At 35.3% G+C, this 72,089-nt stretch overlaps 3 protein-coding genes across 10 annotated transcripts; 1 reads left to right on the forward strand and 2 right to left on the reverse strand.

Moving 5' to 3' along the window:
* The first annotated feature begins 13,883 nt into the window (after positions 1–13,883).
* LOC117913650 (probable sarcosine oxidase) lies at positions 13,884–18,821 on the forward strand. The gene is made up of 2 exons (XM_034828685.1): positions 13,884–14,181; positions 17,331–18,821. The coding sequence occupies exon 2, from the start codon at positions 17,350–17,352 to the stop codon at positions 18,580–18,582; it is 1,233 nt and encodes a 410-aa protein (XP_034684576.1). The 5' UTR covers positions 13,884–14,181; positions 17,331–17,349; the 3' UTR covers positions 18,583–18,821.
* A 354-nt stretch (positions 18,822–19,175) lies between these two features.
* On the reverse strand, positions 19,176–41,345 carry LOC117912861 (GRIP and coiled-coil domain-containing protein 2). 8 transcript variants are annotated; one of them, XM_034827620.1, is made up of 10 exons: positions 41,146–41,345; positions 40,550–40,686; positions 39,242–39,908; positions 33,133–39,104; positions 30,797–31,682; positions 30,004–30,689; positions 26,842–26,983; positions 26,651–26,732; positions 26,442–26,559; positions 19,176–19,477 (listed from the first exon to the last, which is right to left on the reverse strand). In XM_034827620.1, the coding sequence occupies exons 2-9, from the start codon at positions 40,598–40,600 to the stop codon at positions 26,457–26,459; spliced, it is 8,589 nt and encodes a 2,862-aa protein (XP_034683511.1). In that variant the 5' UTR covers positions 40,601–40,686; positions 41,146–41,345; the 3' UTR covers positions 19,176–19,477; positions 26,442–26,456. The 8 variants fall into 8 exon arrangements, with proteins under 8 accessions (XP_034683511.1, XP_034683514.1, XP_034683513.1 ...); XM_034827623.1 differs by lacking the exon at positions 19,176–19,477 and adding an exon at positions 19,500–19,884 and having other exon boundaries at positions 33,133–39,093; positions 39,255–39,908; XM_034827622.1 differs by lacking the exon at positions 19,176–19,477 and adding an exon at positions 19,500–19,884 and having other exon boundaries at positions 33,133–39,093; positions 39,246–39,908.
* A 9,290-nt stretch (positions 41,346–50,635) lies between these two features.
* On the reverse strand, positions 50,636–51,977 carry LOC117913448 (vegetative cell wall protein gp1-like). Its single transcript, XM_034828429.1, has 2 exons — positions 51,881–51,977; positions 50,636–51,712 (listed from the first exon to the last, which is right to left on the reverse strand). Exons 1-2 carry the CDS (start codon positions 51,969–51,971, stop codon positions 51,012–51,014), a joined length of 792 nt encoding a protein of 263 aa, XP_034684320.1. The 5' UTR covers positions 51,972–51,977; the 3' UTR covers positions 50,636–51,011.
* Positions 51,978–72,089: the final 20,112 nt, after the last annotated feature.

Raw genomic sequence — 72,089 nt, forward strand, 5'->3', positions numbered from 1 at the left:
AATTCAAGTAATCAATCTATTGGATAAAATTACATTTTCAATTCAAGCTCATTTCATCTAATTCACCATAGATCTTGCCTCTAGACCCTCCTTCCTCCGAGAAAAATGAGATTTAGCCACTCATGCTTAAAGATTTGGTCTCACAATGCATGTTTGGCTAGCAAGAAAATGGGGGGAAAATGGAGGAAAATAAAGAATTCTATTAAGAGAGAGAATATAGAAAATTCTACAATCAAAAGTGTCTAAAAAAGCTTTTTAATGAGAAATTCAAGTTTCTATTTATAGGTCAAGGTCAAGTGCACAGTTGGCATCATCCAAAAGGTTTTTCGGAAGCTTTTCCATTCAATAATATGGAGTTTAACAGCAAACTGATCATTTCACACGAGCTCGGCAATTTCGCATAGTCATGTGAAACCGATGGAGTAACAACACAAGCAACAGCTTTCTAGACCATTTCACATGATTGTGCAAAATTATTGCATGTTTATGCAAAATTAGCTTACAAATTCTCCTTAGCCTACAACATAAATCCCTCTTTTGGTCCATTTCGGACAATCATGCAAAAAATTTGCATGATCATGCGAAATTGCATCATATGGTTTTTAAACTCCTCTTTGGTACTTCATTTTTTTTTTTTTTTACTCCACCTTAACTACCTACAATTGACTCCAAATCTTGATCCAATTACATTGTTTCTTACTCAAAAGATTATTTGTCCTCTTCAATTTCATTTCTTTCTTTTGTCACTCAATGCATCAATATCACCTTGAAATAGTTCCAAAACTTCACAAAAATCCAATGTTTTCAAAACTAGATTGATCATTTAACCGAAAAAATCACATGTTCAAAGTTCATTAGTCGAACTGGCAGTCAAACCGATGACATCATAAATATATAATTGTATAATATTATTAAAAATAAAAATATTTATAAGAAATTATATATATATATATATATAAAATAAATTTTTTTAATAATATTGAAATTTTATATTTTATATATCAAATATGAAAATAATAAAGATAAAATATAAATGAATTTTTATTTTTAGAGAGCCCAAATTTATGCCCATTTATACCTTTTTTTAAAGAACCTATCTAGACCCTTCATTTTGAACCTATCTAGACCCTTCATTTTCAATTCATCTTCATCATTCATTTAAAAACAAACCCTAAAACTCATCTCTTCCACCACAATCGCACCTCCCCATATTTTTCCATATCTCTTCTTTTTCTCATTTTCTTCTTCTTCTTCTCCTCAAAACCCATCTCTTCCCACCACAGTCGCACCTTCCCATTTTTTCTCTTTTTTTTCTTCTCATCTCTTTCTTCTTCTTCTTCTTCTTCTTCTTCTTCTTCTTCTTCTTCTTCTTCTCTTCTCTTCTTTTTTTTTTCTTTCTTTCCATCTTTCTCTCATTGTGCTCATGTCTTCCGTCACCACCAACCACCTCGTTGCCAATAGTAGCTCCTACGATGATCGGTTGCTAGCCAACAACCTTCCTATTCCCACCATCCTACTATCTCTCTCTCATGGAAAAACAAGAAAAAAAATGTATTGAACTGTTCGATTCACTACAAACTGACCAGTTCACTTAGTTTACCGTTCCAACCATCGATTCTGACGGTTCAAGGCCAGTTTAGTAAGTCGTCGGCTTAAAATGGTGGACAGGACCAGAAAGATCACCGACCGACAATCGGACCAGTCAAGTCGATAAATCCAGTCTGATTTTTAAAACATTCCAAAAATCATTAGTATCTCTTGTAAAGGCAACAATGTATTAATTGGGCATGTTAAGCATAATTACTACCTAAAATGTATGGAATTCATGAGAATTGTTATTTAAAATGTGCTATTTTTTAGTAGTAATCAATAAGATATTGGAGTGTAGTTGACTCTTTGTAGTAGGATGTTGAGTCAATTTTAGAATTTGATTCTAAGTGAACCAGTACTCCTATGGGTCCTAATGGTCCTTACTCTTAACTCGTATTCCTTGATGGCACAATTTATGAGGGTTGGATGGGTTATTAATTCACTTTTGTGCATAAGGGTGTTTTGGTAATTACGCAAGGTTGCACAAGGATAAGTGAGTGGCATGTCTAGACTGGGCTAATTGATTAATTAGAGTCTCGTATGATTAATTAATCAATTAGAAACCTTTTTGGTTTAGATTAAGTGACTCAAGCCCATAGTGGGCTTAAGTCACTTAAGCTTAATAAGAAGCCTATAAATACCCCTTTAGGGATTAGGGTTTCTAAGTCTTATCATTCTTCCATTCAGTCTAGAGAGAGAACCCTAACCTCCACTCTTGAGATTTCCACTATCTTAGTACCTAGACACAAGGAATCGGACGGAAAACTATGGAGTTTACGAGATCCATTACGACTTTTGAGTTTTCTACATCAATTGGAATTGATTCGGGAACATCTGGATCAAAGGCATGTGGCTTTATTCTCTAGATCTATGTTTTTTATGGTATCCATATTGTTTTTTAATACATGTTTAGCCATTGTGATAGATTTAGAGACCTTAGGATAGATTTGCATGTACCATACACGATCCAGGGCATGGGAACAAAGTAATCCAGGATTTCCAATAATAAGAGACATAGGGAATCTGCCTAAGTTCTCATAGAAAGCAACCTCAATTCTATTCTCATATAGGTGAATCTATTAAGATTTTTCTACAACTAAACACATGATCTATAAGGAATATGGTATTCATTAAGAGTAAATATTCAACCTCAATCAATGTAGAATACACTCCATCTACACCATAGAGATGGAAACTTAATAAGCATAGTTGATAAATCACCTCATAATTAGCAAGTGATTTGTTATTACCCATATGAACCTACTCCATGGGATCTCTATTCTAGTAGGTTGGGTTACCATCACTCTTGGCTTCTGTAATAGGCATAAGTTCCATCCCTTTTAATTTTTCTTCTACTAATTTCCTATTTAAGAAGATATTTATATCATTAGAAGTTATATAATCAAGATTATCTAGTGGGTGTAGGTCATTCATTGAATTTGATAGTTGTCATCTTAAAGATGGACAAGGATGCATACTTGCTCAACAATTACTTTTTATTTCTTCATGCATTACCTTAAAATCAATCTTAATGGAAATTCATCAAATGTCCCATGGACATTCATTACTATTCCATTAGGTGTAGAGGAAATTTGGTCATTAAGGATGTAGCCACCACATAAAGAGATAAGCCATAGTGAACCACCATCGCATAGAGGAAACAAAGAGAGCAGACTTGCCCAATAGAAAAGGACTAATGAAATTACAAAAAATAAACACCCTCGAAACATATGTTATTCAAAACACATCCAACTATAATCAAACACCTAAAACACGTTTATCGAAGAAAAAAACCTATTATAAAACTAAAGTTTGGTTAATCTCGGTTTTGATGATAACAAAATACGGTTTGGAACTAATGATTATATTCCAAAAGTGATTAGGCAAGAAGATTTCCAAAGTGGCAATCACAAAGACAAAATCAAGTCAAAGAGAAATCAATAAGAAGAAAGAGACCTCAAAGAGAAGTGTTTTTCAAGACCTAAGCTTTATAGGATCTCTTTGTAAAGTTGTTGGTGCACTAAGTCTTTCATGCATTACATTATTAATTTATGCACTAAAATCATCCAAAAGTAATTTTGTTTTAAATCATTTAAAATTGGATGATTTCATGTTTCAACTAAAATTTTGTGTCAAATGTTTTTTAAACTTGTTTAAAAGGTTTTAAGCTGAAAAAATATGGTTGTTGAACCAAAAGAGGCTCAATCAATTGAACCAGATGAAGAATTGGTCAACCAATTTAGCTCAACCGATCAAGGGGTGCAAAAACCTTTTCTCTCTTCCAAAACGGTTGTTCAATCAGTCAAAGTTGAACCTCAACCCGTCGAGGTTGAGCCTTAACCCATTGAGGTTCGGTGAAGGGGTAGTCAAGGTCCAACGATTACCTGTCAAACATTAAATGTTAACGACTAGTCAACCAATCGACCCCCAGCTCAATCAGTCAAACCCCTAACGACTAGTTTGGTCATTTTTCTCTATAAAAAGGCTTCAATGTTCATTGTTTCAAGAGTTTAACCTTCCTAAACCTTTCTTGAATATATTTGAGCCTTGGGAGAGTGTTTTTTAGTGCACCATTATTCTAAAACTTATATATCATTAGTGCACTATCCTAGTTTTTCTTATATCATTTAAGCCTAAAGTTTTGTACTAGGATTTTGTGAAATTATTTGTATATCTTTGAGATGAAGAATCTAAGTGTGAGGTATCTCTTGAAAATTGTAAAGGGTACTTGGAGCCAAAAGTCTAAGAAAGTGGATTGGAATCATCATTCAATTGTATTGTTTGAAGGTTTGGTCTGGAAGCCTTAAATTAGTGGAACCTCGAGCTTGGGATTAAAGCTAGATGATAGTGGACGTAGGTTAGATTCCGTTGAACCACCATAAAAACCGTGTGTTTGCATTCTCTATTCCATATTCTTTTACTTTATATGCAATTGTCTTTATATTGTTTTATTATATATTTGCAAATAATTGTCTCTTTCATTCATATAATTTAAATTTGCAAAAAGAGACAATCACTCTATCTACCTCTCCTATAGGGTGATTACCTTATGTTGGATTAACCCAATTTTTTTATCACCTATGATTAAGGTCCTCTACAAGAGATAATATTCAATCAACACACCTTTAATCAACACCAGCCTACTTTCCTAATCATTAAAAGTAAATCTGCAACCACTTTTTTGGCATCTTATGGTCAAGGTTAGCAATGATTGTGGATGGTTGGCAGGATACTAAAAAAAAATAGTCAACCATATGGAACAAAAAGGAAAGAAACCCTCCAAAAGCTTCATGTAGGAGGAGCATGTAAGTAGTTTCTCTCCAACCAAAGATAGGATGGCTCCTCCTTGGGAAAACTCTCTCAAAAACATAGAAACCCATTTTTATATCAAGAAACCACCTTTGAATCTAAAAATGGCAGAAACAAAATTTTCAATTATTTATGAAGATTTTTTAGCATCTTCATTTGGCGCCATCCAACCATGAAAAATCAAGGTGTTTACAAAGGTTGGGAGCCATAAGTAGAATTATCGTTTTCAAATTAATCAAATTGAAGATCTTAGAGCCATGAGGTCTATATAGTCTTGGAATCACTCACCCCTTAACCGCAATAGTTGTTATAAACACAACAACAACCTCAGCCAGACCACCCATCTATGCCTACCTTCAAGGAGACCAACATGATAAATTTGCATGAAGCTTCCCTTATGGTTGTGTGCGTAACTCATGATTTGGTAGCATGGTAAGGTTTTCCATAAGTTTGTGTTCATTTCTCCACTTGTATGCAACATCACCTTTTTCAACTTCTTTACACTTGTGAACTTCTATCACTGGCTTTGCTATGAGGCTCTCCAATGAGTAGTATCTGAGCCTAAGGTACAAAAAAATGAGACAATCTTTATCTTAGGTAGTAAGAGCTACCTCATTCTTAAGGACCAACAAAGAAACCAGACTTGCACTTACCAGCCAACACACCCATCCTTACAATTGATAGTTGAATCTCTATCAAAAAGACTACCTAAGGCATACTAGATCTTGTTCAGCTTGCTCGGGAGTTAACTAACCTCCTGTTTACTTAGCATATGTTAGAAGTGCTTAACTCTTCCTTTTGGGCAAAACTTGTTTGTGGCTTTATGCTCGATCAAAGGCACTTATATAAAATTAAAAGACTATGAAAGTTGTCAACAACATATGATGGGTTCGTGCTTCAAGACACCTTAAGTGTTTGAAAATCAGGTACACCTTAAAAAGTCATCCAGTTTACCCAACCTTGATGAAAAGTCATCAGAAAGCACAAGAATGATCTTGATATCAACCCATATACGCATCAGCTAAACATATAAAAATCTTGTCACCCAAGCAAGTGATCAGTTGAGGTTTAGGTGAGTCTACCTTAACACACATATTTTATGATTTCTAACTCATTTAATTAATGTTGAAAGGAAAAACAGTGAAAAACCAATGTCTTACAAGTTAGAAAAACCTTTCAACTAGAGACCTAAGACCAAGTTAGTTTCGAAATAAGGGCTTTTATTAATAGCCTAGCTAAAAATAAGTGATCAAGGTGGATAGCCATGACAGATTGAAATGCATCTTTATTAGATACCTTGAAACCCTATCCTAAAAGTTCACATCTTGCATTAGTCCTAATTCAAGACATCCTTTGTTGAATTGCCCCCTATGATCATACATGAAAGTTATCTTGGTGCAAAACTGACCTCTCATTCTTCCAAAGATGGATCACATCTGTGTCAAGCCGACCTCCACACTTCTAAGTATAGGTCGCACCTACACACATTCAGTCAAGAATTGCCTCTAGATATAGGTCAACTTAACACCAAACCAACTTCCATTTATGAGCATGGATTATCCTTACAACAAAAATCTTAACTGAAGGGTCCTTAGATGTGTTATCTACTAGACAAGTTGAACCATTGTCCAAATTGAAGTGGTCCATTCTAATTATTCCATTATGTAGAGAGCTCAGCTTGGATCTTTTACATTCTCTACTCTAAAAACATCACTAATTCCACTGGTTGCATGCAAAATAAACAATTGAACCTGCATATTGACTTATGATGTACTATGTCAAAAGAGGCAAGATAGGCTATATAACAAGTCCACCTCATGGCAAGATCATTCAAACATTATATTGAGGTTCTTATAGGTACTAAAATAAGTATTTAAAATGACCTCATAAGAGGCATGTTGGCAATCCCAATCTAATGGCAACAAAGCACCTAAACCTTATAATCAAGCTTACTTGAAAAAGTATTATGCTAATACTATTATACTCTAAGCTTCTTGTTTTGAGTGTTACTTATCATTTTACTCTGAAAACTAAAATCCTAGGCATAAAATCTCCAGTGGAGGTCTTAAATGGATCCCATTCTTAAGCTCCAACATCCAAAAAAATATGAGTTTTAGGACCTTGCCTGGTCCACTTTCAGAGAATTGTGATCAGTCTTGTGAGCCAAGACATACTAAGTCCAGTTAAAAAGACAAATCACCTAGGAAAAAAAGTCTCACTCATAGTTCGACCTCTCCTCTTAGCCAAGGAAGAGGGTTAAAAGCCTACAACAATGAAACATAAAAGCCTTCAATGATGTAACATAAAAGCCAAGAATAATGCAACATAAAAGCCTACAATAATGCAACAATGCAACATAAAAGCATATAATAATGCAACATGAAAGCTTGTAGCAATACAACAACCTGCAATCACCTTTCCAACCTCATTAAACATGAATAATTACCATATCAGATCTTGATAAAGTGAAAAAGCAAATTCAAATTTCAAAGTGTTGTCCAAACCGAGGTTGCATTAACCTAACACAAGCAAAATTCTATCACAATGGGCTAAAAACAAAGTAGACACCACCATCATCATAAAGACTTTCATAAAGAAGTCATGAAAAGTGAGAACAACTTGTGTTCTTTATCCTCATCACTAGATGGCTAGACCTTTTTTATATCAAAACAAAGTCACACCAATAGATGAGGAAAGAAAATATGCATCACCATCTGATTCACTTAATTTCCAACATGAGCAACTTCCAAACCACTCCAGTCCCGATATATACCTTGACCTAACATGGTAAGCTAACCATTGGCAATCCCCAAAAATAACAAATAAGAAAAAAAAAACAATCAAATTTGATCAACAAGCATCACATCTTTGGTTAGCTTGTAGGCATCTTGTAATCCTCTAAAAGTTCAATTTCATCACATACAAAATCTCAAAAAAGTTGCATTATCATCAGTTAAGCCCTTGACAGCTACGTCATACAAGCAATTTCAACCACAAAATTCAAAACCATCTCAGCACCAACTTAACATTTTTTGGCATTTCCATTATGACAACACTAAGCACCTAAGTGAAGCATAATACAACCAAGTACAAATTAGAAGCTAAACAAGGCCAACAAACAAAGCAACTCTAGAGATCAGATCTAGGTAAGCCATCATCCTTAACCCGTATAAATCCATCATGAACTATTTAATAAAATTCATGGCATGACAACAAAAACCAAACTCAAGGCAAAGGCCTCCATGCTTACTCAATCAAGTTAAAACAAACCTCTTACTCCAATGTAACTCTTAAACTAGACTCAAACAAGCTCAACATCTCTAACAACTTACTTAACCATAGATAATTCATAAAAAACGAACAAACTTAACCTTTGAAGGCCACCCCTTTAAAAGAAAGGTGAGTAACATAATAAGCAACTACTCGAATAACCATCATTTCTTGACACTATTTTCCTAAGAAATAGCCTCCACTCTTCAAAGTCCTTCATTTTAGAAAAACTGGAAGTTAGGGACACTAATATTGCAAAAAATAAACACTCTCGAAACATATGCTATTTAAAATACATCTAGCTATAATCAAGTACCTAAAACACGTTTACCAAAAAAACACCTACAATTAAAGTCCTCTATAAATTGGGTTCAAAAAATCGATTAAGTCGTATCCGCCTCGACTTCGGCCGCAATGAGTCTAATACTCAGTTAAATAAATAAAAAAATCAATCAAGATATTCCCTCTCATTTTCCATCAAAACAAAAATCGAAGATTTTCAGAGAAATCAAATATTCCTCTACAAAAGAAAACAACCATGAATCTGTGATTCACGAACCCTATCTTTAAACCACAACATCAAACGAGAAGAAAAAAAAAAGTTTGAAACAAACCCATGACCCTTTCAAAAGCCTTTAAAAAAAGAAAAATCAACAAATGATAAGACACGGTTGAAGATTTACTTACTTAACCCTAAATCTACCATTGCCGAAGTGTAGATCTTTGGTACGTCGTCGGTACCGCAATGGTGATTGGACGCCGGCAAAGCAACCCACCTCCCTCCGATTGTGGTTATATAGTGTCATGACTGTTACAAACGTGTGACTATGTGTGGTAGTGTGGGTGTGTTTCTGCAATAGGGTTCAAAAAATTGACTGAGTCCGATACAACTTGACCGAGTTGTATCCACCTTGACGCCGATCACGACGAGTTTGATACCAGATATAGATTTATACCCAGACTCGGCCTTGAATCGATTGGACTTGGATGACTTGGGTGATATTTCGAGTTAACTCGACTGACTCAGTTGAAAAAAAAACAAAAACAAACCCTCAATCAAGATATTCCCTCTTCTTTCCCATGACAACAAAAATCAAAGACGTTTAGAGAAATCACAGATTCATTTGCAAAATAAAACACCCATGAATTTGTGATTCATGAACCCAATCTTTCAACCACAACATCAAACAAGAAAAAAAAAAAAAAAAAACAAGTTTGAAACAAACCCATGACCTTTTCAAAATCCTTTAAAAATAGAAAAATCAACAAATAATGAGACACAATTGAAGATTTACTTACTTGACCCTAAATCTACCATTGTCGGAGTGTAGATCTTTGGTGCATCATCGGTACCACAACGATGACTGAACGCCAACAAGGCAACCCTCCTCCCTTCGATTATGGTTGTGTAGTGTCATGACTACTACAAACGTGTGACGGTGTGTGACAATGTGGGTGTGTTGGGGAAAGTCCAACAGTCTGTAGTAGGGTTCAAAAAATCGATCAAGTCTAGTATGACTCAATCGAGTGGTATCCAACTCGATGCTGACTACAACGAGTCTGATACCAAGTACAGATTTATACCTATACTTGAAATTGAATCTGTTGGACTCAAATGACTCAACTAATATTCCGAGTTAACTCGGTCGGCTCAGTTAAATAAATAAATAAATAAATAAATAATAATAATAATAATAATAAACCTTATTCAAGAGATTCCCTCTATTTTCCCATTACAACAAAACTAAAAGATTTTCAGAGAAATCAGAGATTCCTCTACAAAAGAAAACACCCGTGAATCTGTGATTCACGAACCCAATCTTTCAACCACAACATCAAATGAAAAGAAGGAAAAAAAAACAAGTTTGAAACAAACCTATGACCCTTTCAAAAAGCTTTTAAAAAGAAAAAAAAATCAACAAATGATAAGACATGGTTGAAGATTTAGTTACTTGACCTTAAATCTACCATTGCCAGAATGTAGATCTTTGGTGCGTCGTCGGTGTTGTAACGGTGACTGGACGCTAGCAAAGCAACCCTCTTCCCTCCGATTGTGGTTGTGTGGTGTCATGACTGCTACAAACGTGTGACTGTGTGTGGCAGTGTGGGTGTGTTGGGGAAGGTCCGACAGTCTGCAAAATGTGGTGTGTTGGGGAAGATAGCCAACAAATCATGATGTGTTGGGTCCTTGGGAAAGACAAGCCAACAAAAAGGAAATTGAAGATATATTGTTAAAGGTAAATTTTGATTTACCTTATTTAAATGTATTTAAATAGGTATATTTACATATATTTAAATTAGTAAAATTGGAGAGTATGGTGGACGATTAAATTGGGGAAGGAAATTGAAGATAAATTGGTTAAGTTAAAATTTGATTTACCTTAATTTTATTTATTATTTACATGTATTTAAATTGATATAATTACTTATATTTAAATTAGTAAAATTGGGGAGTATGGTGGACAGTTAAATTAGGGAATGAAACTGAAGTTAAATTGGTAAAGTTTGAATTTGATTTATTTATTTACATGTATTTAAATTGGTAAAATTGGGGAGTATGGTGAACAATTAAATTGGAAAGTAATGTTTATATGTAATGTTCCGAAATTGTGGAATTGGAAGGTAATATTTATATGAAATTGGGGTATTGATAATGATAATATTAAATATATTTATATGTAATCTTTTTATATTATGTTGAGATTATATTTTTAATTTATTAAATTATGTAATTTTTTATTTTATAATATTAAATTGATTTACATATATTTAAATTGGTAAAATTAGGAAATTCTTGTATGCAATGTAAAGTAATGTTTAGACGTAATGTTATGAAATTGGAGAATTCATAATGATAATATTATGATGATATTAAATATATTTATATGTAATGTTTTTATTTTATATAGAGATTATATTTTTAATTTATTAAATTATGTAATTTTTTTATCTTATAATATTAAATTGGTTCACTAAATTATTGTTGTATGGTATAGAAATTATATTTCTTAATATAAAATACATTTATATGGTATAGATATTGTATTTTTAATTTATGCTTTTATCTTATTTAAAACAATTTTTTTTTTTCAAATAATCATAACTATAAAAGTAATGATTTAATAATACGGATTGAAGGGTATGCATTTACATGGTATAAAGAAATTACATTTATATTTGAATCAATTTTACTTCATTATATCATGTAGATTTTTTATTTTATAACATTCTACAATTAAATTATAGTAAGAAATCAATAATTATCAAAACAAACTTTTTTTAAAAGAATTTTTTTTATATATAAAAATATTCATTTATTTAACTATTATTTATTTTAATTAAAAAACATATAAATAAGTGGAAAATAAAATATGGTGAACTTAGGTGAGATTGTGTTTATTGCTTTTTTAGTATAATTTATTTTTATAAGTTAATTTATGTGGACTACAATATGCGACTTCGAGTTAAGAATTTGATGCAAGAGTGAAACAATGAAGATTTATACAATCCAATTGATCTAAACCATATCTTTAATGATAATGATAAATTAGATAAGTGGATACAAGAATGAGAAGAGCCTATTTTATCATCTGATAATTTGGATTGGTTGGATAAAGGTCTTTCCCCTAATGAAGAAGGTAGAGAAACAGTTCATGAAGATGATGATGCCACAAATTGTAAAGTTAGTAGGCGTACAAGTAATGCTACACAAGAAAGAGATATTGATTCCCATCATAAAGGTAAGGCTCCTAGAACAATTTTTTCAAGTTTTAGTAGTGATGATGGTGACAATGGGGGCAGTAGACGGGGTGGTGGCACTAGTGGGGGCAATAGAGGAGTTTGTGGCACTGGTGAGGGTACTAAAGGAGATGGCAGCACTAGTGGCAGTTATGTTAATCAAGTAGATCCTGGCATGTCATGGGCATAAGGAGATGAAAATTACTATGCCACACAAGATACAGATCATGGATATTGACCAGGGATATGAGAATAACAAAAGCATTTGGAAAGACTAACTACATTCCCTACGATGATGATTATTCTAGTGGGCATCATTATTATAGATCAAATTATCACTGTATTGATGAGCACTTATAGAATTTGGGTATATGATCAAGGTCGTATTTCAAAGGAGTAGATGATAGATCATATCACAACTTTAGAGACCATGATAGCTCTTCTAGTCCTTTTAGTAGAAATGATTTTGATCGATTTTCAATGATGCATCCAAAGGGATATTCAAATACTAGAACACAAGCTAGTGATTCCTATGGATATGATCAATCTTCTAGTAGCAGTAGCATTGCATATCGAGGTTTTAGATACTATTAATATGGTGTTGATCCCGAACAACCTTCGAAACCATATTTTCCTGATTATGGATCATCAAGCCAATCATCTCAGCCAACATATTCAAGTTATGAACAACTCTTTCAACCATATCCTCACTATGGGAATTACCATCTCAATTTGTGTACTCATCGTAAGACTAGTGATGATAATTTTGAATCATCTCGTCATTCAACATGGAATTGATTATTGTATTGTATGTTTGTTAGTAAAAATGTTATTATATTTGAAACAAAATAATTTTCTTTTATTAGCATTATCATAAATAACTTTGAGCGAATACTTTTATAAGTATTTAAATAATGTTAAATGTGAGACAATTTTCTTTTATTAATTTTTTGAGCTTACTTAATTGTATATATTTTTCTGATGATTTACATAATATTTTTATAATTTTTTGAATTTTCTAATGAGTTTATTTTACGTACTGTCCAATACTAAGCCGATACATCGAGACTGATACGCTTGGGGACCCTCTAATTCAATGACCAATACTGTGACTTTGAACCATATCTATAAGAGATAACCTTCAATCAGCACTAGGTTGCTTTCCTACCTACCATTAAAATCAAATCTGCAACCACTTTTTTGGTAGCTTGCGATCAAGGTCAGCAATGGCTGCAGAAGATTGGTTGGATACTTAAAAAGACAATCAACCATATGGAACAAAAAGGAAAGAAACCCTTCGGAAGTTTCATGTAGAAGGAGCATATAAGTAGCTCCTCCCCAATTAAAGAGAGGATGGCTCCCCCTTGGGAAAACTCTCTCAAAAACCTAGAAACTCATTTCTGTAACAAGAAACCTCCTTTGAATTCAGAAATGGTAAAACCAAAATTTTCAATTATTTATGAAGATCTTTGAGCATCTTCATCTAGAGAGTAACAAAGGAAATGCCCTTAGCAACCATAAGCTCCACCAATAATTTTTTCTTATATATATATATGTACACGTATTTGGCATTTATATTGGAGATCACTTTCTTGTAGGCCAACTTATAGATAGAATATTTCTCCACCCACAACGTCATGTCATCACCTATGCTATTCAAAACTGTTATTAAAAGGTGTTTAAAAAGGAATTTGACTTTTTCTTTCTCATCCGGTAGAAGGTTCACTGGTCATTTACGAGGACCAGTTAACCTTGCCAAATCAAGTTCCGGAAATCCTGATTTCTGGTAATGGGAACAGGTGTGGGACTAGGGGATCCAGGGGCCTTAGGTTTAAAAATTATTAGTTCAAATAATGATAGAAAAAAAAAAATCTTATATTTAAAAATTGTTCCAATCTAATTTGCAACTATCATGAAGACGTCACTGAAAGGGAGGGAGACCCAAATGCTATCACCTTACAGCTACCCAAATATATAACTGAAACAGACCTGAGGAATCAAGAGAACCATGGCAAGAGAGTAAAGAAGAGGGATGGTGCAGTCCACCTGTGAGGTGTGGATGAGTGAAGGACAACTGTTACACATGCAATAACAAATCAAAAACCCACATCAGCTCTGGAGGAAAAACCAAGGTTTAATTCTTTTCTTTCTGCACCAGATCCTGAGAGAAACAAGTAAGGAGTGATTGATCGTTGATGGGTCTGCCCTGGATTTGCAACTGATTAATTGGGTGCTTTGCTCTGGAGTCTGCCTCACTCATTCACCCCTAATCAGGTAACTCTTTCTTCATCTTCACTCTTGTATTTACTCCTTTTTGCTAGCAAAAATAATCAACAAAATTAACCCAAATAGATCATAATTCTCCTGGAAATTTTTAGGAAACTAGTTTTTTTGTTTTTTCTTTTCTTTTTCAATCCTTCAAATCGAATCAAGCCCTTAATTTTTCTTTTCTTTTTTGCTTTTTCCTATATTTTAATTTAATCCTAATGTTTTAAAAAATAATATTAATCCTATACTATGCTCAAATATTAAATTACTCATTTTGTTGTATGAATTTTGCATCCATTTTTAAATATAAAAAATTAACAAAAAAAAGTATCAAACTTCATATATTACTTATATAATTTGATCGGATTGTCTTATAGCTTGATCCTATTTATTTATATTTTATTCTTACATACTCGTGATCTATATTTTAAGGGGAAACAAATATCCCAAGAATCCCACCGTTTTCAAAAAATTTAAAGATGAATTGAGACCGTGAAAAGAGTGATCTTTGCGATTTTGTTTTGCCTTTTTATTTTTTAAGACTATTTATGGAAAATGCAAGAGATGTATATGTGATGGGGTCCCTTACCCTTAGCATGTGATGGCTCATCTTTTTGTACTGGAGGATGAGTCATGTGTTTGTGCGCTTGTGGTTTGTCACCGCCACCCCAGGGGAATCTTCGCTTCTGGATGCGCCCAAAATTATACCACTTGCGCAGAACTTGGTCCACAAATCACAAGAAGCAAAACTCCACCTGGTCCCAACATTGATCACATGGGCCATGCTCCTCCATAAATCTGTCCTCTGTCAATGGTGATATCTTACCTAAAGAGATAAGAAAATTATTTATTAATTAGATATAATTTTTTCAAAAATTTCTCACATATATAATTTTTATAAGATAATACAATAGGGTTATTGATTTATCCATAAATGAATAATTTATTACTATACCGATAAATAAATACTTATTAATTTATAAAAAATATTATATTTCTACTATATAATATTTTTTTATGTATGATTTATAAATTTAAAAACTATAAACTTCATAAAAAGTCAATACATAAGAGAGTCTAAAAGTTAAAATATAATTCCCCATTGCAAAAGATAAAAACACTCCTAAAAATAATATATGTGGTGTCAAAATTTAATGCCCAAAAAATAAAAAGGCTTTAAATATGTGATAATTCCGAAAATGAATGAATTCATAAACTCAATATTTTTTATTTATTTCATCAATTATTAATTTATTTTTTTTAGACCCTTAAAAATTTATAAAAATATTATTATTTCATGCATTTAATGATATTATTAATTTAGCACACTGACTCAAGTTAAACTAGAAAATTTTATTATTTTATTAAGGTTATTAATTCATCGAAAATTCATTTATCAACATTTTACTATATTTTTAAACATGAAAATGTACTTATGATAACATTTTTTTAATATTTTCATGTGTTTTTAATAAATAATTTTCTAAAATTATTTATTTTCTTTATATAAGAATATTCAATTAAAATAATGAAACATTTTCTCAAGACATAAAATCCAATCCAACATACCATGTGAAAGTATAATTCTCCCAAGTTTTTTAATAATGTGTCTTTTATCTTGTCACCACCTTTGGCATTAAAGTAATGGTGCATGTTTAAATATTAGGCCTTAGTTTAAGACGAAATAATTTTGTTGTATAAGGCTACATATAATATTAAAAAGTAGTGATTTTGTTTCACAAGCCCAATGATAATATTACAAAATTAAAATAGGCGTGCTAACCCTATGAAATTAGTGGAACTTCTAAGGAAGAAAAGACTTAAAATATTATAGTTATATTAAGGGTAGTCATCATGTGATTTAGATTCGTGTTTATAACCAATTCAAAAACATAGTGAAATTTGATTTAAATTCATTTGTAATTAAGTCAAGAACAGAGTAAAATTGATTGGTTTTTTTATAATTTAAATTGATTTTAAGTTATATTATATTTAAATTATTGTATTAAAATTTATTACTTAATTTTTATTTTAATTATTAAGATTATTTAATAAAATTAATTTAAAATTTATTATAAATCTTTAAATTAATATATTTATTCTCATAAATAGGTAAAAAAAGTCTAATAACAATGGAGATCGTGCAATGATAAAAGAAATTGTAAAGATAATTAAGACAAATAAAAATAAAAAAATAAAATGAAGATATGGATTTAAGAATAAATTAATTGGTTTTACTAATTATTTTTTATATTAAGTTTTACTGTTAAGTTATTTTATCAAATATATTTAATTTACTTAATAACTTAAATTAAATTATTAAATTATTTAATAACTTAAATTAAGTTATTAAATTACTTAAAGTTATTAAGTTATCAAACACCCACTTAATCCCAATATAAAAACATATCAATAAAAGTTAACTCAACTAAACATTAATCACAATCATGATTTGATTCCCCACTACATCAATAAGAAATGCTTAAAAATTCAGAAAACTATATGATTTCAGAAAAAGCAAAATCAACATCCTCACATGTCACTCATGGGATACATATGTAGGAGAGAGAGAGAGAGAGAGAGAGAGAGAGAGAGTAGGCTCATCTCATAAAGTTGAATGAGCACGGAATCTTAAAGAAAATGACAAGATATCGGCAAATGACCACTACCGTAGTGAAGGCTATTCTTCACAAACTTTGCTTCTAATTCTTTTCATTTTCTTGAACTTTGATTAAATTGGAGTGACGCTGACCAAGTTGGACACGTTTCTTATCAGATTAGCATTAGTCGTGCTCCGCGACTAACATATTTCCTAACTCTTATTATATTTTTTTTATATAATTAAAAATACTATATTAATAACAACTAATATAATTAAATTAAATTTAATGATAATAAATTTAATTAAATATATTAATTGATATTAATTAACTTTTTCTATTCACGTAAAAAACAAGTATCATCTAGTTAAGCATTTTGTATGCTACCCAAACCATAAAAAAGGAAAAATTACCACTTTGTTGGAATGGCAGCCGTGAAATTCCTACTCTAGAGTTGGGCAATTTCATTAGATTCTCACATAAAAGGCCGCTCAATCTCAGATCCAATCCAGCCGAAAAGTAATCATAATTAAGCATTTTGTATGCGTTTGGCAGGCGAGAAAGAGAAAGAAAGATGGAATATTCAGGGCAAAAGTTTGATGTAATTGTGATTGGAGGTGGCGTCATGGGCAGCTCCACCGCCTACCATGTTGCCAAGAGGGGGTACACCACGCTCTTGCTCGAGCAATTCGACTTCTTGCACCACAGGGGATCCTCACACGGCGAGTCCCGAACCATACGCGCAACCTACCCTGAAAACTACTACCTTGGCATGGTCGTGGAGGCTGCAAAACTATGGGAGCAAGTTCAGTCTGAAGTTGGCTATAAGGTCTATTACAAAACCCCACAATTTGACATGGGGCCATCAGATGACAAGAGTCTACGTTGTGTCATTGCCAACTGTGAATCCTATTCCATGCCTTGTCGAGTTCTTGACCCCGCCCAAGTCTCCGACCACTTCTCAGGGAAGATGGCTGTCCCAGATAATTGGATTGGGGTGTTGACTGAGCTAGGTGGTGTGATTAAGCCTACCAAAGCTGTGTCCATGTTCCAAACACTGGCTCTGCAGAATGGTGCTGTTCTTATGGACAACATGGAAGTGAAAGATATAAAAAAGGATGATGGTGGAGGCATTGTGGTACATACTAGCAATGGGGCTAAGTTTTGTGGGAAAAAATGTGTTGTAACTGTTGGGGCTTGGATGAAGAAGTTAGTTAAGACGGTTAGTGGGCCGTTGCTGCCCGTACAGCCCATAGAAACCACCGTTTGTTATTGGAAAATCAAGGATGGGCACCATGGAGAGTTCACAATTGAGAGTGGGTTTCCAACGTTTGCAAGTTACGGGGAGCCTTATATCTATGGCACGCCGTCTTTGGAGTTCCCGGGGTTGATAAAGATCGCAGTGCACGGAGGGCATTCGTGTGATCCAGACAAGAGGACATGGGGTCCTCCGGCGTCGTTGGAATCGTTGAAGCAATGGATTGAAGGGAGATTCTCGGGATTGATCGAGTGTACGGGGCCAGTAGCGATACAATCATGTATGTATTCGATGACCCCGGATGAGGACTTTGTGATCGATTTCTTGGGTGGGGAGTTGGGGAAGGATGTAGCAGTTGCAGGAGGGTTTTCGGGGCATGGATTCAAGATGGCGCCGCTGGTGGGGAGGACACTGGCAGAGATGGTGCTTGACGGGGAGGCAAAGGGTGTGGAGCTAAAGCACTTCAGGCTGGCAAGGTTTGAAGGGAACCCTAAAGGGAATGTTAAAGAGTTCGCAGATCAAGTTAGCCATTGTAAGCATAGGGAGTGATTTGCTTATTCTGTGTCCATTTTCCATCTTTTTTCTTTTGATTATGTCACAACTACTACTAGTGTTAGTCATTCAGATACGTCTCTCTCTCTATCTATCTGGCATTCCATCGAATACCTACTGTGGATCGCATTTGCTTTGAATGGAGGGGGTGGTGCCAAGTGCCAACTCAAAAGGTTGGAAATCACGTTGTAGCAGCTTTTTTACAAGGTTGTCAGGATGCGTAGTGATTGTCTGTCTGTCTGTCTTGTCTGTCTGGTTGGAATCCAAGAATCAAATCAGGATCAAGTTTGTACGAAACAAAAAATTCTTATCATGTTAAAAATGTCCAAATCAAAAATATCTGCGCTATAAGCGGGAAATTTTGGGATGGCTCATATAAGAAATAAAACGCATAATTTCATCTTAATGATGAAGGAAGAAAATTCATTAAGCAAATCAGTAATTAATTTTTAGGAAATGTTAAAAAAAAAATTTTTAATCTTTAAAAAATAAAAGCATTTTATTCATTAAAAATACCCAATGCCCAATATATACCATTATCATTTTGAAAGTAAAGCCATTTATGTACCAAATAATCTTCCACAGAGAGATATCAAAATGAATGAAATAGAGGAAAGGTAGAAACGTCACTTTGTATTTCACATAACCAAAAAATCAAAATCACAAAGGCAGTGACACCATTCCTGGAGTTTATCTTTGCACTTGGCTTCATCTTTATTTAAAATGAAGTATAAAAAGAATCCCAACTCAACTCCATTCCCAGCAATTGCGAAAGAAAAATAAATATCCCATGTGCCTCCTCTCATAATTCTGACATCACCTTATCAAACATGAGGGCAAAATCGTCCTTTCCACATCACCCATGTGATCATACATCCATTTGAAAGCGAACCTGCAAATATGAAGGCTGCATAAAGCTACAAAAAGGTACTGCATTGCTACCAGTGTGTATTAAGGGGAAAAAGAACATCCTTTTAGACTATAGGGAAGCCTTTAACAACAAGAGGAGTGACTTACAACCTCTGGTTTAGTTCCAATTAACAAATGCACTTAATCTATGTCCTCTATAATGGTAACAGGCCTTTTTTTCTTATTACTGTATGCAACCAAGCAATCTGAGATTCATGGAGATAAAAATGGGAAATCACAGTAGCCTGGTTGAGCAAAATAATAAATCAATCTGGAATATCTAGAACAAATGACATCAATGGTTACAGGGGATGAGCTTGATGCCCCAATGCGGGGGCAAAATCATAGTTGCAATCAGAGGCCCATCTTGCTTTCAAACCCGATGATAACCTGCAATCAGGAAAACCATGAGTTGCATATGTAAGAGTGGCTCAGCACACCAGTCTGTGCAGAAGAAATGCTATGTCTTCTGGGTTTTTTTTTTTTTTAATGTTTTCTTAATTAAAAAAAAAAAAAAAAAACTAATAGGGTAACCATGTCTAATGAAAGAAATTGCAGTCTCAACCAAAACATGACTATCCATGAAACCACTCTAGTATGCAGCATTTCAAGGGAATTAACTTAATCCTTCTCTTGTTCTTGAGATTTCTGTTAGAAATTTCGTTGGCATCCAAAACAATAGTGCTGACATGGTTTAATGACAATAGTTTGGATAATCCTAAGAATGCTCACCAGTCAGAAGATCATTGGATTAGTTGGAGTTATTCTTCAGTACTGAAGATCAACTCAAGAAAGGAAGAAAAGGAAAATTTACTAGTCATTATTGACAAGTAGTTGGTTATTTAAGTCTCCGTTAGGATTTGGGAAGTTTCTTTTATTGAAAATTTCTCCTAAAAAAATTTCTATATTTATAAACTTTCTATTATCTAAAAATTCTTATTTGAAAACACTATAATCTAGAAAGCCTTTATATTAAAAATTCTTATTACAAGAAGTTTCTATAAACTTTTAAGTTGTCATTTATGTTTTAATTTCTTTATTTGAAAGAATTAACAATTATAGGAAAAAATTAACAGTTCTAATTTGGTTCCCGAAAAATTTGAGGGAAAATGCAAGGAAAAGAAAATAAAGAGGAAAAGTAAAAGGAAAAAAAGAAGTGAAGGAAAATAAAAAATAGATTTAAAATCAATAAATTATTTTTATATGCTACTTCAATCTCATTTTAATTATTGTTCTTCTTCCATGTAAAAATTAAATAATTTAAAAATATATACACTTTTAAGTAATTTCAATTATATTTTATTTCTTTCATATATTTCATGATGAAACCAAACATGATAAAATCATTTTCCTTAGCATTTATTTTTCTTTTCTTAGAGCTTTCCGGGAACCAAACACGGCCTAAGTTTCTGAGGTTTTCCAAAGCCTATAAACAAGGCTACTTGATGTAACCAAGGATAAGTGATTGAATGATACCAATTTTTTATGCATATCTTGTAATTATAGATGGTGAAACTCCATTGTTTTTCTTCTAGGTGAAACTCCAAAAAATCCTTAGTGAAATTCCAAGGATTCATTTTATCTCCTCCTCTACCCTTCCTCTATCTTCTGTTTTTTACCCTTCACTACTTCGACCTCCAATTACAATCTCTCCTTAAATCCTAAACTAGTGAAGTCCTAGCCCACCTATTTGATTATATAGACAACTAGCCTAGAGATGTCCTACATCAGTTTTAGTACCAGATCATAAGTTCTTGGCTTGAAGGAGCATCCAATAAAGGAGTGGATCAATTCACCCAAGCATGGGTTCCAAAAATACTTCCACTAATCAAAATCCTATTTTAATGTGTTTGGATGAATTTTTATGCAGACAACAATCACAACAAGAGTCAGCAGAAATTGAATAACAAGCCTGATGAGTGCGTAAAACTATGGGAAAGGAGGCAAGAAAAACAATCCATTAGAGATAAAAGTGTGAGCCATCAATGTGAAAAATCAATTCACATGAGGAACAGAGCAATTTTCTCACAGGGAGTCAGGCAAAGAGCACAAGGGGAGGAATCCATTAAGGCATGGATATAAAGAGATTCAAAAGCTTCAAGCACTAATCCATGACTACAGGACATGGAAATACACCTTGAAGTTTCTGAAATCTTTTGGAAATCGAGTCCAAAATTGGCTTGTAGGTCCATGGAAGATTTGTTAGAGTGGCATGATAGGCCCGAAAATGGGAAAGTTTGTTTTGTGAATGCAAAATTAAAAGGAGCAGCACACTTATGGTGGCATAAAATCAAGGATTAGCTTTGAAGAACTGGCCAACAGCTTATCGACACATGGAATGAGATGAAATTGAGGATGAAAGCATATATTCCCCTAACCAATTATGAAAAATTCTTGCACCCTAGCATGTTTTCTCCAAAAATATAAGGCACTAATAGAGATGTCAATTGTCAAGAGTGGTCAAATTCACATGAGCTTTGGAGAAGAAAAGGTTGATACATCATCATTGTGTTTCAAGTGTGGCAGCATGCTTATTATGCTGTATTGTGTTCAAGCAAAGGTCTAGACTTTTGGAATGAACAACCCAGCAACCTTGGAGACAAAAAACCATGAATACTCTCGTTGAGAAGCAATTCAACTTGAGACTAAGGAGGAAGAGATTATCTATGATGCATTGATAATGGAAAAGTTAGTTGAATCTGCCCCAAAACATTGCCTAGAGATGTAACAGCTGATGATTGAAGTTAGTAATGTGATTTCTTATAAACTACCAAATGCACTGTTATCAACTCACACTTCAACTGGATCAGGAAATATTGCAATAATGCTAAAGGGTTGGATGGTGAATTTGACGATTGTCTTGGGACCACAAGTAGCATGTTTGCAATAGAGGATGCAGGATGAACACCTGGCGTGACTGAGGTTTGTGGAGCTTTCAAAGTAGCTAAGTAATGGTTCAAGCCTTACAAGAGAATGCTAGAAATTCTATTGAAAATAAAGAACTAAAGGGACCGATTTTAGAGCACTCCAATGCCTTAGCAGGTGTTAATGGACATATTCTTACACAAGATAATTTACTTGATGAGGTTGAAATCTTGTCAGGGCATCTATTCTGATTCTTGGGAAGTTTAAAGAGTCCTTAAAGCTTCCAAAAGATCTTTTAACTATATCATGTGTAAGCATCTGAAATATTTTAGTCTTATGAATAATAGTAAAAAGTTGGCATATTTCATTCTGGTGGCAACCAAGAGCAACAATGAGATGGTCCAAAGGAAAGGAAAGGAATATGTACTTACAGTTCACATACCAACTCCTAGTGATGGGGATTGGATACCAAAAAGTAATGTCTGTTAGAACATGATATTCAATGTGGGTCTAAATCCCAACAACTTAAAACTTTTCAGAAAGTTGGTAACTCAACATAGCATCAGAACGCTGGTTAACCAGAAGTCTCAAGTTAAAGTTCTCCCCCATCTGTTTATTTGTCTAATATCACACCAAAAAAAATGTGATTTGCCTGTAGCTAATGTTGTTTGTGCCTCCCACAAAGGGTATAGGGTGCACCACACAGAAGAGAGCATGATATATACATTATGAGTCCAAATCCTGGCAGCTAATGTTGTATGTGCTTCCCATGGTAGGAATAGGGCAGATATGAGGGGGGTGTTAGAGCCTGATATACATTATGGATTCAAATGTTGACAGCATAAACCTAAAGGAAAGCTGGCATCAATTCATTGATTGATCAGACAGTTATTATACTTGAGAATCCCAAAGCAAATTATAAGGAGGGTGGAAAACAGATGACTATAAAGAGGGTGGAAAATAAATTCAATCTAGATTGCGTACTATATAAGAAAATGTGAAAGTGGATTTGGATGAGGCAACCAAAAAAGCCAAGATGGAAGGCATTGCCGAGGATTTCAATGGACCATAGAAAATCACTAAAGCTAAGGTAAAGTTTCTTAGGGGGAATAGATGGAGTTGAGTCCTCCAACATCTACCCCAAAAAGGAAGAAAAGTAACATTTTGCTAATTTAAATTCTTTGGAGTCACAATTAGCGAATAGTTGGTTCTTTGAGTCTCATTTACAATTTGCAATGTTTTTTTTTTTGAAAATTTATCCTTAAAAATAAAATTCTACATTTTTAAATTTTCTATTTTCAGTACTTCTAAAAAAATTTATTTGAACCCCTTTTAGAATCTAGAATGCTTTTTTATTAAAAAAAAACTGAGTTTCTATAAATTTTTAAGCTCCTAATTCTATAGAAAAAGTTCTATTTTTTTGTTTAGTTCCCATATCTAGAATATTCAATAGCTTTAGGAAAAATGTAGTTGTTCTAAAACATAGGTTCTAAAACATAGGTTTCTCTTTCTATAGTTTATTTAGTCTTTAAGGTTTTCTAAAGCCTATAAATAAGGTTACATGATGTTTTGAATGACAAATAATACCAATTTTATGCATATCTAGCAATTTCCAATGGTAAGACACTATCATTTTTCTTCTTGGTGACTCCTAGAAAACCTTACTGCAATTCAAAGATTCTATTTCTCTTCTTTCGTATCCTTTATCATCTATTTTCTATTTTATTTTCCCCCATTGCCACAACCTTTAATCATAGTTCCACCCCTTAAATCCTAAACTATTCAAGTCTTACCCCACCTATTTGATGGTAGACAACCTCCCTAGGGCTGTCCACCATCAAGTTCCATGATTGTAGATTAAGCAGCTCTAATGCTGCAAGGCTCGGTAATGTAGAGGAAAAGATGGTTCGGTTAGGACAGCAGCAAAAAAACCTGCAGGGGCTGCTTCATTGGTGGTGGCCACATTTACTACTAGATGGGCTTAGCGTGGGATGTTAAATGGTATTACAAAGCTAGGGACAGGGACTGAAAATTATCATTGATGCTTTCAAAGAGCACACTGGTGGCTTTTTTTATTAGATAGAAAATAGATCAGTATGATTAAAAAGAAGGGAAACATCTCATGTAAACACAATATATAGAAATGCACTTAAAATTCTTACAACAGTGTTCTTCTAACCAATTGCTACGCTGTCTACAAAGTCCAAAAAGGGCAACAAATGAAAGCCCATACACCTACTTGACCACCAAAATAGTCTCGAGGACCACATCTTCCAATTTCATGCAAGACCCTTTCAATCCTTAAAATCTTCTCCTATTGTACTCTCCTAATATAACCCAAAAGATACACAATGAAACCACAGCGTCCAAACAATCTTTGCTTGGTTCCAACAAAAGAATTGTGCCAGCTAAGGAGGTCATTTATAACCAAGTGAGGAAACACCCAATCCACACCAAAGAGAGAAGCCCATAGCCATAGGCCAATGGTCCATTTGCAATGAATAAGGTTGTGGGCTACAAATTCTAAATCATTATTACAGAAGCAACATCTAAGGTCAACTTTTTTCCCAAGCAGCATCCCACACACACACACACAAAAGGACTCAGTGACCAAGTTCCAAACTCTCTTCATTGTTGGTACATTTGTATCTCGGTGCCTAGGCTGAAGAGCCAATGCGGCGCCCGAGATTTTTGGCTCTGGTGCCAAAGCGACCCAGAGTGGCCTCCCAAGGATTCAAACTCAAGACTATGGTCTTTGTGGTTGCCCTCCTGGTACCATCTGGGCAGATGGTACCAGGAGGGCAACCAAAAAGACCTTAGTCTTGAGTTCGAATCCGCCCAGATGGTACCAGGAGGGCAACCACAAAGACTTTAGTCTTGAGTTCAAATCCTGGGGAGGCCACTCTGAGTCGCTTTGGCACCAGAGCCAAAAATCTCGGGCGCCGCATTGGCTCTTCAGCCTAGGCACCGAGACACAAATGTACCAACAAAAACGTCGGCCTTTTTTGCAACATTTGGGTGTTGCCACCATTTGTATCAGTGCCAAAGCGACCCGATTTTTGCCTCTGGTGCCTAGGCTGAAGAGCCAATGCGGCGCCCAGAGTGACGTCCCCAGGATTCGAACTTAAGACTAAAGTCTTTGTGGTTGTCCTCCTGGTACCATCTGAGCTATAGCCCAGATGGTACCAGGAGGGCAACCACAAAGACCTTAGTCTTGAGTTCGAATCCTGGGGAGGCCACTCTGGGTCGCTTTGGCACCAGAGCCAAAAATCTCGGGCGCCGCATTGGCTCTTCAGCCTAGGCACCCAGATACAAATGCACAACATTCATGAGTTGGTCTATGGTCAAAATTGTTTCCCAAGAAGCTTCACGCATGTGCAGACATACACAAAGACTTGTGGCAGACTCTAGGATACCAAATCAGTTTAGCAAGAAACATGGCAGAATTGCCATCAAAGACTAGATGAGTAGTATGATCTAGTAGAAAAAGATCCCTTTCTGTCCATCCTCCAAATCGCTCAATACTAAGAAAAAAGCTTAGGAGTTGCAACAAGGAATACACAAACACACACAGGTGTTCCCACAAGAATATTCAATTTGGTATGCATTATTTGGAAAATTATGGAGAGTTTAAAATACTAGATATGTTCATAGTTTTTTTAAAAGACTAATAAATTTTCTGTAGCTAGAGTGGGACATTTTTTATAAGATAATGTCATTTGACATGGCATTTTTCTAAGGATATTGCAAATACTATCAGGAATGGTAGAAATGTAGCACTTTTGAGATGTCATTATCATTCTTCCTAAAAACTAATGAAAATATCCAGAAAAAATAAGACAAAAATGCAAGGCCCTAAATTATTTGCTTTTGGAGATTGAATCTTTCCATACTACATTATTTTATTTCTAAACTATATTATTATTTCTTTCTAGACTATATTACTATTATTTTTGTTTCTCGACTATATTATTATTTCTTTCTAGAGTAGATTACTATTATTATTAATCACAAGTCAAGATAGCTATAGAGTATTCATTGGGCAAAAAGCAAATGCATAGAATAAAGAGAAGATCACTAACCAGTTTGGTGGCTACTCAAACTACAAATGTTGCAAGAAGTGCATGCATTACAGCCCAATAGATTATGATACCAAGCCGTAAAGCAGGTTGACGCATTAATGCCCGATCACAAGAAACCCTGGCACATTTCATAAACAATATTATCTCAACCCCATTACAAAATTGGATAATTCTCATAAACAAATAAGCAAAGAAAGAATGGTGCCTACCACAGGCCATCAATCATGTCGGTAACAGGTCTTGTAAATCTTGGGACTATTCTCGATGTGGTGAGTGACTTGAAACCATGAACTAAGGTAAAGGAAGAAAGAACAAAATGAAGGGAAAATTTAGATACATTTTTTTTGAAGCATTATCTCACAATAAAATTGAAAATGAACAAAAAAGCAACCTAGCTTACCTTTATCATCATCTTCATCTTCTAACCTATTACTACTGCCAGGATCCATATCTATAGCAATAGCTACTTGATCATTATTGCCTTTGCGTAAACTGCGGACTTGAGGTGCAATGGATGACCCAGGTGCTGCCCATTTGCTTATCTGCATCAGATAATTGTTAATTAGTTGCTAATAGAATGACCAGTGTAGACAAAAAATTATGCATATTATATCAGAAAAAAGCAGTACAGAGACACAGTCTGTGTGCACATAACAATGCATACCCTAGCCATTTTGACACATACCAGCATGTACCATCATGTATAGCATGATACTGACAGGCCATAGGTACATTAGGATTGATGTCTAAAATAAACAACATCCTCCAGATCATCAGGCTTCCAAAGTTTTGATCAGAATTTATCAGCAAGTTTAGGAATGATACACACTCATACACAATCTGAAGCTAAACCAAAAGTCTAGACGCTATCATTTTATTTTCAAATTGAATATCTAAGTTTCAAACCATAAAGAGAAGTAACTTTATATTTCTCATCAAAACAACTTTATATTTCTCAGCAAGTTTAGGAATGATACATACTTGTACACAATCTGAATCTAAACCAAAAGTCTAGAAGTTGTCCTTTCATTTTCAAATTGAATATCTAAGTTTCAAACCATCAAAAGAAGTAACTTTATATTTTTCATCAAATCCATTTTTCTATTGGGTTTACCCATGGCCATAAGGTCAAAGAGTAAGAAGGAAAGGGAAATAACCTTCTCTAATTAAAAAGAATCCTACTGTTCCTTTTTAATCCATTTGCATGTTCCATAAAAGAGCAAATGACACAAAATATCATATGCAATAAATATGAAAAGTTAAGCTCTAATTTTGTTAGTAATAAAATGCATATTAATCCAAACATCATTCACTAAAACAGTTTAGCTTTATTTACTAGGTTAAACATCATCTATGGCCAAAGCATCATTCCATGGAGTAATCCAAATTTTCTCCACTCATTTATTCGTTTTTTTCTATAATGAAGAGTTTCATTTAGGTAAGACAGTTGAATAATATGATAGACAAATAAAATTATTATTTATAAAGATATAACCTAGGATGTAATAGTGTTCTACTATGATGTTACATCCATGGACAAAAAACCATTTATTTTTCCATTTTTTGGTTGGGGGGTAGAAGTTGAATTCCTATGATTAACTTTAAAAAATAAAAACATAAATTAAGCATAGTGAAACAATAAAACAATTCAAATATAAAAATCAAGATATGATCTGATTTCCAGTATAGTGCTCCACATTAGGTACTCTAGTGTAAAATTTTACAGCTTATCTTACATATATATATATATATATATGTTAGTTCCGTTCCAAGTTTTCATGCTTGTATTTGCTTGTGTATAAATATTAAAGGCACGATGCACATTCATGCTAACAAATTGTTGTGTATCACTCAACTGTTGTAATTTCAACTTTCATAATTTTATATATCATGCTTCACCATAATTTTGCCAAAACAAAATGTTCCATTTCACATTTGAAAATGTTTCTTTTCAGTATTTGCATATGCATTCACACATATCAACATACAACCATAAACATTATGATTACTATCATTTCTCTTCTTTCCTTTCTCTTTAGCTTCACCACCTTTGCATTGAAAGTCTTAAAGTCTAGGTTCCATATATCTCAAGGAAGAGTGTTACAACTTGATTGGTTAGTGGTGTGTAAGCCCAATGGGTTGGTCTAACTAGAGAGTTTGCTTGTTTTTTCTTTGTATTTTCTTATATTTGATTCCTTGTAGTTTTGTTTTTCTTTGGTGGGAGGATTCCTCATCCTTCTCTTGTACTTCCTTTTTATCAATATATTCCTTTGTCGTTTCCTATCAAAAAAAAAAAATGTATCTCAAGGAAGAGTAACAGCAGCCAAGACAACTAAGAGAAGAAGACAAAACTCATTAGAATAGCTATAATGGTGAAAAAAAAGCCTCGAAAAAGAATTGAGACTTGAAGGGCAATTACAATCTTAGTAACATTTGGAAAATATCTAAAATAAAAACAACCTCACACAACATATTTAACCACTAATTTTAGCACTGGGAAAAAACAGCTGCTAGGGAAGTCAGAGGAGACCTCCCATTGTCAGTCAGCCGAGCCAGTTAGGTAATCAAGGAGTTATCAGAGCAGCTTCTTCCAAGACTCTCGTTAACAGTCGTTTGACGGCAATGCTATGAATGACCTTTGGCCTATACACTATTTCCTTGGTGTCTCGATCAAACGTACCAACAATGCTTGGTTTTTGAATCAGTCTAAGTATGCCACTGAGCTTTTACAAGGAAGCAATCTTTCTAAGCCATGTTATTTAAGAATTCTCCAAGTCAGGGTGGATGGAATGACTATTGAAGTTAAAATCCTAGCCCTTCTTTAAGGCCTCAAAGAAGTCCATTCCTCAGCATCTCAGGACATGATAGTGGAAGCGGATTCGAGAGTAATCAGCTTCTGGGTTCTACAGGGAATAATATGCCTACTAGGTATAACCATTTGATGAAGAGTATTTTCTACCTATGTCAACTCGATAAAGTATTTCTTCTAGTATGCCCATTTGATGAAGAGTATTTTCCACCTTTTTCAACTCACTGAAGTATTTCTTTTATGAAGACCTAGATTGAGTAACCAGAAGGCAAATACTTTGGCAAATAGAGGGGCTAGATCGGCAAATTCTTTGGCAACAAGGGGAGCTAGATCCCTTGTCCTTTTTTGTGGGGGATTCTATTTGTAAAGATCCTTGAGAGAGGATGCATTTAGCATAAGGATGGAGCTTTGTGTTTGTTTTTTTCTTCATTTTCATTTTACTGAAAGTTCTGTCCTTTTTGTCTATTGTTAATAATAACACACTTCCCTACTGAAAAAGATGAGGTGGAACTATACTAATTAAAACACTTAGCATCAACAAATACTCAACAGACATACAAAGAGCAGATCTATGATGGCAAGAAGCAGACAGAAAGGCATTTTTCTGTTCATATCAAATTTCGATTCCAACATATATGATTGCATGTGCATGAGTAGATACCCTGGTGTCTAATTTTCACTCACTAGAAACCATTATTTCAATATAAGAGCTATAATTCAGTGTCAAAGCAATAAAAATATCACAGGACTTACCACTGGTTTAACTTCGACAATTTCAGAGCTCATACTAGTTGTCTGTCCAGAATCCCCCACATCTTGAAGCAAAGTCAATTGAGATTCCTTCTCACGTAAAGAATTTTCAAGAGTTTCTCCTTTCCGTAATAACTCTTCTACTTTACTCCTTTCTGCTTGCAACAATGCGTCCTTGCTTTGAGCCACTGCCCGTAGATCCTCCAATTCAGATACAATAGATGCAATTTGCCTCTTCAGTATCTCTTTGTATTCATGAACACCAATACTCTTCTTATCATCATGAAGCACATCATGTAATTGGGCCGGGGAAATAAGTGGGTCCAAGCATGTCAACAACTCATTAATCTCCTCCGAATTTCTCTTGCTGTTCATCTGTGATGAAACAAGAACATCATTTGTGCATCTAGTGACCTCCTGCCTTAAGAAAGAGATCTCTACATCCCGATCCTGCAATTGTGACTGAAGCTTTTCAACCTCAGCAAGGAGGCTTCCAGACAGATGGTGAAGCTCATCAAACTTGCTCACAGTGACAGAAAGCTTTTTCAAAGCCTTTCCACGAGAAGCTTCAAGGTTCTGTAAATCTTTTTTCTTTTGTTGCACTTCTTTTCCCAATTCCTCAATCTTGTTTGTCAAGTCTTCCATCTGGGCCTCCTCCTCATCAAGCGCTTGCATCAGGGCTTCGATTTCTGTGATGATAAAGATTTAAATTTAGTGCACATACATATTATTTATCCAGATCAATTTTAGATTGTAGCAATTACACAGGAACAGATTCAAACTTGACAAAACTGACCTTGCTCTTTTGCGGCTACCACATCAGCCAGTGATCTGACCTTCTCCTGTAACTCTTTTGAGGCAGCTTCCCCATCTTGAAGATCTTTTATTCTCTGCTCCAGTGCATTCCTTTCTTTCTCCATCACTTCCACCTGCTTCTCCAAATCATGTACCTGAGTATTTGCAGATTGAAGATCTGTTGAGTAGCCCAGTGCAGTAGCTTCAGCTTGCCTAATTTGACTTACAAGCTCCATACAGATCCTCTCTTTTTGGATGTCCTTCTCCTGTAGCTCTGTCTGCAAGTCTGCTATTCTAGCTTTCATGTCCTTTTGGCTATCATCTAGAATCTCGGTTTGCATACTGGCAAAATCCTTCACTGCTAATAATAATCTCTCTGCCACAGTTTTAATACCTTCCTCGGAGGAGAAAAGGGCGTTCCCACCAAAAGAATTTCCTTCATCACTAGACAAGTTAATACCCAGATCCCGAGCAACTACACCATTTCCACCCAGTTGGGCCTTCCTATTTTCAATTGCCATAATTGAAGCAGTACATGATTCAAAAAGCAAGCCCTGGTTTCTCCTCATGGCAACAAGTTCCATATCTTTTTCTTCTTCCATTGACTCTAAACGTGAAAGTTCTCTCTTCATGAATTCAAATGACTCCCTTTGTGAAATCATATCTCCATGAATAACACCCATTAGTGCAGATAGACTTTGAGCTGCTTCATGTAATGAAATTGAATGTCTGTGTAATTTTTCTCTAAGGGAACCAATTTCTTTTGAACATTCTTGCACCTGCTGCCCAATAAAGCTACAACTTTCAACTATAAAATGTTCATCAAAATGATCTTTTACCTCAGAGTCTGAGAACCAATCTGCAGCCTGGAAGTTCTGGACAGGAAACTGAGATTAGAAGAACTAAAATAATAAGTAATACATGGATTTCTATATGAAGTGTTACTAAGGTATAAAAAATAAAAAAAAATAAAAAAGGCACATCCTAAGAGAAAATAATAAACGCCCAGAGTGTCACACACCAACTGTCATTTTGTACTAGTAGAAATTATAAACTCAAGGCAACACAGAACTTATTTTTGATGAATTGCAAATAGAAGCCAGACTTCCTTTCAAACAAATACACAACTACAATTTTAAAGTATGGATTACAGTTTAGCCCTTCAAGATGTCTTGCACAAGCAATCAAATATTGAATCATTGAAATTATTTTCTTTTCCTCAGTTTTCTCATGAACTAAAACTGTTAGCTTTTCTAGTTTCTTTTTTTTTTTTTTTTTTTTTGATAGATAATTAGCTTTTCTAGTTTCTTCTGAGTGTACTGCAATTATTTGGTGCAAAAAAAAATTGAGTCTTTTCAAAAATCCCAAGTTATAACTCTATACAGCTAGATGTTATGGTGGGGTGCAGGGTGTAGCCAAGTGACTTTAGCTGTGTGAAAATAAATAGATTTTTCCAATACTTCATAAAGAGATTCGCTCTTAATGAAATCACATATTGTCTTTGCATGGTTATCTCATTCTATTAGATACTACAACTTTATATTTGAGCTTGCCTGTTTATCCACCTTTCCTTTGTCAACTCCTGACAAAAGGTAGAGAAGATAACTACTACATCACTTCCATTTCATTTCACTTTTACTTGGATGCATGTAACATGGGACTAGAATACAAGAATGGTAGTGGAAGAAACAATTCTTTTTCTCATATGAAATGGAAAAAAATAATAATGATTTAGTTCCACAAGAATGAAATTTTCCCAACTTTCAATGATGGCATGTCCAAATTTTCTTAACTGCACATTTTCTCAAGGAATTCTAGTTTGGACAGACTCCAAACTAAATTAATTTGGAGTGCAACCACATAAATAAGTGGTTCTGTTTTATACTATACCACATTCTAAGTCCAATCCAAATTCTGTTGTTATTTCTTTAGCTATTTTTTAAAATAATTCCAACCCAAAGATTGCCATCCATGAAAGCTTCCAAAAGTCCTTGGGGTTGTCAACTGGTAGTCATACTTATGTGCATATGCAAGTTTTTACACAAGATGGGAAATTATAAGCTAAAAGGACTGTAAGAGTCAACTAAACCACCACCTTTGACGGCTAGGAAAATAGAAATATATTATAAAGTTGCATGCTAGCAAACTGTTGGGGCCACAGTGGAAAAATGCTTCAATGTGTTTCATGAAGAACCCAGATATGTTTAGACATGAAAGAAAACAAGTTAAAAATAAATAAAGGGGAGAGTGCAGGAGAAAGAGAGCAACCCATGAGAGTACAATTAATAATAACAACAGTAGCAACAACAAGGATGATAATGACAATGATAATAATACCTTATTTTCTGAACTTTTTGAAATAATGCCTCCAGGTGAACTGATGAGAGGCACACCAACCACATCAGTAGCATCTCTTGGTTTCAGACATGATTCCATGCCAGCTTTCAGACTGTGAAAATATTCCAAGTTCTTGGAGAAAACATCAGCTATTAAAATGTCAATATCAAAGAAGCTCTCTCTGAGACGCTCTACATCAGATTTTAACACCATGAATGCAGAAAATTGGTTCTTTCTTTCCTCAGAGTGAACAGTGGTTAGTTTTTTGAGACTTGAAAGTGCTTCAAGTTTGGAAGCTTCTGCTTCATCCCTTTCCTTGGAGAGTTTAGAAAGTTCACTGCAAGTTTTAGCTAGCTCATCTTGGAGTGCGTCATTTCTTTCTTGAACTTCATTCAGTTCTGCAAGGAGCAGTTCCGCTGCTCTTTTAGATTTCTTAGACTCATGTTCTGAAGAAGCAACAGCTGCATGTAAATCATGACATAGTTTCCCAATTCGCCCCAACTTGTCAACAGGATCATTCACACTAAATTCGACACCCACATTAATGTCACCTAAAGTGTTCAAAATTACACTCAAAGTATGTCCTTTCTCCTGCAAATAGCCCTCAGCTTCTGTCAAATGATTTCTCAATAACAAAATCTCAGATTCTAGGGCTTCTACCCTTTCTGGGTAGGTGGATAAGTACTTGATCTTCTGTTCATACTCTGCAAGAGCATTATCACGAAGTTCAATCTCAGATTTCAAGTGTTCCACCTTGGTATTCATCTCTTCAACAGCTTGTTTCAAACTATCCCGATGTTGCACCAAGGACTTCCCTTTTCTAACTGCAACATTTAACTTCTCTCTCAAAGAAGCTGACTTCTGCTCCTCCTGATCAAGTAGAACTTGCGCCTCCTCCCTTTTCTGATCCAATGCTTCAACTTCACACAGCAAAGATTGCATCTTCTCCATATACCTATCTCTCTCCGACTTCGCTTCAGTCAGATCACCCAAAGCCTCCTCCAGTTCTTTCTTCAGAGCCACCACATCTAGATCCTTGGTATCTGGTGCATCTATGACTCTTGGTTCATCACTAGATGTATCAGCATTTTCGGTATGGCATTCATCAATCCCATCCCTAAGCACAGTTTTCCCCAAGGAAAGTCTAGTGTGATTCTCTATAAGCTTCCTTAGCAATTCTTCCAAGCACTCAATACCACTGCCACCAGAAACCAATTCTTTTGAACCAGGGTCCTGCAAGACATTACTAACTAAATCTTGCAATCTTCTTATATCATCTTCGATCCTGCGAATGTGCTCCTCATTTCCAAGCTTCTCAACCAATTTCTCCTGCAGATCAGTTGCTTCATTCTGCAGCTTATCATTCTCAAGTTTAAATTTGACTGCATTCTCTGAAACTTTTTCATGCTCACAGGTCAGAGTCTCCAACCTATCAAAAAGATTCTCTTTCTCATGGATGGCCGCTTGGAGAGCTGCTTCAAGCTCAGATTTCCTTCTCTGCAACGCTTCCAGATCAGACGTTAGCGATCCACAATAGGTTTCGAGGTTGTCAATCTTCTGCTGGAGAGAATCCCTATCATGATGAGCCTCTGAAAGTGCACTTCCCAACCATTCAATCCTATCTTCTGGCTCCATGGACCGCAACAGTGAAGGAATACTGATCTTGTCCAAAACCTCTTCCCATCTCTGTATTATGTTGTTCCTTTCCATTAAGGATTGTTCCAGCATTTCGTTTTGTTCAGCCAAACCATAAAATTTACCTTGAAGCTCCTCATATTTTCTTTTCAAATCATCACTTGGATTTGAGCTTGCCTGCACATCATCTTTCCAGGCATCCATAACCACAAAACCAGCATCAGAGTATGACCCTCCCACTGAACTTTTCTGATCCCAATCAGTCATAGGCAAAGAGTTCCCAGTAACTGACCTTGCTAACCAATCAATCTTTTCAATTATATCTCTGGAATGAAAATGCTCTGGCAACTCTAGGTCTTCCAAGATCTCTTCTATTCTCTGAAGTACAGAATCTTTCAGAAGGAATGACTCTCTCAATGCAGTTGCTGAGTTGCGAATATATGAAAGCTCAGATTCCAGGGCTTCCACACGCTCACCTGCCTCTGAATAAGTCTTCAGTTTCATTTCAACCTCATGTAGTCTGGCATCTTTAGACTGTAACTCCTGTGAGCATCTCTCTAATTCATTGGACATCTCTGCAAGGGACTGCTTGAGAGTCTCTCGCTGCACAATCAGACCTTTACCTTTGGCAACAGCAATACTGAGCTTTTCTCTAACAGAAGATACCCGCTGCTCAGACTGCTCAAGTTCAGTTACCTTCTCCTGCAATTCAGAACGAGCAGCAACAAGTGCCTCCTCTGCCTTTCTCAAGCTTTCCTTGAGAACAAGGATTTCATTTTTCTGCTGAAGATTCAATAAATTTAACTCATTTACATTACCCTGCAAGTCACTCACTTCAATCACCTTGGATCCAAACTCTTCTCGAGAAAAGCTCACCTGCTCATCAGCCTCCTTGCATTTCTGAACAACAATAGGGACCAAAATCTCCAGACGTGAAACAGGTGGTATATCTGAGTCAATTTCCATGTCTTCCAGCTTGACAACACCCTCAATATTTTCAACCAACTTAAGAATGGCATTCAAATCACCTCCTTTTTTGTTCAGTTCCTCTATTTCTTTCATTCTGCTCATCAACTCCGAACTGAGTCTGTTGCTTACTGACTCAAGCTGCGATCTCTCAACCAAAAGAATGCTTAGCTGTTCTATGAGGGTCTCATAGCTACTGGGATTGATGGGATCAAGTAGTTTTTTATATTGTACGTTGATTTCACTTTCTTCCACATATCCATGTGAATCATTTACAAGTTTACTAAGGTCATCATAAATCTTATGCAATGTATCAATAGCCACTTCATTCTTCCCATGCAATTCATTGAACTTCTCATTCACTTCCTTGTATGAACTACAGATTGCTTCATGGTCTGCAAGAGTAGCTTCAAGTTTCTCCTGCAGATCCTCAATCACTTTGGTAGCAGCATTAATGGAACTAGCAACAATATCACAAATACCGAAGCCATCATGAGGGCCAGATGAGATGGCAGAGGTGAAGAATCTCCCAGCAGTTGCATCAAGCTTCCCAACTTCCTCAACAATCTGAGCAATGGTAGAATTCCATTCTTGCCTGAGCATCAATTCATTCTCAGTCACTTCTTTCTGCAGATTTTCTACTTGATTATACATCGTGGAAGCCATCTCATCTGAACTCTGCTGTATATCATACAACTGACCCTCCAATTCATTGATTCTTGATTGATATTCAGTCAGCTTTTTACCAAGCTCAGTGTTCTCAGTTTTAAGGCTGATGTCTTGTTGCTTCAAGGCTTCATACAGAACCTCAAGCTCACTCTTCCTGGCTTCAACATCACATCCATGTTGCTTCATAGCTTCACAGAGAACCTCGAGCTCAATGTTCATTGCTTCCAAACTGTTACTATGTTCCTTCAATGCTTCATATTGAATGTTCAGCTCCTTGCATGTGTCATTAGCAATTTTTTTACCATCTCGCTCACTCTTGAAGAGTTCGCAAGCATTCTCAACATCCAGGCTCAACTCCTTAAGCACTGCCTTCAGAATTCCTCCTTGTTCTTTTGCAAATATATACGAATCTGCAGGTGATTGATCTTCAGTTGAATGTATTTCTTCTACCTCATCATCATCAAGATGACCTTTTGACTCAAAGGCCTGAATCAATTTTGACACCCCAGAAGCAGCAAATTTTGCACCTGAACTACTCAAGGATACTGAGTGAGAGTGCATCTCTTCAACAGCCCCTTCAAGTTCCCGGATTATTCTCTCCACCTCCTGCAAGTGTCTCTTCAAGACCATGAACCCAAAGGAATCGTCATAGACATCACATTTCTGCTGCTGAAGCTCTGGCAATTCCCCAAGGTCACCAAATAAGGGTCTCTCCAACAGAGAGAAAACTTCATGATCTTGCTTGCCAGGAATTTGGCGAGAACCTGCAGCATCAGATGCATGCTGACGGGCCCTGATTGGTATACCAGAACTTTCACACTGATACCCAGCATCCGCAGCTAGAGAAATTAGTTGGACTTGACTGTGATCAATCTCGCTTATCTTAGCTTTATGTATATCCAGATTGTTGTTGAGAAAGCTATTTTCCTCAGTGAGTTGTTCAAGGCGCATGGTTGCTTCTTTTAGGTCAAGCTCAAGCTGCATGCATGTGCCATGTTCAGTAGATAATTGCTCCTGATGAACAAGAAGCTCAGCTGAAAGTCTCTCATTCTCATGGGCTAAAGACACCTGGTCCTCCTCAAGCTTCTTTCTCTCCTCCATTTCCAGTGCACGACTTGTATTCAAGTTGGCATTTTCAGCTTGTAAAGCTGCAATTAGAGAGTTGCAGTCAGCCAATTCTGCTGAGAGTTTCTCATTCTCATGGACAGAAAACTCCTTTTGCTCCTCAAGCTTCATCCTCTCCTCTCTGGCTAATGATAAACTTCCATCTAAATCAGTAATTTCCACCTGTAGTGCTGCAACCAAAGCTTTACTCTCGCCTAACTCTGCCAGAAGTTTCTCATTTTCATGGACAAAATACTCCCTTTCCTCCTCAAGCTTCTTGCTTTGCTCTGCTGCAGAAGCAAGACTCCTTTCTAAGTCCGCCTTTTCCACCTGAATATTTGCCAATAAACCATTGCAGCTAGCTAGGTCAGTATGCAATTTCTCATTCTCATAGAGAAAAAACTCCTTTTCCTCCTCAATTTTCTTCCTGCCCTCCATCACTGAAGCCAGATTCCCATTTAAGGTTTTATTTTCCACCTCCAGAGCAGCAACCAAATCCTTGGAATCAGCTAACTCCATTGTCAGGCTTGACAACTCCATCTGAGACCTTTCCAGCTTAATCTGCAACTCATCAAATCGAGAATAGAATTCCTTAATCTCTCTTGTTGTAGTATTTAATTGGTTTTGGAGCTCTTCCTTATCACGCAAAATGACCTGAAGTTCAGAGCTACGCTGTTCAAGCTCTGTGGAAATACTTTTATTCCTCTCTCGAACTTCACTAAGTGAAGCATTGAGCATGGATATTTCATTAACTAACTGATAATTACGTTGACAGAAGTCCATTTGCATCTCAGTTTGTTCACAAAGGTGCAGTTCTTTTGCAAAATCTGTAAGATACAGTTGTTCTTTAAGTCTCACCAAAACATCTGACAAGCCGGATTCTGGTACAGTCAAGCTATCAATATTCCCTACTTGTGCATTAGATGCAGAATCTCTTGATTTGAGCAGAAACCTGAATTCATCCTCATTGAGTGCCTTTACCAACTCTGCAAGCTGTGAGAGGCTAACTGAGCTTATATCTGCATCAGGAAATACTGTCCATCCTCTGGGTAAACTCAATATTTTGGTTTCAAGAGGCCTTTCATGGCTTTTGTCCTCTGATACAAAAGACCCTTCAGGTAAACCTTCCTGTTGATATACCTCATCACTCTTTCTACCTTTTGCACCTGGTTGAGCTCTTTCTTTCCAGTTACTTCCCGTATCACCAGACCTGGATAGCATTTCCATTTCTTCTTCATTTGATGAGCTGACATCTACATCTGCTCTCTGCTGATTTGTCACTTCAGAACTAATAGTCAGAGAATCATCAACTTCAGGGATAGCCTGACCAGAAACAGGAACCTTATCTCTCCTGTGAATTTCTTTATCTTCAACCTCATCGGGTGCACCAGCAGAAGCAGAAACATCATCTGCATCACCACTTTGCTCTTCTTCATGGGTTGCTTCTTCCATAACAGTTACTTCTGAGGCTTCCCTTGCAAGAGTTTCTACACTTCCCCTGAGCTCAGACAAAGCAAGCTTTACACCTCCTTCAATCTCTATCTCACTGCTTCTGTCCAACTGCTTCGAACCCAGACTCTCAGCTTCCTGCATTGCCCCTACCCAGCAACAATGAGATCTAATTATACATCAAATTCAAACAGCAGTTTTCTTAAACTGACCCTCTTGTTTCACTAAAATGTAGAGGGTAAAAAATATGTAAAGAAAAAAATTATCAAGAGAAGAAGAGCACAACCTACATCTGTTACCTGATCTTGCCTTGGTATCAAGGACAAATCAGGAAATTCTTCTTGTGAAGACAATAACTCTCTCTCCTCTTCCAACCTTGGGCTCCATGTTCCAACAGTATCCAGAAGCTGTTCCCTAGCATCATCAACTGAAGCTGGTGGAGCCAAAACATCAACAGGTTCTCGCATATTGGCATGTATAGATTCTCCTCCAGAAACTGCCATTTCAGAATCTCCCAAAGACCCAACTATAGCCACTTCAGGATTAGCTATTGGGATACTTTCCCCTTTGTTTGAAACAGAGGAATCAACATCATTTTCACCAACCCCTGAACCCTCCAGTGGCAACTCAGTATAATCAGTCGAAAACTTTTCAACTTTGCCCATCTTGGGTGAAAGGGGCATTGAAGGTGGATCAATGGCTTCCGCATCAATATCAGGGGCCATTGAGTTCTCTATAGAATGCGACACTGATGAATCAATAAACTCCACATCAGAATCAAGATGCTGCAATCCGATTTCCCCATCAGAAACTTGCTGTGACGCCTTTGGATTAACAGTAGCAGGCACTGTATTAGCATCAGCCTCATGCTGCCTAGATTTACCAGACTTATTTGAGGATTTTGCCTGACTGCTACTGCCTTTACCATCCTTCTTTTGGCGAAATTGCTGTAACTGATAATAGAAAAGTAAACATATCAAACTACATTCCAGTTGCCCTCATCTAATCCATTTGTTTACTGATAAAGTGAGGAAAAGAAAAGAGTTGAAAGTTTTTTCATTTTTATCTTATTATTTCTTCTTAAGATTCAGGATGCAAGAAATAGGAAACACAATAAAACTGAGCCTGAAACAACTATATTCCAGGTCAAATTCTTCAATTTAAAAATCCAAACAAATTTGAAAACATAAGACCCACGATTTGCTTTATTTTCCTGCTTCTTTAACAAGCAAATGAAGAGTTATAGCACCCAATTTAAATCAAACCAAAGAGTATAACAAATGAAAAAGGAAATAAAAATAAACAGAGAAAACCAAATCAACTGCTTGGTTTCTGGGAAAAAAACCAAAGATAATAAAGATAAGGGAATTAAATTAAAGTATTCTATTTCAATCAGGTGGATCGCCAGTTCAACTATTATGCACTTATTCGGCTAAGTTTTTAAATATTTTTCATTTCCTTAGTAAAATAACAGCATAGAATTCTTTCCTTTTTCTTTTTGTCTGTTCTGTCAGTCATCGAATTTGAGTAAACATTTCAAATGTTGGACATTTCTGAACCATGCAAAATCAGAATTCAAAGCAAAGAGAATGACCTTTTTTCGCCCGGCTGCGAGTAGATCGGTCCGGTTCTTATTCTTTTCCATCCGATCTACTCGGGTTCTTCCTTCTCCGTTCCCCACAATAATTCCAGAAATCAACCACGAACTTCAATCCCCATCAGATCCTCCCTCTTAAACATGCCCACAAAATCCAACCCAAAAACATTGTCAGATACGATAAAAAATAAGAAATAAAACTAAAAATAAAAGGAACTAAATAAAAAACCTAATTCAGCATAAGCCTCCGCTTCGTCGCGAAGAAAAAGAAAAGGAAATTCAAAATTTTGAATCTTACTCGTTCTCTATTTCGTTTTGGTTTCTCAGAAATGAAGAACACGCCTCGACTAGGCCAAACATTCATTCAAGTAAACTCAACTCCAATGACGTTTTTGGTCCTCCCCAGGTACCAAAAAACAAAAAACCCAAAATCCGAAATGAAAATAGAATTTCGTTTGGCACGCTTTCTCAGCGATCAAACAGAGGGCATAGATTTACGGAAAATCTCAGAGCGACCAAATCATCCAAACCTAATACGAAGCAGATTGAGAAATTAATTTGCAGAACGGGAATAAAGAGAGGGAAAAGCATACCTGGAAATGAGAGAGATGATACGGTTGGATCGGAGGGAAAACGTCGTCGTTTAGGGTTGGTGGTGTCGGTTGCTTGTTTCAACTTTCAGAGCAATAAAACAACGTTGTGTGCGTATGTCTCTTAGATCTAACGCAAACTTCGTTTGAAATCGAGTGTCATTTACGTTTTGAATTGAGCCCCCGGAGCCAGGAGGTCGTGGTTCTCCACCTATGTTTAAGTGGCTCGGTTCCACTTCCACCGGCCCATGGCACTTTTTTTATGGGAATATGCTACTAGTTGGATATATCATATATGAAAGAAGAGAAAATGCTAAGGCATCCATTGCCTACTTATTCAATAACTTATAATCTTGGCCATTAAAAGAGTACGGTGAAATTAATTTAGATTATCCAATTATATCATAGTATAAAAAAATTGGATCATGGTATAAATCGAATACATATCAACAAGGATCCAATTGTGCATATGACATATCATGATTGAGCATACTTTTTTATAGGTACCAATTTGATACTATACGAGAATCTATGAAAAATAATATTTTTATGTTTTTTAATAATATTTAAAATAATAAAATAATATTGTTTTTAAAATACACACGTTTAGACTTTTAAGAAATTATGGTCTATGTTTTCTGAAATTTATTTTTAAAACTTGTTTTTTATTTTGTAACTTAAAAACAGTTTTTAAAAACAAATTTCAAAAAACATGAAATTGACAAGCTCATGTTTTCCTTTTATTTTTAAAAATAATTAAAACAATTGCAACTTGTTTTCTAAAATTTGTTTTTTAAAATAAATACAAAAATTTATGGACGAATAAGTCATAAAAAGACAAAAAAATAATTCTTCAATCTTTTTCTTATTTTTTGTATTATTATTTATCTTTCCATCAGACTATTTTTTATTATTACTATTATTTACTATTAATATTATTATTTGATATATTATTCTAAATAATTAATTATTATTAAAAACATTTAAATAATATTTATATTAATATGTATGGTATGTAATGCAATTACAATATACATAAAAAATAATTAGTAGAAGACATAAACTTTCCAAAGAAATGTGAGAAGACAACAACTTTTCTTTTGTCCTTTTTCGTATTCTGTCTTTTCATCTTTTCAATTATTTCCTTTCTTTAGTCATTTTTCTCTTTTTAGTTTTTAATAACAAATTTTATTTATTTATGTATTATTGTTATTAAAATATTACTAATAATGTTATCACATTAATTATAATAAATGTTAATTAAGTATTAGTTATAATTTCTATTAATACTCGTTAATAGAAACCATTAATGTTATTTATGAATTTCATTAATATCCATTAATGGGAATATTAATGGAAGTCGTTTATAAAGCCTATAAAAGGGTTTCTCATCCCCTGTAATATGTATCCTTAAGTAAGAAAGAAATTTCTTACTTTCTCTCATTTTCTCTATCTTTTATTCTCTCAACTTTCTCAACTATCTTCTCTGATTCCTTCTTCACATTATAAATATTGTTAAAGTAAGATATATTTTATCTCTATTACTTTATTTGCGTTGCATTTATCCTTGTTTTACAACACGTTATCAACACGAATTGCTCTGAAGGTAATTCTTGTATTTTAAACTTGAAGTTATTTATATAGAATAAAATTTTACATATTTATATTGTTGTTGATTTGTTTTGTTATATATTGTTAAAAGTTACAAACAAATTATTTGATTTTGTGTATAATCAAAGTCATACCAATGCTATCAAGTTATTATAATTGATTCTAATAATATTGTTTTGTCGTATATATGAAGTTATTTGACAATGTCAAATCTCACAAAACTCGAATTTGTGGCACTTGACATTTCAGGAAAGAACTATCTATCTCAGATCCTTGATGCTAAAATATATTTTGATGCAATGAATCTTGGAGTTACGATCAAAGAAGGAAATCAACCATCCTTGCAGGATCACTCAAAAGCATTGATTTTCTTTCGCCATCACCTCCATGAAGGTTTAAAAAAAGAGTATCTTACAGTAAAGGACCATTTTACTTTATGGAGTAATTTGAAGGAAAAATATGACTACCAGAAATTTGTGATTCTCCCAAAAGCTTGATATGATTGGATACACCTGAGGTTGCAAGATTTTAAAACTGTTAGTGAATATAACTCTGCACTTTTCAAAATCAACTCTCAATTAAGGCTATGTGGAGAAAAAATCATAGAAAAATACATGTTAGAGAAAAATTTTACTACGTTTCATGCCTCGAATGTGCTCTTGTAGCAACAATATCGAGAGCATAGATTTAAAAATATTTTGAATTAATCTCATGTCTTCTTGTTGTTGAACAAAATAATGAGTTTTTGATAAGAAATCACCATTCTCGTCCAAGTAGATCTGAACCATTCCCTAAAGCGAATGCAATATCGTCCCAAACTCGTGGACGTGGACGAGGGTGTGGTCGTGGTCATGGTCGTGGAAGAAATCCTCAATACCATGGTTCTTATAGTAATAATTCTTAGAAAATGAAAACCTTATTGCACCACCAGAAGTGGAATAAAACTAAGGCAAAACAAGAAATGAGAAGTGTTTACAAAATAAACCTCCTAAGAACCATGAGAATAATTGTTATAGATGTGGTATGAAAGGGCATTGGTTGGATACCTGTTGTACGCCCAAACATTTGGTCAACCTTTACCAAGCATTAATAAAAGCAAAAGAAAAAAAAAATAGAGATGAACTTTATCGATGGTGATGGATTAGACCTAACCTACTATGACATTGATTTCTTTGGAGGTCCCAATGAAAAAATGACCATTTAATAAATGATGAGAAAATTAACATTGATTGATGTTACTTTATATATCAAATAATATAGTATTATGTCTTATATTTACATTTGATTTTCTTTTGTTATTTACATTATGTCTTGTTTTCTTTTAATATTAGTTATATCTTAAATCCAAGTGTTATTTGGTCTCAAGATGAATGGGGATGATGTATGTTTCGCAGACTGTGTAACCACGCACACAATTCTTCGAGATAATATATGTTTCCTCAAATTGACATTAATAAAAGCTAATGCAAGTACCATATCAAACTTAGTTGAAGGCTTTGGAAGAGCAAATATAATGTTACCAAATGGAACTAGATTCCATATAAATGACTCTTTATATTCTAGCAAATCAAGAAAGAAATTTGTTCAGTTTTAAAGATATCCGTAGAAATGGATATCATATTGAAACTATGAATGAAGATAATATAGAATATCTTTACATTACTTCCATTATATCTGACCATAAGCTTATAATGGAAAAACTCTCGACTTTCTCCTTTGGGTTGTATCATACAACTATAAAGCCTATTGAATCATATGTTGTCGTGAACCAGAAGTTTAACGACCCAAAAGTTTTTGTCCTTTGGCATGACAGGTTAGATCACCTAGGGTCTTCAATGATGTGTCGAATAATCAAACACTCACATGGGCATCCACTAAAGAACCAGAAGATTCTTTCACCCAATGAATACTTATGTGTTGCCTGCTCACAAGGTAAATTGATAGTCAGACCATCTTTTACTAAAGACATATATGAGTCACTAGTCTTTTTAAAAAGAATACATGGGGACATATGTGGGTCTATCCATCCACCATGTGGACTATTCTGTTATTTTATGATCTTAATAGATGTTTCTACTAGGTGGTCACATGTTTGTCTCATTTCTACACGTAACGTTGCCTTTGCTAGACTTCTTACACAAATAATCATATTATAGCACAATTTCTAGATTATTTAATTAAGATAATACGTCTTAATAATGCTAGCAAATTTACTTCTCAAACATTCATTGACTATGACATGTCTGGAGGGATAAATATTGAGCATCTTGTTGCCCATACTCATGCCCAAAATGGTTTAGCAGAATCCTTCATCAAACATCTTCAATTAATAGCTCAACCATTACTAATGAAAGCCAAATTACCTACTTCTGCCTGAGGACATACTATAATGCATGTTGCAGCTTTAGTTTGTATTCGACCTACAACTTACCATGAATACTTCCCTTCACAACTTGAGCTTGGAAAACAACCAAATATCTCTCACTTACGAATCTTTGGTTGTGAAGTATATGTACCAATTGCACCTACACAATGCACTAAAATGGGTTTCCAACGAAGACTTGGGATTTATGTAGGTTTTGATTCTCCATCAATCATAAGATATCTTGAACCTTTGATAGGCGATGTTTTTACAGTCCGCTTTGCAGATTGTCATTTTAATGAGAGTGTTTTCCCGTCATTAGGGGGAGAAAAGTTGATTCCTGAAGAACGATGAGAAATTAGTTGGAAGACATCTACTATGACCCATTTTGATCCTCATACAAGTCAATGTGAACTAGAAGTTCAAAGAATCATTCATGTGCAAAATCTTGCAAATCTATTATCAGATGTATTCATTGATACAAAGAAAGTGACAAAGTCACATATCCCAGTTGCAAATACTCCAACATGGATTGATGTCCCTGTAGGATAGTTAATAAATGAATCTAAGATACGCCCAAAGCATGGTAGACATGTCAGCTCAAAGAATGTAACTCCACGGAAGAGGAGAACCCAATAAAAACTTGGCACTCTAGAAGAGGCTATCAAAACGACTGATCGATTTAAAATTGATAAATCTATAGCCTTAGAAGAGGCACAAATAATACCAAAAGCCCTTAAAAAGGCACATATTGAACAAGAAGCCCTTAAAGAGACACATATTAAATGAGAAGCCCTTGAAAAGGCACAGGTACCTAAAAAATTGTGAGATCTCAGTAAGTTATGTACACATTAGAGAAAAATGCTATCAAAATAATATTGTTATTAACAATATTTTCGCTTTCCAAGTGGCCTCTGATATCATAAGAAATGATGAAGATCTCAAACCAAGAAATGTGGGAGAATGCTTGCATAGAAATGATTGGCCAAAATGGAAAAAAACTATACAGGTAAAGTTAAACTTATTAACAAAACGAGAAGTTTTTGGACCTATAGTCCAAACACCTGAAAATGTAAAGCCTGTTGGGTATAAATGGGTATTTGTACAAAAACATAATGAGAATAATGAGATTATAAGATATAAAGTGCGATTAGTAGCATAAGGTTTCTCGTAGAGACTTGGTATTGACTACGAGGAAACATACTCTCCCCTCATGGACGTAATCACATTTCATTTCTTAATTAGTTTGACAGTCTCAAAATGACTAAATATGCGTCTCATGGATGTTATCAGAACATATTTATACAAATCCATGGATAATGATATATACATGAAAATCCCTTAAGGATTTAAATTGCATGAAGCAAAATAGTACAAAGCCTTGTAACATGTACTCAATCAAGTTACAACGATCCTTGTATGAATTAAAGTAATCTGGACTCATGTGGTATATCGCCTTAGCGAATACTTGTTAAAAGAAGAGTATGTGAATAACCCTATATGCCCATGCATCTTCATTAAGAAATCAAAAATCGGATTTGCAATTATTGCAATGTATGTTGATGACTTAAATCTTGTTGGAACTCTTGAAGAGCTCATAAGAACAACAAATTACTTGAAAAAGGAATTTGAGATGAAAGATCTTAGAAAAACAAAATTTTGTCTCAGCCTACAGATTGAGCATTTTCCAAATGGAGTTTTAGTACATCAATCAACATACATTAAGAAAGTTTTGAAGCATTTTTATATGGATAAAGCACATCATTTAAGTTCTCCAATGGTTGTCCGATCACTTGATGTGAAAAATGACCCATTTCGCCCTTGCGAAAAATATGAAGAATTACTTGGTTCTGAAGTACCATATCTTAGTGTTATTGGTGCACTTATATATCTTGCCAATTGTACACGTCCAGACATTGCTTTTTTTGTCAATTTATTAGCAAGATACAATTCCGCTCCAACTCAAAGACATTGGAATGGTATCAAACATATATTGTGTTATCTTCGCGGAACTATAATATGAGTCTATTTTACTCAAGGGAATCAAAGCAACAATTGGTTAGATATGCAGATGCAGGATATCTTTCAGATCCACATAAAGGTAGGTCACAAACACGATATGTGTTTAATTGCAATGGTACTACTATTTCATGGAGATCCGTCAAACAAATAATGATGGCCACATCATCAAATCATTCAAAAATACTGGCAATTCATGAAATAAGTCGTGAATGTATATAGTTAAGATCTATGATCCAATATATTCGAGAATCATGTGGACTCTCTTCTATCAAAGGTGACACGATAATATTATTTGAAAATAATGTTGCATGCATTACACAAATAACAGGGGGTTACATTCAAAGAGATAGAACTAAATACATTTCACCAAAATTCTTTTATACACATGAACTCCAAAAGAGTGGTGAAATTGATGTGCAAGAAATACACTCAAGTGATAATTTAGTAGATTTATTCACAAAATCATTGTCAACCTCAACATTTAAGAAATTAATACACATGATTGAAATGCGTCAACTCAAGAATATCGATATGAGGGGGAGTATGCTTGTAAAAGGGTGTTAGTGTACTATACTATTTTTTCCTTCGTCCAAGTTTTGTCCTACTAGGTTTTACTGGCAAGGTTTTTAACGAGGCAATCCTAACATACCAAGAGTAACTTAAAGAATTATAAGAATATTGTACTCTTTTTCCTTCGCTAGGTTTTTCCCATAAGGTTTTTTACTAGTAAGGTTTTAGTGAGGCATATTCTTCAATGTGGTGGACATCTATGGGGAAGTGTTATAAGTGAAGTAATGAATGACACCACATTAATTATAATAAATGTTAATTAAGTATTATTTATGACTTCCATTAATACTCATTAATAGAAACCATTTGGAAAGCTTATAAAAAGACTTCACATTCCCTGTAATATGTATCATTAAGCAAAAATTCTTACTTTCTCTCATTCTCTCAGTCTTTCATTCTCTTAACTTTCTCAATTCTCTTATCTGATTCATTCTTCCCATTATATATATTGTTAAAGTAAGATATATTTTATCTTTACTACTTTATTCACGTTGCATTTATCCTTATTTTACAACAACTAATAGTTTTTTTTTTAAATATTATTATCTTTAGTAATATTATTATTATATAATTGTCGTAATTTTTATTATTTATTATTTAAAACAATACACACAACATAAAATTTATATAAATTAAAACACCCCCAACAACATAATTCTTCACAAAAAAAAATTATTATCTATAATTATAAAATCATATGATAGTGTTTTTATTTGAAGTATTTTCTATGAAATTGTTTTGAAATACTATAAGTGATTTTTCAACACCATAAGTGATTTTTCTAAATTTCAAAAGTGCTTTTTAAATTTTGTTAAACATTTAGGATTTGTTTAGTAATTGTTTTTTATAACAATTTTTTGTTTTTTAAAGCAAAGAAACAAAAAACACTTTTGACAACTAAAACTAGTTTTTTGTTTTTTATTTTTAAGAATAGAAAATAGATATTTTCAGAAAACATCTTTTAGTTGTTTTTATTTGTTTTCTAAGGGTTGTTATAGAATGATTAAAAATAAAATATTAGATACAAAATTCATTTTTAAAAGGGACAATTGTCTTTTGGACCAGTTGAGTCCAAAAATTAAGATTTGACCCATAAAAATTGCATAATTGATGAGAATGATATAAAATATGAAAATATCAATATACCATTCAGAACTATTTTCTACCATAATGTTTAAAAAACTTTTTTATCTTAATTTTTTTTAATAATTATTCTGAAAATTTATTATTTTTGGAAAGCTAATTTTTTTTAAAAAATATATATATATTATAAAAATATATCATTTAAAAAAAATAAATTTGACATATTTTCAGTTATTTTTATATACACAATTTAAAATATATATATTTTCCAAGATGTTTGATTTTTAAATAATAATAATTTATTTTTATTTTTTTGGAAAATGATGTATTTTTTTTTAAATTACTAAATTATATTAAATTTTATTGAGGTTTGCAAAAGGAATAAAATTTAAATTAATGTTTTTCTACTTTTTTTTTTCATAGTCAATAAAGGTCATTCTTGAAAAGATAAAATTTCCATATCTTTCTTGTCAATTTTCACACTTCCTCTAGATCTTGGGCTTAAATAATGAACTTATATAGACTAAAACTTAATTTTTGGATCCAACTAGGTCCAAAATACAATTGTCCCTTTTTAAAACATATTTAAAAATATTTAAAACAAGTTAAAAATATTTTAAGTTTTCAAACAAACTTTTGTTTTACAAAATATTAAAGAACGGTTTTTAAAAACTATTATTAAAAATTGTTTTCGAAAATAGTTATAAACAAGCTTTTAATTTTTTTATTAAAAAAAAACACTTTTTAAGTTAAAAGTGCTTCTTAAAATCAGGACTCTTAATTTTAGAAATTAGTTATCTTCAATACTACTTCAAAGAATGCTCAGTTAAGGAATTTATTTTGAATTCACGAAGCATAAACTTTGTTTAAACTTAATTAGGGTTTGTATACGTAATTTTGCTAACAAGAATATAATTTTAAGAAGAGTTTAATATAACGTAAAAAACTTTATATGCATTTATATCACTCGTTCAAAAAATAAAAAATTAATACTATAAGAATTATTTTTTTCCCTGGTAATGTTTGATATAAGTTGAGGCCTTCTTACAAATAGACCATACTCCTTGTTCCATCGCTAAAATGTGAAATATACTAGTGGATAGCCATAGATGAAATGTTAAGACATGCTCTGGTACCACGATAAATGGAAAATGCTGATTTTCCCAATTACCACTATAGCATATGGTAATAGATTTGTGGAAATTCGATTGGGAATATAAAAAAAAAAAAAATACATAAATATATAAATTAATAAATTATTTTTATATGCTACTTCATATTCATTTTATTTATTTTTAGGTCTATATATATATATATATATGAAAGTTAAATAAATTTAAACTATATTAATTTCTAACGGATTTAATCTTATTATATTTGTTAAAGTAAAATCAAATATGGGGAAATCATTTTTTTTTTACCTTATTTTATTTTATTTTTATTTTTTGTCTTTTCTTCATATCTTTATGAAACCAAACATAGAGATTAAAGACTTATTTGATAACTATTTAAAAAAAAAAAAAAAAACCTGTTTTTAAAAATTGTTTTATGTAGTTTTATAAAACAAAAGTGTGTTTGAAAATTTAAAATGTTTTTAAATTATTTTTTATATTTTAAATATGTTTTAAAAATAATTTTTCTATTTAGTGTTTTATTTTTAATTATTTTAACAATTTGTTTAATTATTTTTTAAAACAATTCTTATAAAATAATTGAAAAAATAAAAAATAATATTTTTATCGTGAAACATGGTTTTATTTTTATTTTTTATTTTTATTCTTAAGAATAGAAAATTGTCTCTTCCCGAACAGTTACCAAACACTAATGCAATGTTTCAGGTGCAAATTGGAAATGAAGAGAGAAGCCATATATAAAAAATAGATTAGAATCACCTAGACCCAGAAATTTTAGTCAAACAGCAACCACTTGAGCGAGTGGCTGGTGATGTAAAACAAAGATATATACCTAACCTAGCTAGCTACTTTGGTATATATTACAAAGATAATGCATGCCTTACTGCTAATGTACAAAAATATTTATGATACAAAACATACTGTACCAATATACAAACCCTACTACTTTCTCCTGGACAATGAGTTGCTTTGTAATTGTAGACAGTACTACTCTTCCTCAGGCAACCATCCTCGATGGCTTCATATTTTTTAATATCATCATGTAAGTACTAATCACAAGCTTAATTATTTGGAAAATTCGGTATATGTCACGATGAAGCTATGGTGGGAATGTGAGGAGGGTTGTAGGATATCTGTACTGGTGATTTTGATGATGATGGTGATGGAGGCGGTGAAGCTGATGGCTTTGCCACCGTTATAGGAGATTTTGATGATGATGGTGGTGGGGGTGGTGAAGCTGATGGCTTTGCCACCGTTACAGGAGATTTTGATGATGATGGTGGTGGGGGTGGTGAAGCTGATGGCTTTGCCACCGTTACAGGAGATTTTGATGATGATGGTGGTGGGGGTGGTGAAGCTGATGGCTTTGCCACCGTTATAGGAGATTTTGATGATGATGGTGGTGGGGGTGGTGAAGATGATTCCTTCTTGTAATCTATCATGCTCCCGACTTTGTAATTACACACAGTACCCTTTGCAGTAGAAAGAGAAGAATCATTTTGGGATGCTGAAGCTGATGTCAGAGATGGTGGAGTAGTTGATGATATCGAGGTCTTTCCATAATCGGTTCTCTTGAACCCACTGCATAATCTCCCTGTCAAACAAGGGAAAGCACTTCTTCTTGTGCTTTGATCCGGGGAATCTGATGATTCTGGCGGTGGAGGCGACGGTGCTGAAGGCCTTTGATATTGGGTTATCTTCTGTAGTGCCTCAGGAGATGGAGGAGGTGGGACACTTGTAAGCATCTCCAAATCATCACTCACCTGCATCAACCCATGCCACCTATTCTCTGTGGCACAAAACAAGTACTGAAAGTTAGATAGATTTGCAGTTGTGGAACATGTCTTGACCAATATAATTGTAGGAAGTGGAGAATATATATATATATCTGCACGCTTCCTGTGTCCTAAGGTGTAGTCATTACTGAAAATGATTTTTGAGAAAGGTGCAGCCATACCTGATAAAGTTCTTGCATGAGCAACAACAGCCAGAAGTGGAAGAAAAACAAAGAGAGACATGCAGAGTGGTGTTCTGAATCTTCTGGTCATGGTAATATTCATCTTCATGTTCCTCAATGAACTGAAGAGAATCATGCAATTCTATTTATATGCATATCCTAGGCGTGTTGACACAGTCCATGCCTGAACGGGTGAATTCTCTACATGTGTAAAACATTAAGATTATTCAATCTTCAGTCTTGGTCTTCTTGTGATTCATTCAACACATGGCCTCCACCAGCCAATTAACAAATGCTGAATTGGCTGCCCACCACTTTCCAAGGTAGAAATGAAAGCATTGAATCTTTCTCAGTACATATTTCAAAAAAGGCGGGCTACAACTCCTTTCCCACTCGACTGGTGTCAGTGATAATATGCTTCTATTTTTATTGCAAAAATAGAATATAGTAATAAATTCTATCTAAAAATTAGAATTTTTTATTTAAAAAAAATATAGATTTATATTATATTTTTAAAAATCATTTTCAAAAATTTTAAAATTTATAATATTAAACCTCGATTTTATTTTTTAAAGTAATTTTTATAACTATTTCCTTTTTAATATAAACATCAAAAATTGTATCTTAAATAAAAAAGTTAGTACCATCAATTGATTTGAACAAGTGTATTTAAATTTACACCACTTCTAAAGCTTTACAAATTGAAAGCAATATATTAATACTCTTAATTAGAGAAACATTTTGTTTTGTCAAAGTCTCACGATCTTATAAATTTTTGCCTCACTTTTTATTAGGAGCTAAAATTTGATAGCAAAATTAGCGAAATGTCATTTTTCTTTTTTATGAATAAAATTCTCACACAACCTATGATATTTTGTTATGAATTTCACTTTTGTCATAAAATTATTTGTAACAAAATGTTATATTTTGTCACAAAATTAATTACCTTGAGCCACAATCTTTACTTTTTATCACCAATTTTTTTTTTCATTATCAATAATTATGTCATTGGCCACAAATTAAAATCGTCATTAAGTGCACGATCCTGTTATAAATGACAAAATTAAGTCAATGAGTCATGCTACTTCATCACCAAAAGGTATTTTTCATGCAAATCTTAATTGCAAACAAAAAGGGATACCTAAATTGTTGGGTGAGGTATTTTTTGAGAAAATCTGTAGTACTTCAAATGGATTGACCCACAAGGTATCAAAAATTAACTCAAATATAGAGAATAATAATTTACTTTAAATTTAGATGTTCCTAGAATAGATTCTATTAATGAAAAGATGTGCTGAAGATGTGGCAATCGTTGTAGACTTCGCAATCCTATTGATCTTCCACCACAATGTCTCTCGCATTGAATCCTAGCACTAGAGGGGCAGAATGATCATCTCTAGGATTGGTGGCTAAACCTCTCTTCTCTCAAAAGTGAATACAATATAAAACTGAAAAAGTGAGGCCCTTTAGGGGTTTATATATGCTTCGAATGAGTTTAAGTGACTTGAACTTATATTGAGTTTGGGTCATTTAACTAGTTTATTTGGGTCTTAATTGATTAATTATTCCAATTAGGTTTTAATTAATCAATTAACTTAATCTAGAGAGATTGTTCATAATCTCTTATGCAACCTTATGTATTTATCAAAATGCCCTTATACACACATGTGAATAAAATACCTAACTAACCCTAATAAATCATCCTATCAAGGCAACCCACTATAAAGGCATAAGGTACCACATTCATGCGATCTTTCTCAGATTTCTTATGACACTAATCTTGAGAAAAAAATGAATTGCATCTTAAAGGTTAGCAAACCCTTCTTGGACTTATATTATGCACTTAATCAAATGTTTGTCAATATAGGTGATGAGAGCATGACTAATAATTGGAATGCAGATCCTATTCAAGTTTTAGTTGGTTTGGTTACAAGGGCTCAAGCTAAAAAGTTCAAGGAAACTCTCAATGGACTAATTCATAATATTTGGGTTGAGGTGAATTCGTGGAGGCCCTATAGACCCTCTATTTTGTCCTACTAGCACATGTTCTATTACGTGTCCGTTTGATACTTTACAATAATTCTCTGATGACCCATTGGGCACCATCTTAGGCCCACTTTGGCACCCTAGGCCCATTTAGATGCACTTGGCCCATTAGGTACACTCCTAGATCACTTGACACATTTTAATCACCTTACATCACATGCGCATTTTTAAAAAAAAAACCTTCAAGGTCACTTGGCACGTTTTTTTTTTTTATCACTTGGACATCTCCTTGGTTTAGTTTCCACTTAATTCACCTTGGCACTTTCCACTTAGGTCATATAGGTCACTTAGATATTTTTTGTGAGCTTAATTCCCTAAGATTAGTTTCTTGATTGATGGATTTTTGAGACTAGGTGAGTATTTATATTTTTATTGTTTTATTTAGATTGCTTGAGATGAATTTTCGATGTTTATTTGTATCTGCTTGGTATTTTATTTTAATTTTTTATTTGTGTTTTAGTTTAATATTTAGACTATTGTTACGTGCATGCAACATTTATTTATTTTTCCTGTTTTATTTATTTATTCATCCATGTATTTATTTTCAGAAAATTGCAGATGGTCAGGGATCTTGTATTATTATCATTATTATTACTATTATTATTAGTTATTATTATTATTATTATTAGTATTATTATTATTATTATTATTATTATTATTATTATTATTATTATTAGTGTTATTATTAATTATTAGTATCATCATTATTAGTATTATTAATATCATTAGTAGTATGCACTCACTATATGTTTGTTTTATTATTATTACATTCTTCTTATTTTAGTTTTCATTTTTTATATAGATTTGTTTACCTTTAATTTTATTTTTATTCTTTTAGTTTATTAAAAAAAAATAAAGAGGAAAAAAAGGAGAACTGGTGGACTAGGAGGAGAGGCTTTGATGTGGAATAGTGATTTTCTTAAAATGAAGAGGCTTTGATGAGGAAAAGATGAGGGGGAGATTACAAAAAATGAAAAATGGGAGTCGATTGAGAATCTTAGTAGGGAAGAAAAGAGAAATCAAAAGAAGAAAAAAAAAATTGAGATGAGAGGTTTTCGAGGAGTCTGCATGGGAAAGAGGCTGATGTCATTTTCTAGAGTGAATGGAGAGTTTCTCAAGAGAGGATAAAAAGGGAGACTTAGGAGTTTGATAGAAGTCTGGAAGAGAAGTGGGAGAGGTTTTGAGGAAAACATAGAAAACGGGAAAAAAAGAAAAAAAGAAAAAAAAAGAGGTAAAAAAAAAGAAGAGGAGTTTGAGAGAAGTAAGAGAGAAGGTTTTGAGAGAGAAAGAAAGAAAAGAAAAACAAAGAGTTGACAGGAGGAATCCGGGAAAAGAGGGCGGTAGCTGGAAACTCATATTTCACACAGCCAGAGAGGACTTCCTAGGTATGGATTTGATTATTCCTGTTGTTTAATTTGCATGCCATGTCACTCTCCTTTCTCTTTCATGATTCCTGGATATTTTAAATTGCTTGAGAATAGGCAGTGAAGAACGCTTGTTGTCCATGGGAATCTAGTTCCGATATTTCTATTTACCATTGTTGCATGTTTCTTTTTTACTTCCGCCATCTTGCTTAGAAATATAATATGAATATGCAGTCTTAGTTGGTTCTTGGATATTTTCTGCTTTGTGTCTCTATTTGGCCTTGGACTCACCTTTTTCCATCCCACCAATCTGAGCTCATTGGCTATGACATGAAATGCTATTATGGGTAGTTCATTCCATCCCTTTCATTATGTGCTCTATTTTCTGGGTGTTTGACCATTGTTTCCGGATGTCTGGCCATGGAGAGTTGGACCCTGTGAATATGGGATGTTGAGAAGTTGTGGATGATCATGAGATGATATCCATGTAGTGTTTGAACAGGATGTCTAAACGTTAAGAGCTCGGCACCGTTTTCTTCTTTGTTGGGGCTAGGCATGTTCATGTTCTTCAAACCAGCCATGCGGCGTCTGAACGGGGTGGCTATACTGTTGGTGGCAGTGGCTGAAAGCTGGAGATGAAACCCTCTCCAAGTGCTCGCTTCAGCTGCGCATGGAGGTGGCTGCAGCTTATTTTTTTGGTGGCCGACCTTGGTTGTAGCCCTGCTAGCGGTTATAGCGACTTCCTTTGCCCTCGCCAGAGTACATAGGAGTGTTCGGGTTGTCTTTAGATGCGAGTCTCGCTTGCGGTAGCAAACTGACCGCTTTCCAGCGTCGCATGCAAGAGCTCGTCTTTATGCAGTCCATTCACTTTGCTCCTCTGTCAAAGTCAAAAGGAAACAAAAAGAAAGAAAGAAAAAACTATTAAACCATGTATTTTATTTACTCTTCTGGCCCAAATAGTGTTTTAAAATCCTTGTTTTTTTGTCTATTTAATCTTTTTAAGTTTTAGTCCTCAAATAGTTTTTTAAACTTTCTGGAACTCAATTTTTAAAATACAAACTTTGAATAGTCTTCAAAGGTTTAGTTTTCATTTTTTAATACGATTTTCAAACTTTGAATAGTCCTCAAAACTTAATTTTTTTTTTTTAAAAAAACACCATTCTTAAATTCTCAAACTTGCATAATTCCACATCCAGTTTTTTTAAATACTAACTTCAAAATTAATTTTCCCAAAATTCCATTTCTCTTAAAATTTCAGATTCATTTTTTTAAAAAAGAATTCCCGTTCCAAGTTTCCGAAATCTTCCAATGGTCATGAGGACCCTATCCTATGTTTAGTTTACATAGCTAGGATAGATAAGAGTGACATTCTTGGGTTTGTCTTATCACATTGAATGAGAAATTCTTGGGCAAAAAACTTAGTGTGGACCCGCATTTTTAATGATGCGTTCCCACTCGATCGGCGAGACTCGCTTTTTATTTATTTGGGTGAAAAATATGATTTTTAGAAAAGACTTGGAGTCGCCACTTACTTTTATTTATTTTTAAAGGGGAAAACAAGTAAGAATAAAACCCCTAAATGGACTCCTGATTTTTTTTTTTTTTTTTGGAAAAGCTGTCTGCGAAAAAAAAACCTGAGTCTGGGTTCGGGGATCAGGTTACTTATTGGGAAGGTACGGTAAAGACCGTAGCACCCTTCTAAGCCCCTAAAAAATGGGTCTCTACTAAATAAGGTGAAACAGACATGGCAATTAACTAGAAGATTAATGGATACCAAAATGATCATAATTCAAAAATAAGTCATGATGACGAAATGATACACGAAGTGGGAGTGAGAGTGTACCTTAGTAGTAGGTAATAAAGCGCTATCATGAAAATAAGGTTAGTGTACCATGACAAGTGTAAAAAAAAATTTCATACAAAACCAAATCAAAATCAAACAAAATGGAGAGCACAACTTACTTGAATTATTTTAAAAAAAAATGTTATGAATGTCGGGCCCCCACCAAAGCCCAATTAATTTTTGCTATGAATTAATTCTCATAAATTCCATCACTTTGGAATTATGAAAGTTTATTCACTTTTAAAAAAAAAAAAAAAAATTTGAAAAGAGGAATTTTGAAAATTAAATTTGAAATTTCGGAAGTAGGGAATTTTATTTTAAAAAAATGAGTTTGAAAATTTTGGAAATCTCTTTGAGAATGGTATTTCAAAATAAATAAATAAATAAATAATTTAAAATAATAATAATAAAAAAAAAACAAATAAATAAATAAATTTTGAATTTTGGAAAATGGGAATTTTGAGAATGAAATTTTGAAAAATTAAAATTAAAAAATTGAAAATTTGGAAGGATTATTTTTGAAAAATGAAAATTCGGAAAATTAAATTTTAAAAATTGTAAATTTGGAAAATTGGGACTTCGAGAATGGAATTTCGGAAAATTAAACTAAAAAAATGAAATTTTGGAAAATTATTTCGAAAATAGAAATTTTTTTGGAAAATTGGAATTTTTGAAAATCGAAACGTGAAGATCAAAGTTTTGAAAATTATATTTTTTTGATGTATGAGAATAAAAATAAAAATAATAAATAAACATATGGTACGTAGTCGGTGGGAATGTGGGCCAATCTTCACTATTTTCCGATAGCCCCCCGAAAATTGAATTTGACAAAGGATGACCAAAGTGATAAACCGAAACCTTAGATCTTACAAGCACTGAAACTTTAACAACATTTAATCTTAAGATAAACTTAATCAAGCACTAAATATTATGCGACCTTTAAAATAGTACAAACGATACGTATCAACTAATATTGACGATTTGGAGTCATAAATTTAATCGACTAACTAAACAAATGAATAATAAAACAACAAACACATAAAATAAATAAAATTAATCAAAACTAAAATGAACTATTTTTTTAAGCACAAAATGACAACCTGGGGATAGATTAAACTAATAGCCTACAATTTGAAAGCATAGAATTAATAGAAAAATGGAATTAAAAAATCTTAACATAAACTAAACAATATGAAATCAATCGAATTAATTAAAACCCTAAAGAATATCAACTCAAGCAGGATCAATCAAACTAAAATAATTTTTTTTCTTTATTTATTTTAAAACATGAATATATCAATGCGAAATGGAATAAATTAACCAACTTAAATTCTAAAATTAATAAACTAAAAGAATGAATCATGAATTAAATTTAACAACCTTTAGATATGAACAGATGTGACATGGAAACAATTGAACTAATAAACTGAATTTTAATAATATCTAAACTAAAAGATAAATTAAAACTAAACTAAAAGAAATTATGAATTTCCTAATTGAGAACCAAAATAGTGCCAATCAAAATTCTAAATTTTTAACCACTATCACAAATTATCTAAACTCTAAAAAAAATTCTAACTTTTCCATTATTAACAAAATTGCCCAAACCAATACTTGGAAAAACTAATTTGTCAAACTAAGAAAATAAATTGTAACTACATTGAACAAAACATAATTTTCAAGCTAGAATAATAAATCAAAAATAATTTATTTATAATTAGATAAATATATATATGATCAATTATTTTAATGAACTAAAATGTTATAAGAGTGCTTAAATCTAAGGTAAAATTAAAAACTAACAAAAATGATTTTTAAAACCAAATCTCTAACCTATAGAATCAATTTTAATTATAATTAAATAAATTACAAAGCATTAAATTGGTAACAAACGAATAAATAAATAATCAATAATTAAATGAATCAAAACCACATCAAATAAAGATTAAAATATGTATTTATTTTTTCAAGTAAAGCTACCTAAAATCATATTTTATGAATTTAATATAATACATTAAAACTAACCTTTAACGTGATGAATAAAAAAAAAATTAAACAAATGTGAGATTGTATTGCCATATTGAAACAAACACGTGTTGAAACTAATAAACATATCAACCCACTCACCCAATATAATAATCCAAATTAAAATGGTACACCAAATATAATAACTTAAACAATTAAACCAAAAAGTAGTATTCTTGCTGCCATATTAAAGAAAACGTACTGGACCAATAAAGCATTCAACCCAATAAAATAATCTAAATAGGAATCAAACCAGACTTTTATATATATATATTTTTAAAGCAACACAACATAAAAAAAAACTCACCCAGCGGCTAAGTGCGGGGACTGTTCTTCCCAAAGTGGCAACCGTGTAAGTGGATCTCCCTTAGGTGGAGGTGCGTGTTGAAGGTGCTTCCGGAGATGTGCGGCTGGTATGGCGCAGGGTGCAGCCGTGACACTTGCAGTGTAAGATCACGCTCCGGAACCTGATATGGAGCCGTTTGGATGAAGAATCTCTCCTTAAAATTCTGGTGCGGCTATGGTGTCTCCGATGAGAGGGGCTGGACCCAAGATTGTCTTCGGAACTCGGCTTTCTTTCCTTCCTTCACTGGTACGGCTATTCTGGAAATTCCCTCAAGGGTGCGGCTTTACCTTGCACCTTCAATGGTGCGGTTGTACTGGAAAAATGTCTCAATGGTGCGGCTGCACCCTCTCACATTCCAGAAAAAAAATCTTGCTCCTTTCACCCGGATTCTCCCTAGTGCAACTACTCCCTCCCCCCTGTTTGGTGTCCCCCTTTCTTATCTAACCTCTCTCTCTATTTTGCTCAAAACCTCTCCCACTTCCCTTCCTCCTCGAATCTGTACCTCTTCCAAACCTCCCGACCTTCTCTTTTTTTTTTTTCTTTCCTTTTCTTCTCTCTGTTTTTCTCCAAACCTCTCCCACTTCCTTCTTCTTTTTTCCTTCTGCCTCCTCTTCTTTAAATCTGAATGCCTTTTTTGTTCCAAACCCCTTCCTAATCCCCAGAAAAACCCCTCGAGAACCCCCTTTTGCAGCCAATCCTTTTCTTTTTCTTCAAGACTTCCTTTCTCTGCATTTTCCCGTGCCTAAACTCTTCGAAACTCCCCCTAATCTTTTCCCAAGGTCCTCTTCATTCCATGCAGCCTGCTGACCCTCCCATTTTCTTTTTCGAACCCTACTCCACCATTTTATTTATTTTTTTTTTTATGTGGCTGCCCAACTTCCATACCTTTCCCTTTGCTTATTATTATTATTATTATTATTATTTTTAGTTAATAAAATAAGAAAATAAAAATAAAGATAAAGATAAATAAAGATAAATAAATATAAAAAATGAAGCTAAAATAAGAAGAATAACTTAATGATAAAAAGATCATACAATAAATGAATACTAATAATAATAACAATGATAATGATACTAACAATAATAATAATACTAATACTAACAATAATAATACTAATAATACTAGTAATAATAATAATAATAATATAAGATCCCCAATCACCTGCATTTTTTTTTTTTTTTTTTTGAGAATAAATAGGTAGATGGATAAGTGAATAAAGCGAGAAAAATAAATAATTGCCCAATGCACGTAACAATAATCTAAACATTAAACTATAACACAGATAAAAACAAAAAATATAAATATAAATAAAAATAGACAAGATATCAAATTGACACAATCAAAATATTTGAAAATTCAACTCAAGCAATCCAAAAAATATAAAAAATAAAAAATCAAGCCAAATACTTGCCTAATCTTAAAAATGAATCAATCAAGAAATTAGTCTTAAAGAATTAAGCCTAAAGAAAACATTTAAGTGACCCAGGTAACCTAAGTGGAAACTGTCAAGGTGAATTAGGTTGAAATTAAATTAAGGAGGTGTCTAAGTGATTGGAAAAAATGTGCTAAGTGACCTAGGAGTATACCTAATGGGCCAAGTGCAAAAGTGGGCTTAAGATGCTGCCCAATGGGTCATCAGAGAATTGTCGTAAAGTATCAAACGGACATGTAATAGAACATGTGCTAGTAGGACAAAATAGAGGGTCTACAAATATGCCCCTCTTCGGTAGAGATCATGAGTATAAGGAATATGAGGGGAAACACGAGTAATGAGTGGAACGAAATGAACTATACCGAAGAACTAAGAAAGACCAGAAATTTTGTCCTAGCACATGATGCAATAAATCCCAAGATAAGCCATATGCAAGGAAAGAAATACCCTGAATAAAATGCCTATGCAAATGGTGGCTTTGAACGCCTATGAAAGTGATGGCTCTGAACGCCTATGAAAATGGTGGCGGCTATGAAAGTGGTGGCTCTGAACGCCTATGAAAATGATGGTTCTGAACGCCTATGAAAATGATGGCTCTGAACGCCTATGAAAATGGTGGCGGCTCTGAACGCCTATAAAAATGATGGCTCTGAATGCCTATGAAAATGGTGGCTCTGAACGCCTATGAAAATGGTAGCGGCTCTGAACGCCTATAAAAATGATGGCTCTGAACGCCTATGAAAATGGTGGCTCTGAACACCTATGAAAATGATGGTGGCTCTGAACGCCTATGAAAATGGTGGCGGCTCTGAACGCCTATAAAAATGATGGCTCTGAATGCCTATGAAAATGATGGCTCTGAACGCCTATGAAAATGGTGGTGGCTCTGAACGCCTATGAAAATGATGGCTCTGAACGCCTATGAAAATGATGGCTCTGAACGCCTATGAAAATGGTGGCTCTGAACGCCTATGAAAGTGGTGGCTCTGAACGCCTATAAAAATGATGGCTCTGAACGCCTATGAAAATGGTAGCGGCTCTGAACGCCTATAAAAATGATGGCTCTGAACGCCTATGAAAATGGTGGCTCTGAACACCTATGAAAATGATGGTGGTTCTGAACGCCTATGAAAGTGATGGCTCTGAATGCCTATGAAAATGATGGCTCTGAACGCCTATGAAAATGGTGGTGGCTCTGAACGCCTATGAAAATGATGGCTCTGAACGCCTATGAAAATGGTGGCTCTGAACGCCTATGAAAATGGTGGCTCTGAACGCCTATGAAAATGGTGGCTCTGAACGCCTATGAAAATGGTGGCTCTGAACGCCTATGAAAATGATGGTGGCTCTGAACGCCTATGAAAGTGATGGCTCTGAACGCCTATGAAAATGGTGGCTCTGAACGCCTATAAAAATGATGGCTCTGAACGCCTATGAAAATGATGGCTTTGAACGCCTATGAAAATGATGGCTCTGAACGCCTATAAAAATGATGGTGGCTCTGAACGCCTATGAAAGTGATGAAGAAAATTGGATAACTTCTACACAGGGGATATGCCCCAGTGTAACGACCTATATAAAAAAAATCAAAACCTAAACTTGATATTCTCAAAGAAGTGGGTATGCCCCAGTATCACAGTTGCATCAAGCTGCTAAAATGTCCAATGAAACAAGTAGCTGTAAACATCGTAATGAGAAAGAAGCAACACCTCATGACAAAGGTCTCGAGAAGTATAAACATAAATTTCTTCATATTTCAAATAAATTCCTTGTCAGCTGATCTCACAGATAAAGCTCAACAAATGTGCATCACAGATTTACAAAAGGACGACTATGGCGAAAACAACTCGTCTCATAAACTCTTGACAAGTGAGTCCATCGATACTTTCTGGGTGAAATCTGATGGGGTCCATCTCAGTCTCAAGCAATGTCGTATGTAGCCAATCACAATATCACAAATTATAAAACTGAAGAATGTGCTCATATAAGGAGATAAACTGGCTACGAAAGCAAAAACTGATCATAGAGACATCAATCCCCCATGTAGAATAGAGAATCATAAATACAAGGCACAAAGCCATCCATCTCATCAAAGCGAGAAATATGCTCCAGTGTAACAAATGATCCTCACGCGAAGTAAGTAATTAATACAGACCATCTGCCCATGCATTACTACTTCAATCAGTTCACCTTAACAAGAGAGGGATATGCCTCAGTATGGCATCTGATGAGCAAGTCTCAAGATAACTGAACAACATTGATTATCCCTTTGTGCACCCAACATTCACACAGATCTCAGCATCCCAAGAGAAAAATAACACGCTCATATGATGATAACCCAAGGTACTAGGCCAAGGTGTACCAGAGTAAATGCGTAGCGTATGACAAGGGTCTATCATTACCAATCAAGCATCTCTAAAAAGCATGGATGTGGGAGTCGTACAAACCAATCACAACTAGGAAAATCCCATGATGAGGGTAATATGCCCCAGTATAGGCATCTGGTGTGTCAAAGAAATGGGACTGATATCGCCAGCTAAATACTATCTTCATACTTAGGTTCTGCCAAACATCATCAGACTAAGCAAAAGAGGAACCAAATGTCACTCGAAGCATCTTCCATAAGGGAAAGCATAGCAACACCCATATTTCAACCAATTATTAAGACCTGCCCAACTGGAGACTGTCAAGGATAACGTTTAATCTCATGGCCTCAGGGTGGTCTTACGACATGGACCGTAATGTAGGCTTAGGTTACAGGGTAAAAGAAATAAAAGGAAACTAGGCTCAAGTATCCAATGATCAAACCCAATACCCTCGTGTGTAAGATGTGATGTGCAGGGTAATCTCGTGAGCCAACTAACTCGATAGCGAACAATAGAAGTGTCAATGACGAACTATAAAAGAAAAGGGAAGTGGTCAGGTCTTCAATGCGATGTAATGGATATGAAGAGGCTACTAAAACAAAGACATGTATCAATGTAAGAAAAGAATAAATATGGAATAATCACCATGAAAAGAGATGATCGAAAATGAATGAGAGAAGCGAGAAGATACAAGGATGATGACTAACTCATATTAGTGCAGCCAAGGAAAATCATATCACCAAAGATGGAATGGTAGTGAAGACAGTGATCCAGAAATCTTAGTGATGGGTTACCCAATCCTCACACCCAATGTATACCAACCCTGATCCATGAAGTGAAGGATCTCACGAAACTCTCACGAAACTGCTGTTACTCAGAAAACATGAGTAACGCAAGGAACGGGATGCTCTAAAAAAGGCTCACATACGAGCTCAATGATGGATAACTCAATGAACAACCCTCAAACATCAATGAATGGCCAGTGGAATATGCTACCATAAACAAACTTATTGTCACAATTTTTTTTTTTTTTTTTTTTTTTTTTTGTGAACACTAGTTTAAATAAACTGAAACCCCACTGAGCAAAGAATAGAAATGAATAAACTCTCTTCAATTCCCAATGAAAATATGAATCATACACAAACCCCCAAAAGTATGTCGACTCCAGTCACTGACATATATATAAAGCCCCCACCCTAAGGTCACCTCTCAAGCTAAGGTATCCAGATCAAAGTCAACAGATGGAATGAAGGGTGTGACATGACTACCTTGATGCACCAAAAAAATGTGAAAATTCATCAACTAGAGAAAATAAAGAGGATGAGACGAAACAAGGAAAGACAAAACACGAAAATAGATGGAAAATGAACAATAATGAAACATAATAGAAGTGGAATAGTAAGGGATGATGGCAAGAAAAATGAAAATAGATCAAAGAGTTGAAACTCACGAGACTATCCAAGTAAAACATTCATACACAACCAAAGGCCCCTACCCAGGTAATGAAAGGTAAGCAGAGCTATAAGAATGAAAGGCTTTAATGTACTCGTGGGGCCCAAGGGGCTAGCAACGGGATGTATGTGAAATGGGTGCGATAAGGTATAAGGCTAATCGAAATGATGGCCACCCATCCTTTGACCATGATCTTAAACGTAATACTTCTTCAGTTGATCCACATTGGTTGGCTCTAGAAATTGGTTTCCATCTAGGTCAGTCAACCATGCCGCCCCTTCTGGAGTTAGCTCTCGAATAACATAAGGTCCACTCCAATTAGGTCTGAACTTCCCCCTAGGGTCTCCAATCAAACCTCTGAGCATCCTCAAAACCAAATCCCCCTTATATAATGGTCTAGGCTTGACTCTTTTCCTGAAGGCACGAGCCATCTTTCTCTGATAGGCCTGAACATGATCCGCTGCTCTCAATCTTCTCTCATCTAAAAGGTTAAGCTGATCAAATCGAGCCTGGGCCCACTCTGTCTCTGAAATCTGCTGCTCGAGAGCCACTCTTAAAGAACCCATCTCTGTCTCAATTGGCAAAACAGCCTCCATACCATACACCAAGGAGTAAGGTGTAGCTTCTGTAGGAGTGCGAAAAGAAGTACGATATGCCCATAAGGCAAAAGGAAGCTTTTCTGACCAATCCCGAGAAGTCTCGACCATCTTTCTCAGAATTCTCTTAATGTTCTTATTTGCAGCCTCTACGGCTCCATTAGTTTATGGCCTGTATGCAGACGATCTGTGGTGTTGGATGCCATACTTCTGTAACAAAGTTTCGACTTCAGCTCTAAAGTGTGCACCCCTATCTGAAATCAACTCGTGTGGAACACCGTAGCGACAAATGATGTGTGACCTGATGAAACTGGCAACTCTAGTAGATGTTAACTTCGCATATGATGCAGCTTCCACCCACTTGGTAAAATAATCAATGGCTACTAAGATGAACTCATGGCCATTGGAAGATTTTGGCGAGATCTTTCCAATGATATCAATACCCCACACTGAGAATGGCCATGGTGATGTCAAAGCATGTAACTCTGAGGGTGGTACATGAATAAGATCCCCATGCATCTGACACTCTAGGCATCTCTGAACAAACTGGCAACAATCTGTCTCCATGGTCAACCAGAAATAGCCAGCCCTCATGATCTTACGGGTTAACATGTGTCCACCCATATGAGGACCACAAACTCCTGCATGAACCTCTCTCATCACTCGATCTGCAGAGGCTCGATCCAAACATAATAGTAATACCCCATCAACTGATCGTCTGTATAAGGTCTCTCCACACATCACAAATCTAGTGGCTAACTGCCTCAATGCTCTCCGATCCTTGGCTGTCGCAGCTTCAGGGTATGTGCCAGATCTAAGAAACTGACGAATGTCATGAAACCATGGTAGGTCATCTTGGACCTCTATCTCATCAATCAAATGACAATATGCGGGCGCAGATCTAGTCTCAATCAGCAAAGGACGAACTACCACATTAGTTGGAATATCAACTGTAGAAGCTAGGGTAGCCAAAGCATCAGCAAACTGATTATGTGCTCTAGGGAGATGAATGTATTTCAACTCTTCAAATTTCTCAATCAATAACTCCAAGTAGGCATGGTATGGCTTCAACTTCGCGTCTCTGGTCTTCCAGTCACCCCGAACCTGTCTGAGCACTAGATTGGAATCACCAAGTACATCCATCTGTGTGATGCCAAGCTCTAATGCAGTCTCTAAACCGAGGATACATGCCTCGTACTCAACAATATTATTTGTGGTGGGATGGTAATCCGAAAATGTTAAACGAACAGATCTCGGGATGTGATCACCCTGCGGAGATACCAACAAAACACCTATCCCATACCCTGAATGATTAGCTGCTCCATCAAAGTACATGCGCCATCCTGATAACCTAGTCATGGCGACAAACTCCTCATCTGGAAAATCATCATCAATTGGCTTACTCTCGATTATTGGTAAGGACGCTAAATGATCCGCAACAATGCTTCCCTTAATGGATTTCTGAGAGACGTAATGAATATCAAATTCTGTAAGAAGCACTAACCATCTCATCAGTCTACCAGCTAAAGCAGGTCTATCAAACAAGTATCTCAATGGATCAAGACGGGAAATCAAGTGCACTGAATACTCTGTCATGTAATGCCTCAACCTCCTAGTAGCCCATACTAGCGCTAAGCAAAAGCGCTCAATCATAACATATCTCATCTCATATTCCAGCATCCTTTTACTCAGATAGTAGATAGCTCGCTCCTTTCCTGAGTCATCTAGCTGAGCTAGCATACATCCCAAGGCCATGTCTGAAACTGACAGATATAAGAGAAGTGGACGCCCTGGCATGGGAGGCACTAAAACAGGAGGAGAAAGCAAATACTCCTTAATCCTCTCAAACGCAAGCTGACAATCATCATTCCAAACTGTAGGTTGGTTCTTTCTCAATAGACGAAAAATGGGTTCACATATGTCTGTCAATCTGGCTATGAATCGACTGATGTACTGTAACCTACCCAGAAAACCCCTGATCTCTTTCTCAGTCTTTGGCACAGGCATGTCAAGTATGGCTTTGATCTTATCTGGGTCAACCTCTATGCCTCGCTCACTGACCATATGCCCTAACAATTTTCCAGAAGTTACTCCAAAAGTGCACTTCTTGGGATTTAGCCTCAATCTGAATTTTCGAATCCTCTCAAAAAATCTCTCCAGAGCCGCTAGGTGATCTGCTCTGCCTCGGGATTTCACAATCATATCATCGACATACACCTCAACATCCCTATGCATCATGTCATGAAATAAAGTAGTGGCGGCTCGCTGATAAGTGGCTCCGGCATTCTTCAACCCAAATGGCATAACCCTGTAACAGTAAGTACCCCACTCAGTAATAAAGGCTGTCTTTTCCATATCCTCTGAAGCCATTAAAATCTGATTATACCCTGAAAACCCATCCATGAAGGACAACATCGAATGGCCTGCGGTGCCGTCGACCAACAGATCAATGTGTGGGAGAGGAAAGTCATCTTTAGGGCTGGCTTTATTAAGGTCTCTGAAATCAACACAAACCCTGACTTTGCCATCCTTTTTTGGAACAGGGACAACGTTAGACAACCACTCTGGATACTCAACCACTGATATAAATCCAACACTGAGTTGTTTCTGGATCTCCTCTTTCACATGCAGACTCCAACGTGGGTGTAATCGCCTCAATTTCTGCTTAACTGGTCTGGCATGTGGCAAGATGGGCAGATGATGCTGAACTATAGAGGGATCAAGGCCTGGCATGTCCTCATATAACCACGCAAAGACATCCAAGTATGATCTGAGTAAATGAATAAGTCTATTCCTTTCATCTGTGGATAGGGGTAAACCAATCTTTAGTTCTCTAGGCTGATCATCTGTGCCAAAATCAACAATCTCAACATCCCCTATAGCGGGTGAAACTCTCTCATCTATGGGATCAGAGTCGTGATCAAAAGAGTCTCTACCTGAATCGGGCTGTGCAATTTCATCATTTATATCAAATATCTGTGAAGTGAGCGAATAAGGTGCAAATAACGAAACATCATCACAAGAGACAGACGAATACTCGTAAATGCTCAAATCCATAACTGAATCATCAGAAACACAGTCAAATCGGGTGACAAATCCCGATAGAATGTCAAATGAAAGAGGTGGGTCCACAGAGTCGGACGCTCCCTCAATTGGGCCAACAGTGCCCTCATACATATCAATAGTAGGAATAACAAAAGCAGAAAGCTCAGGAGTAGGAACAGTCTGATCCTCCTCAGTAATCTCGATGACAGATACTCCAAAAAGCTCCAATGGCGAGAAAGGCTCACGCTGAACTGTATCAAGGAACTGACTGATACCCAACATGTCCATCTCATCATGATACTCATCACGAGGAACTACTCCATCAGTCATATCTTCAGGCTCAATGATTACCTCATAATCAGTAGTCTCATCCGGGAAGCACAAGGAGAATAAGCTGGCTCGATCCGGAGATGGTGGAATGATCATCACGGAAGCTGACATGTCAGGGGTCTCATCACCTAACTGTATATGATGAAACATATGCTGAAGCTCACCCACTGCACTATCATCAACACCTATCTCCTCAACACGAGGCTGAACGTCTGATCCCTTAACAAAGTAATCGTCCAAACTAAAAGTGTAAGGGCGAACAGGATAATCAAATGGGATGCCAGACAAACGAGCCCTCACCCTGTCCCTACGTAGTCGTGCCATATAACAAACATCATCCTCTGAAGGGGTGAATCCAAGTCCATAAGGAGTTTCATGATCAATAGAAGTCACAAACTCACTAGATCCATGTTGGCGTCGTCCTAACCCAAAACCAGGTAGAAATGACATGCCTCTCATCATATCAAGAACAAGGGTACTACTATGCTGGTCAAATGACATGGCCACAAAATCTCTGCAAAAATCCTGAATCTCAAGGGTCTGTACCTCATCAAATGTGAATCCTGTCAGAAAAAAATCATCATCACTATGACTGATCTGCAATACTGGCTCAGAGGATGAAATCATGTCTCTAGTAGACTGCACTGTAATAACCTGTCCGTCATGAATAAACTTCACCTTCTGATGAAGGGAAGATGGAATAGCTCCAGCCTGGTGAATCCAAGGTCGGCCCAAAAGCAGGTTAAAGGAAGCAGGAATCCTCAAAACCTGGAATAATATAGAAACGTGGTCGGGCCGATCAGCAAATCTATAGTCAAGGTGCCCATGACCTCTCTCTGAGTGCTGTCATAAGCCCTCACTGTCTGTGTGGAGGGACCAAAATCTGAGGGTGCAAAGCCGAGGGCTATAGCAGTGGCTAATGGGCAAACATTCAGGGCAGAGCCATTGTCCAACAAGACGGATGGGACTCTATGGCCTGAACAAACAACTGTATATAGAGAGGGCGAGTATGGTCAGAACCCTCTGGTGGTAGATCATCAGCAGAAAACACAATGCAAGTGGCCCTATCAGCTGTCATCATATGAATCAACCCCTCTGGAGTAGTAGAGGTCTCAACACGTATCTGACTCAAAGCTCGAATAAGTGCATCTCTATGGATGCTAGAAGTAGCCAACAAGCTCCAAATGGATATCCGAGCCTGGGTGCTCTGCAACTGTCTCAATATCTCATCATCCTCCCTCCCGACCTCCTCACGAGAGTCCATACCACCAAATGGTCTGGTAACTGGAGGTGCAGTCTGGGCTATCCTCCCACTACGGGTCATAACCTGTACATCAACATCCTCAGGCCATAGAATAAACGGAGCAAACATGTCCCTATGCCCGACATATGATGGTGTAAAAGGAATCAGCTGTAACGGTGCTCTATCCGGGATCAAACTGAATGGTGCAGGGATCGAAGAATCTGATGTAGCTCCTACAATCTCATAGCCATCGTCTGGAACAATCATCTCGGGCAATCCATCATCCCAACTCAGCATGTGTATGACATCGTCCTGAACAAAATCCATGTGATGAATACCACCAGTAGGCGGAGACACCGAATGTGTGGTGTGAGCAGGTAAAGGGTTCATGGTCACGCTTGGCTGTCCCAAGTTAACCAAACCCTGATCTATCAAGTCCTGAATAGCATGTCTCAGAGCAGAGCAGCGGTCGGTGTCATGTCCTGGACCCTGATGGTAAGCACAGTGAAGGTCCATCCTGAACTGAGGTGGCAAAGGCTGAGGTGGTGGTCTCGGTGCTAGTGCAGTCAACAATCCTCCCTCTATGAGCTTCTGGAAAGCTCTACTCAAAGGCATTCCCAACTGGGAAAACTGTCGCATCGGTCTCGGTGCAGGTGGAGCCCTAGGCTGAGGATAATGAGCAGGTGGCCTCTGTGTGGTCTGAGTAGCGTAAACTGGCTGTGGAGCTGAGTGTAGATATGTGGGAGACATAGGTCTAAAAGGAACAGGTGACCTATACTGCACATGGGGTGATGGCGGATAATAAACTCCAGAAGCCTGTCCAACTGTCTGATAATATCTGGGGGGCCTCGGTCTGACGGCGCTGATGGCGCTGACGTCCCCTGGTCTCTGTCCAATAGTAGGTTTCTTCCCTTTCGAGTCTGAAGGGGAAGAATCAGGCCACAATCCTCTAGCAATACCCTCCTCAATACCATATAATGCCTGTTACCAAAGATCCAAAGTCCACGTGTGGAACCCCATCAAATGTCTAGCAAATCGAGGCTGCAAGCTCTTCATAATCATACTGATCTGATCTCTCTCAGATGGCCTATCAATGATCTGGGCAATCTTCTCCCTCCAACGGGAGATGAATGATGTGACTGTCTCATCGGGCCTCTGCCTCAAGGCCTCCAACTCCCTCCGTGAGACATCTATGACAGTGTTAAATGCAAACTGTCGCAGAAACTCCTGGGCTAAATCATCCCATGTACGACGACGTGATACATCCAAAGAAGCAAACCAACGCTGGGCCGCCCCACTCAAGGACATGGGGAATAGCATAATCATCTGAGCCTCATCCAAACCATGGGCCCTCATCACAGTACTATATAGTCTCAAATGAATACGCGGACATCCAATTCCTGTGTATCGCTCGATCTCTGGCATCCTAAACTTGGCCGGCAGACTGGCCACTGGTAGTCCATCAAAATCATCCCATCCCATACCTCCATCTGATACTTTCATCTGTCTCATTCTCTGCTCAAGCCTGTCCATACGTGCATGGGTATCCTCCGAGGTCGGAACAACCACCATGGCAGGCGATGGGGCAACCTCAGTCTGACTCTGTAAAGTAAATGGCGTAGGCTGTGGAACTGTCTGACCAAGTGGGGGAGGTGGTGGCATCTGAGTGTCCTGTGGAGCTATCTGACTAGGCGGGAGAGGGGGCGGAATAGTGGGATCATACTGCACACTCTCCTGAACTGGAACCTGTTGGGCCTGCTGCCCATCCATCCTCTGACCAAGGCTAGTTATGGCCTCCTGGATCGAAGCCATAGCAGCAGCAAACTGATCAACTGTAACTACCTGCGAATCCATATCTGTCTGATCTGATTGGTCTGACACTCTAATCAATCTCCCTCTAACTCTGATCCAAGAAGCTGAACCCAGATCGAACGTATCAATACTCCTACAATAGTGGAAATACTAGATAAGATACGGTGTAATGAAAACTCTACAAGGAATGTCTATCAACTATATAGGAAGGTAACCTGGAAGTATTCAGACTAATATCCAATTCTAAGTGAACATAAAAGAGACTACTACGAAGGTAACTAAACCTGTTACTACTAACCCGGCTTTGA

The sequence above is a fragment of the Vitis riparia genome, chromosome 4, assembly GCF_004353265.1.
Source record: "Vitis riparia cultivar Riparia Gloire de Montpellier isolate 1030 chromosome 4, EGFV_Vit.rip_1.0, whole genome shotgun sequence".
Lineage (NCBI taxonomy): Eukaryota > Viridiplantae > Streptophyta > Magnoliopsida > Vitales > Vitaceae > Vitis > Vitis riparia.

What these genes read in the sequence shown, in the direction of transcription:
- LOC117913650 (XM_034828685.1), top strand. Translation starts at nt 17,350, where the DNA reads ATGGAATATTCAGGGCAAAAGTTTGATGTAATTGTGATTGGAGGTGGC.
- LOC117913448 (XM_034828429.1), bottom strand. Translation starts at nt 51,971, where the DNA reads ATGACCAGAAGATTCAGAACACCACTCTGCATGTCTCTCTTTGTTTTT. An exon ending in TCATGCAAGAACTTTATCAG is followed by an intron (nt 51,713 to 51,880) that starts GTATGGCTGCAC and finishes TTTGTGCCACAG; the next exon opens with AGAATAGGTGGCATGGGTTG.
- LOC117912861 (XM_034827620.1), bottom strand. Translation starts at nt 40,600, where the DNA reads ATGGAAAAGAATAAGAACCGGACCGATCTACTCGCAGCCGGGCGAAAA. An exon ending in AGATCAGGTAACAGATGTAG is followed by an intron (nt 39,105 to 39,241) that starts GTTGTGCTCTTC and finishes GTTGCTGGGTAG; the next exon opens with GGGCAATGCAGGAAGCTGAG. An exon ending in AGATGAAGATGATGATAAAG is followed by an intron (nt 26,733 to 26,841) that starts GTAAGCTAGGTT and finishes CCTTTACCTTAG; the next exon opens with TTCATGGTTTCAAGTCACTC.